This window comes from Megalops cyprinoides, chromosome 13 (assembly GCF_013368585.1).
Source record: "Megalops cyprinoides isolate fMegCyp1 chromosome 13, fMegCyp1.pri, whole genome shotgun sequence".
NCBI classification, from domain to species: Eukaryota; Metazoa; Chordata; class Actinopteri; order Elopiformes; family Megalopidae; genus Megalops; species Megalops cyprinoides.
The window spans coordinates 32329982-32402070 of NC_050595.1; the positions used below are offsets into that span (position 1 = coordinate 32329982).

The 72089-nt window shown below is 42.2% G+C and overlaps 1 long non-coding RNA gene across 1 annotated transcript; it reads right to left on the reverse strand.

Annotated features, from left to right (window-relative positions):
- Window positions 1-7257: 7257 nt before the first annotated feature.
- LOC118787689 lies at window positions 7258-51041 on the reverse strand. The gene is made up of 3 exons (XR_005005390.1): window positions 50970-51041; window positions 8367-8436; window positions 7258-7321 (listed from the first exon to the last, which is right to left on the reverse strand). It is a non-coding gene; the product is annotated as an uncharacterized LOC118787689 (long non-coding RNA).
- Between the last annotated feature and the right edge of the window lie 21048 nt (window positions 51042-72089).

The following is a 72089-nucleotide window of genomic DNA, read 5'->3' on the forward strand; positions in this document are numbered from 1 at the left end:
AAGCTTCATTTAGTACCTTTAAAGATGTGACAAAAATACCATTAGAGAGACAGTGACATTACTTAAAAGAAAGGGCATCACACAGCTGGGTGATTGAAATTAAGCGCCTCTTGCTCTTATGCATTCAAAATGGAGCTACACCACTGTGACGGAAATGAGCATCAAATGTTCCACCGCTGAGACTATTAGAGGGCATGCGCTTTTTTTGGGGGGGGGGGGTGTAGAGGATGAGGGGCTTTGGAGAGGGGCGATAAAACTCCGTCCCCAGCCTTCACGGCCCCCCGGAGCGTGGAGCACTCAGGCTGCAGCGCACAGGCACCCAGCTGGGCCATGTTTGGGAAATGCCACTGAGCATGGCACACTTGCTTCAGTGGACTGGGCTGCAGCGCTGGGCCAGGCACCACCGGGATTAATCTGTGCAAGGGTGCAGGCAGAGAACGTCTCCTCCCTTCATCTGCAGCAACCTCCTCATCCTCCTCCTCCTCCTCCTCCTCTCTGCGGATGTGCGGTCCAGCTCCACTACCATGCGAGCAGATAAATGGCTCCCGCTGATTTAGCTGTGGGGGGGGGGGGGGGGGGGGGGGGGGGTGGTGCTTGATGTCCTTGCTCCAAGACCGCAGTTGACATTCTGTGCCCCTGCTCAATAGGGTCTCTGGAACTTAGCGCGGTCCATCATTTGGACGCTTGACTTTCCTGATGTTCACAAGCCTCTCTGCGCTCTATGCAAAGACTAGCAGCCTTATTGGACATGGGTGCCAAAATGGGGTTTCAGTTCTGACAAAATATGACAGTAATTATTGGTGGACCTGTTCTGTGTGCATAGAATCCTAGGTGGTCAGACAGTGTACTGCCACTTGCGCTGGAACAGGTGGTGGGGTTTGGGGGGTGCTGTTGTGGGGGGGTTAGTACCAGGAGCGTTACTGTATGCTCCCTACCCCCCGGCTCCTGACCGCTCTCTTAATTATAACCCACTCCAAGTCCCTGGAGGGTTTTTCAGCTGTCCTCCAACAATTATTACTAATTTAGCTGTTCTAATTTGTTTGAACTGCACTGGGACTCCAGCCTTTTAACATTATGGTCATAGTGTCTATTGCTCTATGTTAGAGAAAGAATTTAAAAGCATTTGGCTACTTTGATTAAGGGAAGGAATGAAACACATGCCACGTTATCCACAAATTAAGTTGTATGATTACTAAACCCATTTGGATCCTATATTTTAACAGAATTTGTGCGAAAACAAATGAATGAATGAATACAACAAAGCTAATAGTTGCAAACACCTTTGAGCAGGCAGACCATAAGTTGGTCTGCCATACCATGTCCACCGTTTTTATCAAACTGCTTATAGCCCTCTACCATATATCTGTATTTCATGGTTCTCCTTCAAACAATTTACATATTAGTATGAAATTGTTTTGATTCATTTTGACTGAGTCATAACTGCCAAACTGTTAATGGCTATCAAATGGTGCCAGCCAGTGATCCAACAGGGATCCATCATTATGTAGTATCACATACTAATGGGCTCATAGTGCCCAGTGATGAACTATACAAGCAAAATGATAATGCATTAGATTTCAGTCAACATTTGGACTGGGGTCTGGACTGAGGGAATATGCAGGTTCTCATCTAACCAAGGTTGTTTTCAGTTGGTGTTAAAAGATGGTGAGAGATTATTCAATTTTGTAAGAAGCTATGATTTGCTGTGTGATATGAGACACGTTCAGTATGTTTGATGACTGGTGAATACTGAGACGAAGCAGAGTACTGGCAACTAAAAATACTGAGGAAGTAATAAAATCACTACAAAATTTAACATGGCTGCTACTGTATATCAAATGATGTCTACATATGAATTTAGCTGCCAGCACACAGTCCATACCCTGCTACGACCCTGCAATCCAAAGTCACACAAATGGTCTGGCTTTTGGGGCATTTTTAGACACTGGTGTGAGAGTGAAACAGCTAGAGGAAAATAAGAGGAAATACTAAGGAAAAAGGTAATTAAATCCAGAGGAAAAACAATTGGGTGCGTGTGCACAACTGCTGCTTGGCCTTCTAATAGCAACAAAGATATTTAATAATAATTACAGTAATTTGTGATGGCCATAATTATGTGAGAATTATGCAAGCTTTACTTTGGCAGCTTTTGAAATAATTAACTGTGAAATGAAGCCTTGGAACTGTGGAATACAATTAAAATCAATTATGAAGCCATTTAAATAAGCTCATCAACTGCAGCCCGCATGATAACAATCACCATTGTATTTCAGGCATCATTGTTGTGATTATTATTCAATTACATGTGCCATTTCTGACCTTTTGAACCAATTTTCCCATAAAGTGACCCAAAATGTAACAATCTTCAGATGTCCCCAAAATGAAGTTCCAATAAAGAGACTGTGTGGTAAATGAAGTACATTCAGCACCACTGTGGAGTCCTGTGCTTAATTGTCTGTCACTAAAGAATGCATCTGTAATACAGATCACCTTCTTGCCAAAGGCTGATGGCCTGTTTACATGGTGCCTGTGTCTCAGGACAGCTGAACAGGGTTTCAGGGTCTGGCCTGAGTAGAACAGGCTCAGACAGAACAACCTGTGGAACTCAGAGAGCACACAGGGGACTCAGCTCTGGTAATGCAGTCTTCATAAATAAGGACAGCCCGTCAGTTACATGTGCCTGCTGGAAGTGATGAACTAAAATTGCAATGAATACCTGTGTTTTCAGTTTACAACTATAAACTCAGCTATGGGGCATCCTTGTATATCTTTGACCCAGAACCCATCGATAGAGTACTGCATGTTAAATCAGAAAATGACCTGCTTCTGTTTCACATACTGCATCCTCACATGACCAGAATATTCTCTATCTATTTATATTAATGGTAGTTTGATAACTTTGATAGAGACCAGGATGGCTGAGGTCATACACTCCCTCATACTGCCCATGCTCACCCCCCATCACTACGCTCTCTCATGCCTCACCTTTTGTGCCTCATATGACAAAGAGAAGATGGATTTACAATCAGTAGTCCCACTACCACCCCCCCCCTCCCCCCCCGAGTACACACATACACATATACACACACACACATGCACTGCTGTGTGTGCAGCTCTAGGCCCAGTTGGCTGGGAGAGCTGGCACGGCTCCACTGTCACTGGTACAGTAGTTTCGGGGGGGTGACACGCTGTACAAGGTAATGGAGCATAGCCACAGCACCCCCTAAAACCCTGTGCACCAGCCAGGCTGGGAGCCATACCCCTGCTGGCCGTCTGTGTCCCTGTGCCAGCCGGGCACCACAGGCTCCCACGGTGCACTTAGAGGGGGCGAGGGTGGGCTGTTTGCAGTGGCGTCTGGAGTGAGGCGGAGCCTGGAGAGGTATGGCATCTGTGTCAAGTGCACTACCCCTCTGAACCCTGCTGCAGAGAGATAGCCTACCCTACTGTGGGGATCCATACAACTGCAGACACGCAGGACTCTGCAGGGAGGGGGGGTCACTGTGGCAGCTCTCATATGCTTAATAGCTATGCGCTGATGAGTATCTCTTCGGTGTTTGTTCTGAAAGCAGGATCTCCACTGATCTCACGTTACCGCTTCTCAATGTGAAGAATGCCACACAGGTTATGTATGTTCAGGTTATGTATGTAATCACAGGCAAGGTAATACAATTTGCATTCATATAATATAGAGTTTTTTTTTACCAGTGTAACAAAGTATGCCCCACCCACCTGGATAATACATGGCAGACTATTTGAAAAGCATCACTTGCTTGTTCCACATGATTGAGATATGAATGAACATCAGCGGGACCACGTTTGCCCAACTCATTCTCCAATCGGTTTCATTCCGCTCAGGCCCAGCTGACTGAAGGCAACTTTGTCTCTCTCGCTCTGAAGTCAAACAAACATCTGAGATGATGAGCTGCAGTCAAGAGACGACACATCAAAGAGCGACATTCCTTAAGCATGAACTCCCATTTAACGATGCAAAGGGGGGTCCAGTCCAGTGGAAGTAAGAGGAGGTACAAAGTGGTTTTCATTCAGCGAAATTGGGTTTGTGGAGAGTCTGAAGTCATGCAAGTTCCTAAAAGCGAAGTGAAAGACGAAGCCTCATCAATAAGCAATGAGGTAGCGTAATAACATTTCTCAAGCCTCTCTGAATAATTGAAGACGAATTATTATGTAGAAGAGAGAGCTAAAAAGTGAAGTGTCAGGCCTTCTAATAAATACTGCATTGGGCTGAGGGTGCTTTTGGAAGTGGGAGATGAGGAGGAATCTCATGTCGGACTGGGGTTGGGAGCTAGAGCAGTGCCTCCTGCCTCATTGGCTCACTCAGGGAAAATCAGCTGAAAATGATCATGCTTTTTAGTTTTGATTAAGCTACAGTTTCCCAAGAAGCAGGCACAACATATAGCTCAGTTCACATATGATTTGTTTTTTATGTGCCTTTACTTAAAACAAACCCTTGACAAAAATAAATCTTTAATCAAAAAAGTTTATAGCATCCTGTTTGCATTCCTCTCTTGGTGCACAGTTGGGACCACCTGTTAGTCTTTTGATCCCATGTGACAAAGCTGTTTTCAAACTACAGCTCACTCTACTATCGATCACAAGATTAGAATCATCTCAATTATTTTGCATTCTGTGATGACATTCTTTTAACTCAAACACTGTAACAGAATAAAATAAAAGACACACAAATACACAATGCAGTGCACTCATTAAAAAAAGGACAAGCTAATACATACATGTGGTAAAAGACAACTTTCCTGGAGAGGACTTTTGTGTGGAAAGCATGAATGCTCCTGGTGATTTATGAGGCTGGGAGACCCCTTGGTGAGCCAGTGTCAAGGTTTAATGATCTTTTAAACTTTAACAAGCCCCTAGACAAGGTCTTAGCTGGTCCCCCTGTGTCAAGCCACGCTGACCCTGTTCTGGATGAGTTACAAGGGTCACTGTGGAAACGTTTCCCGCCACTTTCCCATGGTGACCTCGGCACCCATTAGAGATAATGTGCCTGCCCCAAAATAAGCAGGAGAGTTTGGGGTGGGGGGCGGGTGCGCAAAAAGCTTCTCCCTGCCATTTCAGCGCCAGGATTTCTCTTTGTTCTCCGTCAATATGCCCCGGCGCGTCACATATTCCAAATGGTATTTCTTTATTTGTTGGAGAGAGGTAGAGGAGGGGCAAATAGTGAGGGAGGAAAAAAAAAATAATGAAATGCCCGGAACATCATTAGAACAAATGCCAGCGTCGGTCGGTGACAGCTGCTCCCCCCTGAAAGCAGGGACGCAGCGCGCTCGCGCGGCGGACAGCAATCCCCTCAGCGATCCACGGAGTCACCAGTGGGATAACAACAAAGGCCTTTCCGAACAGCTCGCGCAGATGTGCCCAGAGCCAGGCTGTCAGAAGCAGTTAGCATGATGGCCACTCTCAGTTCATTATTTCCCTCTCACAGGTCAGTGCGCGACAAGCTAGGTCGGCACGCTTCATTGGCTGCTGCAGCTCCCTCGTTAGCTTGCGGAGGGAGAAGGTGTGCCCCTTTATTTGATCAACATGTATCAACAAATCCATATGCCAATATTCCTTTTATTTGCTTTTGTCATGTCATGTTCTGTGCTTTGCTTGGTATGTCATTCTTTGGCAAAATATTTTATTAAGAACAATTATATTCAAATGGTTACAGGCAGCAGTTGATTAATTAAATATTACATGTACATTGAATAATGAGTCTAAATCTGTATTTTTTTTTCACTCATTCTGACTGATTATTTTAATTCATACAAAATGTCTAAATTCAGTTATTAAATTTTAGCAACTGGCAAACAGTGTTCTCAGAACACATAACAAAGAATAAATATAAGCAAATATTAAACTATCACTTTCAGAAGTGAATTTACATGAGGCCAGTTTGATAGCAGTTCACCAATGATGTCCTGTTTTCATTAAAAAGCTGTTGCTGTCGTTCATATTTTGTAGTTCAAATAAATTTTTGAAATGGCTCATTACAAAATAATAACATATTAACTTTATTAGTAAAACTAAAATATCTACACTTATGAAACATTTGAATTAAAAAATATTACTCCGGCACTGAGTCTTCAAAGGAAAATTTAACGTAGATGCGTAGATGTGTATCAACTGTATAATTTCAGAAAACATGGTATTTGATGTCGAAATATTTCTCTTTCTGCAATGTTGATGGACAAGTAGAGCATGTGAGCATGGGTGTATGCACTGCGTACGATACATTGCACCTAATTTCCACAACGCCATCTCATGAAGATCAGTTCAGTGAAGACATCGATTAAACAATGTGAGCCAATTATTGTACTCATAGGTGTGTACACATCTGGAGCTGTTGTGCTATGTGGATACGTGCGATTTTTCTAGGGGCACATTTTAACTTCGGCCCAGAATGAATCGTTAAGTGGCAATTCGACATTGCTAAATTGCATTAAAAAGGTTAAATTGAATGAAACGCATTTAAAACTGACGTACGGAAAATCCGCAAATGCCACAACGCGTAACATGAACCGCAGACTGCAGGAAGTTTCCACTTGAAGAATGGCATGAATAATTCATGCAGTTATGTCAGATTATGATGCCTTCCCATATAGCTGCTAATGTGTGAATGCTGTGTGGTGCAAATGCACGGCTTCTCCGTATTGTTTGCGGTTGTGCATTAGAGCCGATGCAATGCAATTGTGTTTTCACATTGTCATATCGCAATCACAGTCAAAAAAGTCAAAGTCAAAATGAAATGTTAGTAATTAAATCAGTAAGCCAATGACTATCAGTGCCAATGTACTTTTCACTGATTTCTTTTTGATGAAGAAATTTAAAAAATTGAGAAAATGTTTAACACTAAAACTCCAGAGGGTTTTTGAAAGAGGGATCCTAAAGCATTATATGTGTCTAATTTGTCATTGACATCTTATAATTTATTTATACCACCCTCCTCATCTCTCTCTCACACTCCCTCTCTGTGTGTTTCTCTCTCTCTTTCTCTTTCTCCCCTTAAATTGGTGTAAGCTCAAGGGCTTTTGAGATATTTCAAAAATATCTGGGAAATCAATCTTACATGAAACTGAAGGAAAACATCTAATGTCATTGAACAATAACTATCAGTTCTGTCAGTGGCCTACCTTTGAGCACCAGCCTGGGGGTTGTTTGTGTTTGTGCCTCTCCTTCCTTCCTTCCTACTACCACTGTCAGCTGCCCCTCTGCCCCCCCCCCCCCCCCCCCTCCAGGACCCTGCTGGGGTGTCTGTGGGTCCTACGTCTCCCTTCTGATTGGTGTCACTGACAATGTATCGTGAAATCTGGGGAAAGAAACAGAGCACTTATAAAATGATTCTGACTTCTATCAGGTCAAAATCTAAAACCATATTATTTGTTGCTGGACTCAAAGGAGATTTACTGTAGTGTAAGTCATGAGTTATGAGTGGAGACTCACATCTTAGCAATTCGTCTCTCCCCTGTGGTTTACGGTGATAATGCAGACTGGGAAAGCTCTGTATGTTTAAAAGGAAGGAGAAAACTGTAACTGACTTTCAATTGAGGCTCACATGCGGACTGAACAGGATGGAATGGGATGGGTAAGATCCTAACTCATGTTCTGAAGCTTTAGTCCTCTTTTGACTTTTCATTAGTTGAAGTGTAGTCATTGTAATCGTTTGACAATGTTGGTTTACAGATCCAGATTCACTGTCATGTCACTTCTGAGTAGAAGTGCGGTATAATGGCATCTAGTTGATGACATCTGTCACCTAATATCTGTGCATCACTATACCTGATAAAATGGCAAACCACTTTGTGTTCCAGAACAATGTAGAGAATGGATAGCCTCTGACTCCCCCTTTCAAGTCAGATGGAAATGTATACCTTGAATACAAAAATACAATGGGTTCTGTGACCCTGCCGCCATCTTGCCTATGTTCTCCATGAGGTGTGGGCTGATGTGATGTTGTCATCTGCACTCACACAATACAATCCCATGTGAGTGAGCCATCATGCCCCCTCTGCTTTTAAGGAGAGTGAGACAGACCCAGCAGCTCAGAGCAAGGCAGATGGAGAATCTGCATGGATATGGGAGGAGTGTGCCATAGGGTTACTGGTGTGGGAACTCCTCCTCCCTCTTCCTTCCTTAAAGTTTGTGCCCATCTCTACATGAATAATATCTCCAAAATGCACAAAGACCTATTCAGGGGGAAGATGAGCACTCCCCCATCACCATTTTCATCTGCCTCTTGAGCACTATATGTGACCTGCCCATGGCACGCTGCACCAATCCTAGGGTTTCAGCAGTGCCCGCCCCCTGCCTAACATGCCCCCTCCAACCCCTCTCCAACCCAGGCAATGTCTTACAGTAGCAGCGGGTCACTTCCTGGCTTCCACGCGGGTCCTCCTGGTAGGTCAGCATGAACTGCAGGTGAGCCTGTGGGAAAGGGCAAAGGCCAGAGGTGCCATGAGGACATGGTGGGTGGCTGCCTCACTTGGGTCTCCTAGCCAGAGCTGCAAAATAAGAATAGGCTAATGGAGCTAAACATAAACAAAAAATAATAAAATAGGGATAAAATAAAAAAAGAGGAACGTTTACACATTCTTTATCTCTCTTACATTCCACTGCAGCAATTAAAATCAAAGCACAATTACAAAAGATCAATAAATGTTACCCTCGGTAAGGCATCTTTTGATTAATAATATCCCAGTATTAATATTAATTTTTAATTTCTTACCTTTTAATTCAATATTATTAATTAATATTAAGGGCATATCACACAACAGCATTTGATCTGCAAATTTATAAAGACACCGGTGACAGCATTTTAGACTGAGTGGTGGAGATGGCTGGTGTTGTTTTATTTTTCAGCAATACAACAAAAACAATGAGTGTTTTACACCTAGGGAAGTGTGCGTTCTGTATGCAATAAAGGATGGCATTTTTTCGGTACATTTAATTCATGTGTCTCCCTCTGCATCTCTACGCTACTGCCACCCACCAAGTTATGAGACAGCCATGAGACAAGCCGGTCTGTTGCAGCACCTGGCTAAGGATTGTTCCTTGCAATCCCAGATAGAGTAGAGCGAGAACGAGAGAGGGAGAGAGGGAGGGACGCGGCCCAGATGAGTTAAAAGAAGCAGAAGGGAAAACAAGATGTCAGGAATGGCGGGGGTCATTATGGCCGAGTAGGCCTGGGACATTAGTGAGCGCGGAGCGTGAAACGGCGCGTTCCACTTCTCACTCTCTGGGCCACAGTCCGAGTCAGAGCTCCAGCAGAACAAGAGCAGGATTTCACAGTTCAGCACCAAGCCGGGGAAGACCTGTGCCATGCTTCCTCTGCCGTTTTATACCCTCGCATTTCACAGAGCCATGGCTCTGGGTCCAAAATATCCCCCTGCTGAGTCTTAAACAGTGTTCTATTGCTAGGGAAGTGTGAGAGGAAATATATGGGCAATGCTGATATGTGAAAAGCGAAAATAACTCCTTCATAGTCCTAGCGTCCTTAGACAACAGTCATAGATTACTCTAATAAAAAGATAAGTAGGACTGAGATTTGAAATTACAGCATGGAGGCTGAACAGTATAACATACATGAGATACAGTACATGCAACATCTTAAACTACCATATTTTAGGATCATTTACTGGCTTGGATCTTGAGATGTGTTAGCATGTGTTAGCATTATTTATGCTATTTTATGTTGAACAGATTGACTTGATGGAGAATAATCACATTACAGGGAATCATAAAGGGGGCCATCCGCTCTGATGAAGATCCAAGACTGGATCTTATCAGTGGCACAAATTTGCTTCATGGTAGGAGGCGAAAGTGAAGAATAGCCAGAGAAGAACATCTCTAATATTCTGTGGCAATAAAAAATGAGTGTAATTTGTGGGTCTGAAATTCTACTCCAGATATCTGTCTAAGATATCCCATCTTGTTCACTGTGTCTCATTCATTTCACACTGTGGTTGTAAAATTGCTCCTTTCTCCATAAACAACACTGTCCAAAGCCCGTTTCCAGGCATTGGCTCCTGGGCCCTAACGACCAATTACAGTCTGTGGGATGTAATTCATGTCACCGAAGAAAAACACTTTCAAAGAGATGTCCTGTGATGCAATGATGGAGAAAAAACACAGAGGCAATGGCCATGTCCTTGTGTATGTCTACACCCATGAATGCAACTAAAAACCATGCTACACAAGACAAATATTTTCCAGCTGGAGCATAATTCACAGTTTGCTACAATGGCAACCAAACAAACCTCTGGATCCAAAACAACTGGACCCGTTCTAATCCGAGCACAATTAAATCATTCCAAATGAGAAGTGAAGAGGCACCAATTGGGATTCAGCAACTGTGAAATGCTGATCTATCTGGGCGGGAAAGTGGAAAGTGCTGATAAGCATGTGCAAGAGGCCATCATCTTATATCACATGCCACACAGCCCTCGATGCCAGAGAGGACCCTGGGAGCTTAAATGCTGCCCTTCATTCACTACACAGATCCTGGGCTGGTGAAGTAGAAACCAACCTCTGCTGAAAACAGCACCTACCCCCTCATTCCAAAAATACAGAACAGATTTAACGCCCATCATTATGTCAGACCATGCATGACTTTTACTTAACCCGTGTCCTACAGCTATGTTGCAATCAAATTTCACTGTCGTGCACAAGCTCTGAACCTGACAGTGAAGCAAAATAATTTGCGTAAGGTAGGACAAAAAGTGACTGAATTATTCACTGATGTTGAATTACAGTACTTTGTATGAATGAGCCTCCAAGTTCTGATACCTTAGTGATAATTTGTTCATTAGACAGAGGCTATCCCCATTTGCCTTCAGATCACCTTTTCCCTTGCTTTGGGTCTGATTATTACTCCCCAATAAAGTGGACAGTACCATCTGAGTGTCTGCCTAAAAAAAAAGTTAAATGAAAATACTACAACAGAACAAGGCCAATGAATTATGGGAATTAATAAGGAATTATGCAAAGAAAAGAGAAGGACATAATAAATGTTGCCCTCAGAGGTCTGCTGGGACACTGTAGAGAGAGTGGCTTGTCTTTATACAAAAATGTCAAACTTGGTTTTTTAAATTATATTTGTATGTATTTTTGATTGCAATTGTGTTCCTTCAAATAGAGGATCCCCAGTGGTGACTCACATAGAGCTCAGTTAAACCCATTTTAAAAGGCACAAATATAGAAGGAACATTTTCACACCTTCTGTGGTTAATTGCTACATTATATTAAAATTTCTTTAACAATCTAGAGTCAAAAACAAAAAAGATGCAAACAACACTGTAGTATCGTTATGATATGCTCACATATCCAAGCACAGTCACTACATTTATGCTGCTGTCCACTGCATTGTATTGTTAGTCAGAACACCATCTGTGAGTACCTAACAATTATGGTAAGGAGACAAGAACTAGGCCAGGGATACATACTGTGCAGGGCAGAAATTTCCTCTCCAAGGAGATGAGCTAGTTTAGCTGTTTTTGAGTTTACACAGCAATTACTGCCAGAGATCTTCATATAGACTCACCTGTTTTGTCTTTTACTGCAGCAGTGATTTTCATCCTCCATTGAATCGAAATTTAAGACTGAGCATACATCTGTGCTGCAGGTAGAGAGATCCATTACCTTGAGCCATGAGAAAAGGATGTCCAGGCTGAGAGTGTCTCACAGGTAAAGGCTTCTGGGTGTGCTGGAGATGTGGTGGGACAGGAGTCATTTGCAAGCCTCTGGTCTAGACTAGCACAGTCAGGCCAGTTATATGATTTCTGGCACTAAACAGACCCCTGCACCGCAATAGCCACCTTCACTGCAGGGTATGTACAGAGTCACCAGACAGAAGCAGGTCGCTGCCATGAACGCTAACGTGCATGTGAGATGGCTTGCGGTCAGTGGGAGCGGCAGACCAGGCCTCCTCCAGGCATCTGCACACTTGACTTCCGCTCTAATCACGGCCGGGTCTCAGTCCACTGTGCAGCACATACTGGCAATTCAGCTTTCCAGGGGCATCTGAATCCCATTTAATTTACAGCCTCTTAATTATCTCACCAAAGATAAACTGCACAACTGTCTCACACCACTGGCTGCTTACACTGAAATGAATCCACATACAGAGTATGGGAGGTGTGACAAGGGGAAGGTTAAAGTAAGAGGGGTACAGTAAGTGTTTGGGTAGGAGGCACTGGAAACACTAACCCCGTAAGAATTAACAAATAAAGCACCCCAAGACTGGGTGGTTACTGTTGTTAAATTTGCACCTCGTCCTTGTACCTACCACACCTGTGTTATTTATTTTCTCATTTTTGGTGCTATTCGGTCATGCGATTTCTTCCCTGTTGGGGTTGCATTGCCAGTTTTTTTGAACACTTAAAGGTTTAGCAGTTTATTAAGCTAAATGATGTTGCCTTAACAACAAAATGTGGATGTATGAATATACGTTGCAAAGGGAGAACTTATTACTGAAATTGGAAAGGCATTATACAATGGCAATGAAAAACAGTGACTTGGCTTTATTTTTAATGTTTTTGTCCTCTATTTGTCCCACTCTACCCAAATATAACCATGTAACTAACTAATTCTCATGGATGGCATAGCCAGGTACCCCTTATCCCCACTCTTGACAGGTGAACCAAACAAGTTTTCCAGTTAAACCTTATCTATAGTCCAAAGCATCAATTGTTACGAGTCTCAGTTGGCTCATACCCTTCATAGCCCATAGCTGAAAAGTTACTGGATGAAATGACATGCATCCCAGTACTGTCTATCCCTCTTACCGCCCCCTGTTGAGGGCTTAAACCCTCCCCACTGAGCCCCCTGTCGTCCCCTGGGGTGTCAACACTCGGCCTCGTCTGTGTGGGGGACTGGGGCTACATGCCACTTTGTGAGGACACACTTTCTGAGCCCAGCTAATGTTGTTTTCAGGCCAGGGGGGTGGGTGGAGGTTCCTGTCAGGATCCCTTTAATCCCTTTCAAACAGTAAGCTGAGCAGAGCATGGCGGTGATAGCGGTGGGGATGCCAGGTAGTGTGGGAGGCAGGAGAAGGGGTGGGCCCATGCCAACAAGGGTTCTGTGATCCCAGTTTCAGAGTCCCATAAAGCGTAATCAGGGGCTAGGAGTCTTAAATCAAATTACAGGAAATGAAAGACTCCAGGCATTTTTACACATGAGTCTGGCCATAACTATCCACTATGTCTGTGAAGCAGAATATTTTGTTGCTAGAGACACGAGTGAAATGTGAGAAGGTGTAACATGAATGACAAAAATGAAAGACAAATGGCATTCCTCCATACTTATAAATGAATTTCAAGAGAAGCACAGGGGCTGGAAAATGCAGGGGCAGACTATGGAGAGATTCTCATTTAACTACTGATTTACACTTACAGGGCTAACAGGTGAGTGGACTTCCTGTCTAAATAATGACTTCAGTAAAGAGGTTAGTCCAATGTGCCTCAGGAACAGGAATTGCCTGCATTTGCTGCTTCTCACAGGGAACCATACAGAACACACTAACATTAACAGATTTAATACATGCTGTCCCTCTGTCTTACTTCAGCTTAGATTCTGATGCTCTCGTGCCTGAAGATTGAACCTCTGCTGTAGTCGTGATTGCTCAAAGTACATAGATGGGATCTGAAAAATTGCCTCAGATCATGACAGATTTTCAGCATGAGAGATCATTTTCAGCCAGGTGACTTCTGTAGCTAACTTCCCTCTATTTCTGTGATACTGTCAACTGGAAGTCCTCAAAAAGAATTCCCCTTCTGAGTCACTCAGGTGAAGCATGCACATTTTCAGCAGGGGGGCACAGACTAAATATGCTCACTGTGCACAATTCACCTTTTGGACTTAGCACTGCTCCTCTTATTACAGCAATCAGTACTTTCCTCACTTGTATCAAAGGGCTATGTACACCGTGGTGGAATGGCTCTGTTCTCTCAGGCCAAAGGAGAATGTGTTACAGTGAAAGACAGATTTAGACTACTTTTCCTCCACTTGTCTCCACACAGAGCTGCGCACACAGTCACACTGTAGTCTTTTGATGTGGATTGTTGTCCATTGAGAAAAAAGGTTTTTAACCTCCTGAACCCTGTGCAATTGAGGCCTGAGTCAAATGTTGCTCCAGCAATGACACTGATGAGAGATTATGGCACTGATATGCTGTAGAGCTCTGTGCTTTGTCCTTTCTCTCAGCCTGCTAGATTAAATCCAAATTGAGCCATGAGTGACGATAAGATGGGATCCTCCCAGGCAGATGTAGTGGTGCTTGTCACAGGAGCTGTGACAGCAACCGGCTGCAATTGTCAAGGCCTTGGGTCAAGCCAATTCATGGCCTTTCCTGCCCTTGTCTGGTCATAGACTGGCTCTCCCCGATTCAGAACCCAATATTTATCACTTTGGTGAGGGTTGTCACACACGTAAAACCCTACCCAGTTTCAAATTCTTTTGCCTCACTGAAGGATGAATTCATTAAAGATAATCCATAAGAATCATGAAGAGGTAATACCTGTTTTAATGCTTCACTCAAAATGTACATCCCAACATAACAGTTTAATTAAGTGCCCCATGAGTTCCTTTAGAAGGAATGATGTCTCAGGGGGTTGGAGGCAAGTCTCTATGGAGACTAAAAGCAGACACCCCCACTTACACCATAGTTCATGCGCGTCAAGCTGATCACAAGCGATGCCTGGAGTGAACTAGCATCCATTTGATGAGCAGGACAGCCTGTAAAAATATGACATCTAAGATCTGTGTAGGTACTATAGAGCTTCATTTATGATAACTGCTCTGTCGGTGAAGAAATACAGATGAACCCAGATGCCCTCCCATAACATGCCATCATGTTTAATTCTGCAAGAGGAATGTTTAAACAAACTGTACAACATGCCCAGAGCAAGGCACACACTCTCCTCAACATTAAGGATTTTTAAAAACATATCATCTACGTTGGGGGATTCATCCTGACATGACAGAATCCTGGTGATACGTGATACTCTGAGAGCAATAGGAACAGACACAGACGGGATGTCACAGGGGAAACGCTACATTAAAATCATACGCATATATTCAAACATCTGTGCACTGTGTAATATCTAAAAACATGCCCTCAGTAAAGGGTGAGGTCATTGGTTTAGCTGGAGATGGTTGGTGCTCTTATGCAATGAAATACAAAATTGACTTTATTCCTAATGCACAGAACTATCAGAAGAGCAACAAACAACCAACACTTTTCAATGGGAGAGATCATGGGCGTCAGTTTTTTTTGAAAAGTGCTGGGGACAACCACGGGTTCGACGTGTTCACACCATTTTTTAAGTGGTGGGGACAAAACGGGCCATGACAAAAAGTGGTGGGGACATGTCCCCAGCGTAAATGATGCCTGTGAGAGAGATGTTCAAATGCAGTTGAGATGACTGTTCTGCGATTTAGTTTCAGCTATCAATGGGCAGTGGCTGAGTACATTGATCCTAAGCCCATTCACTGGTCTTGTTTAATACAAGTTAAAATATTGACCTATTAAAATATTGCAACCTCAAAAAAGGAAAAAAAGTAAGCAAACAACAAAAATAAAACAAAAAATGCTGAACGATTAAGATTGCATAGGACAAATTTAATCACCTACCATTCGAAAACCACCATCAATTCACATAGTTTGCGGCCATCACGATTCATTATTTTTTTATCTAATTGTTGACTGCTTTTTTACGATGAGTGGACAATGCTTCTTGGCTAAATTATTTTTTAAAATGACCTACAGTGTGTCATTGAAAACTGCAAATTGATAGAAATCATAATGTTCATATGACCCTTTTTTCGTAAAAGTGTCTCATGACGAATCCAGTTCTTTGTACAGAACTGCCTGTCCCAACTGTTTCGAAGGACCATTAATTCCAGTCAACGGGCGTGTCAACATTAACTGTCGATTATTAAACATCCTTTCAGATGGTGTTTCGCCCACGTAAACAGTTATCCCGTACTGTGAAATTATGCCCAATCAAATACTTGATTTCACATACAAGTAAACAGCTGCATACTCACAAGCGAAAAGAAACGTTTTTTGGTGCACCAGTGAATTAAATTCAGAGCACTGGCCAACGTAGATATGGGTACATAAAACTGTGTCATTCGTGCCTGCGCTCTAAACACACTTTTCAGATACACTCTACTTTGCCTTAAGTGTCGGAGGCAGACAGAAATGGAATGGAACCGCGGCAGCGGGTCAGGGCGGACCGCAACAATGACAGGACCCCGGGCTTCGGGCCCCCCGCAGCGTTCCCATCTGCAATCATTAAGGTGACTATTCAGACATGAAAAAAAACCCTTCCCGTCGCGCTGACGGGCAACCATCGGATCAGGAAAGATGACAAGACATTAGGGAAAGAGTCAGAGACAGACAGGGAATGTCATGTCCGACCGACGACAGCGCCCGGAACGAGACCTCTTAGAAATTTCCCAGGGTTGTAATAAAAACAATGGCTGTGCGCCTACTCAGGGGGCTCGGAGAAAGTGGTGGTACGGTGTGCTCCGAATTCACTCGACAGGAGGATTTGCGACGGTATCAGGAACAATCCTTCCCCCAAACCTCCTGTAGGAAGAGACTCGACTTATAATATATCTAGAGAGAACGGTGTAACCTCAAGGTAGTAACCCGAACAAGAAAAGCAGACTTTGATGAATGTTAAAGGTGAGAAAAACTAATGACATTCTTTAAAATAGGGTAATCAAAATATCAAAATAGGGTAAAGATACAAAACTAATCCTGGTCAGTCGGTTTTGAAGATCAAAGGTGTGACTCAAAACAATCTAATTACAAATTGGTGTTAAGGAAGTGTGAAATGAATGAGCTGTTCATCCTGCTGCAATATGTCAAAATGAGAACAACCTTCAACCAGAGGAGGGCGCCAAAGGATTATTGTTGTGGCTTTGACGTCCCCTTTCTGGTGTTGCATACTGATCATGCAAAAATGAAAACAAATAAATAACAGAAAAAATCTAGCCCTGATTTTGGCATCTGCGTACACCATTAACGGACCATACGTATAAACCAAAATGTTATTCTAAGTATTTAAAGTTGGGGAAAATTATATAAGGGTTTCAGTTGTGGAAATTTCCCATGTTTATTTGAACAGTTTCATGCCTCCCCCTCACCACAGTTCAGATCCCCCCTGCCGGTGAACATCGCCCCTCTCCTGCCCATACATACACCTGCAGCTGCTGTAGGTCAGCGGGATACAATGCCTGGGTCAGACACTTTCAATTACATCACACCTGCATAGGCACTTAATTGCTTGCAAAAATAAGGATGTGCATTTAGCGTAAAATTTCACCTTGTTTTGAGTTATTTTGCTACAGTATAGAATATTACCAGGACTCTGTATCCCAGCAACAATACCATGCCATTGTATCAATTGTATTATGATAGTGTCTTATTTGATAACAGGATTTAAAGAAATTAAATGAAGGAACCATGTGGTCTGTGATCGTTCATTTCCCCCTCAATCGAGGCCGTGCACACTGATTAATTTCACCTAAAACTCTGTTGGTGAAAGCTTGTTATTTTTATTATCAAATTTTAGTGTAAGTGCCATCACAATGTTGCAAACAATCTAGACAGTAGGAGAGAGATATCATGCTATTGCTGTTTAAAACTAGCCAATGCCTTTAGCTCCAGCTGTACATTGTAATTTCCTCACTGAAATGTAATGCTTTTAAGGCCTGTATACTATCACAGAGTTCAGCACACTTTGAAGATTTTACAGAGAATTCGTAAATCACTATTGTTCAAGTCAAATACAGTGAAACAGAATATATCAGTTAAACTGTTCTATGTGTTGCCTATTTAAAGAAAAATTTTTGCGGTGCATATTACAGTGTCCAATGAAACATGGAAGCTGCTCTTAACTGTTTGCTGTCAAAATGATTGGTGAAGTAGGCCAATACCGTTCCTGTGAGGGTTATGCAATTTAAGAATATATACTTTTTTAAATGAGTCAATAGCCGACCACACACACACACACACACACACATATATATCTATATACGCTAAATTCTAGATACTTTATCTCCTAGTGAACGCAAGCTGAAAAGCAGACCGTTTCAAAAAGGTTCACCTGCTATGTTGTAATTATTGCATTTCAAGACTATAATGCCACATCAGATGTTCCCAGCTCATATTTAGTGTGGATGTATTGAACCAAGTCCATTCCATACTAAGAAAAAAAAGCAACCAGAAAATATGCAGAAAACATAAAACTTTTACTTTATACCTGTAAGACCCAACTGTATTTTCTGCGTTATGGATCCAGTGCAGTCATGTAGTACTTTTGCGGCGCGACATAGCGTGGATTAAGATCGCCTCGAAGCAGAAAAGTAATTAAAGAAGAGATTTATTCGCTGTCTGCTCTGGCGGGGAAGTTGCTCTGATCCCCAGCGTAGCGCCGCATCATCGCCCAGCGCATGCACATTGAGCTGCGAGCTGGAGGATCTTGACACTGACCGATATCAACAGGAGCCACAAGGGTGACTAATGAAGAGAAAAGGCAGAGGACTCTTAACAAGAGATGATGATTATGGCACGGTGCATGTTACAGTGTCCAATGAAACATGGAAGCTGCTCTTAACTGTTTGCTGTCAAAATGATTGATGAAGTAGGCCAATACCGTTCCTGTGAGGGGTATGCAATTTAAGAATATATACTTTTTTAAATGCGTCAATAGCCGACCACACACACACACACACACACACACACACATATATATATATATATATATATATATATATATGTATATACACATAATATATATACATAACGCAATATATAAACATGTTTTTTGATGAAAAAATACTTACAGTATTATGGTCCAGAACTGAAAACTGAAGATGTTTTTTTTTCTTTTTTATGTTTTATTTCTGCTTTTCAGTCAGTTATTCAATTGAAAATAGTATCTTGTTTGTCTGAAAGTGTTGATACGTTTATAAGACATGTGTCTTATGTGTGTATGTATCCACGTATTACTGAGCAGTTATTAAAATTGACCTACATGTGTCTTATGGGAAACAGGGGCGGCACGAGGCGCTCACACAAAAAATTCGGAATGGTGACATTTGCGCGATCGGTTTTCTATCGCTCAATTGCACATCACGTCAACGATATCATGTCATCGTGTGGGTCAATTAACCTTGTCGGAGTGGGCGCCCTGATTCTAGTTTGTGAGCTAGGTAGGCTACTGCCTGGGAAGGTCTCCCACTCAGAAGTAACCTACGAGATGGGGGCGAGGGGGGGGGGGGGATTGTAGGCTGACCTCAGGTCCACCCACTGGAAGCCCGAGGTAGCGGGGAAATCTATCAAATAGCGCACCTTTAACTTTGTACAGTACTAATGCAAGCAGTAAAGTCAGTCAAATAAACGTTGTGTATTAGATGTTACGTGGGTCGGGGAGCGAGCGACTTTCGAACCAACGTTCTCGCTGCTCGCTGCTAACCCCTTACAGCCAGCATCATTACCAGCTGAGCTAAAGACAAATTGCCCTTAGCCTGTCGGCAACAACGCTACTTAACCAGGGCTGTTTATTATGGGGCGCCAAATGTAACAGACCTTTTTTTTTCGTGGAAAGAATGCCTTCTGTGCTACGAAACGCATACATTCATTACGAAACCATATAACACCGTAACGCCTTTTGTCCACGAAAAACACAAACGCGTTAGCATTGTGTCCACGAAATATTGAAGAGAGCACGTACTTCTGTGCACAGAAAACAAAACGGATAATTCCTTTCGTGCACTGAATTGACCGTTGTGCTTTTCATTTTGTGGACAAAAGGCGGAATGCACTTCGCAGTATGTGGACAAAAGAAACTCATTTTGTAGACAAAAGTAATTCTGTCCACGTAACAGATGTCCTAGGCCAGCATTTATGCTTTTGTGGCACGAAATGCAGAATGCCCTATACATTCCGTGCCATCGAATGTTCATTTTGTCCACTTAACTATTTTGGGCTGATTTACAGGTAAACTTACTATCATGTCCTCTCATGATTTAGTACAAAGAGGTATTCCATTTTTGATGCATTAACCTCGTGTGTGTGTGTGTGTGTGTGTGTGTGTGTAATAGAGCCTGACCGACATAAGATTTTTAAGACCGATACCGATTTCGATATCTGAGGATTTAAAAATCCTGTGTGTGTGTGTGTGTGTGTGTGTGTGAGTAATAGAGCCTGACCGGCATAGGGTTTTTTAAGACCGACACTGATTTCAATATTTGAGGATTTAAAAATCCGATACTGATATATCGCCGATATTTTTTTCAGAAACACATAACATAAACAAAGATTTTCCCTAACATTTGTTATGTGTAGTTATTTATGATTTATGAGTCCTTACCAAGATAACATGACATAATGCATTTTAAAAATAACTGCATAGTAGTCTGCAAGGAGGACTTGCAACTTCACACTTTCACACAATTTCACACTACACGTTTGAAAGAGAAGCTACATAACTTTGTTTGGCTACCAAGCCATGTTAGATACTTGTTCAGCTCATGTTTATTTACATGTCCCCTCTGGTTTAACCCTTTTCACACGTAACTTATTTTTATGCTATGCGCGTGTTAGGCCATATTACATGGTTAGTTATGTTTTCATTAGCGTTATTAAGCTTCTCATAGTTTTCAGTTAGTATCTGCTATATTTTTAGAGCTAAATCACTGTTTCCTCAAGGGTAAAATTAGCTAGAATTTCTCCAATCTATTGTTCTAATCGCACCAGTTTTAGCATACGCGCTAAACGGCTAATCACACCGGTGTGACCATATGCACAAAAGAGTTAATTTCCAATGCACCGATTGTAACTACAGATGTGCGAGTCGCAGATATAATTACCATTGCTTCATTTATGCAGAATAAGTTAAATGCTATAGTTTAACCGCTTATTAACATTAGCGATCTTCCACTGATAAACATGGCATTAGCTAGCTTTATGGGTAACCTAATTTAGCAATGGACAGCATTATAAGCTGCTGTAATCGATGTTGCCAGACAAGTTTTAGAAGTGACAGAGAAATGATAGGACCGTTGTTTGTTTACTCGCTGGAACTGCCACATTGTTTCATACATAAACCTACAATCAAGTCTGTCAACATCTTAGCCTACACCACTCAACTACCATAACGTTAAACGTAATTTTGATGTTTGACTGACGGTGCTGACTTTCACATAACTGCAGCAAAAGCAGGCATGGCTGACATGAATGTTGTCAGGCTTATTTAGGCTAAGAGGAGAAGTGATGGGGATGTTTATTATTATTTAAGTAATGTATTTCACGTGACAATTATCAATTTACCATGAACACAGATGATCTCCGTCGTGGGCTACTCTGCTGGACTCTACTTGGGTCAGCTGATTGTTGTGATTTGTGGCGTTCCAAATGCAGTGTGTTGCCAACAGTGGAGTTGCAGTGTGCCCTCTGGTGAACAAACTACGCAACAACAACACTCATAACATGGTTGAAGGATCCATCTTCCGTCTCTCCGCTTCTTTTTTAATTGTCATTTATCGGCCGTTATAAACACCGATACCGATTTTTCTGCAAATAGCTCATATCGGCCGATAATATCAGCATGCCAATTTATCAGTCGGGCTCTAATATGTATGTATGTATATGTATGTGACCAAGACTAAAAAAGGGTTTAACCCCTTGTATTAGTGTAAAAAGCTGCCCTACAATCTTGCCTACTGACACAAGTCATGGATTATCAACAGATCCTCTGCACCATAATCTCCATAAACCTCACCCAAGCCCCTGAGTTTTTGGCCACACAGAGCCATGTGTAATGCCTATGTGCTGCAGGCTAATGATCATGAAGAACAGAATGCTAAAGGAGTGGCTTAATTAAAATAAACACTGTAATGACTTAGCAAGCAATGACTTACTCCATAACCAACCCCCAACCCCCCCCCCCCCAGCCAACTTCCCCCCTCTGGCCCATTCTCCCTGCCTACCATAATAAACAAATAACTGCTCCAGCATCTGCTGTCCACTCAGGCTGAGACAGAGTGTCACATTAGGTCTCAGCACAGATGTGACAGGTCCCAGTCTGCTACAGAAGTGCGACAAGCACTCCTTGAAGTGCCGCTAATTGAGAGGTAGGGAACAGACGAAGTGTGCCGGTCCCCCTGGAGCAATGGTAGTGGGGAGGGTTCGCCGCCTGCATTTGAGCCATGCATCCGCTGGGAGCAGGCTGTCTCCCTCCAGGGGTCCACTTGGAGCGGCCCGTCGACAGGAGATGATCTGTCCCGTCATTATGATGTTTGGGAGACTCGAGAAGTGACACAGTGGAGTTGGTGGGATGTAGTTGAGCAGGGAATGCAGAGGTGAGCCTGTGGGGTTGCTTACAGTGCCGGGACCTTCTGCACTGCAGTGGCTCCACGCCTATTTTACAGCCTGCTCTCCAAACAGCCTCCTTTTCATAACGAATATTGCACTGACAGGAACTACTGCACTAAAACTCAGGAATAATTAAAAGTATGGTGTCTTTGAGTGGTGTCATGTGTATTAAAATAGTTATCAGTTTTATATAGTCATCTTTTATAAAAACAACACAATGGATTCTACAAGCAGTTTTGTATTATTGTGCAGATTGTACAATTAGGCTTCTGAATGACTGAGATTCCTGATGCTGCATAGTTTCTTTACCTAATCAAACTCAACAAGCACAGATGTCAAATTGAAATGGTGGCAGGTTAATACTGATGGTCAGGTCAGGCTAGCACATTCTGCCTGACAAAATGTCAGTGGATTAGGAATTTAGAATTTTTGGAATTTTTGGAATTTTTTCTAGATTGTTCACAATATTTAAGAATGCCACCAATATTGAAATTGTTGGAATGCTTTCCATTTTTCATCAATGAGAGTTTGTATCATGGCAAAACCAGATCCAACTTAATAGGGTAGAATGTCTGTTCGCTTCACTGTAGAGACTCATGATACCAACAGTGTTGACACTGCAGTGATTGAGATGGAGCCTAAGAAGACCTGGTTTGTTTCTGTGTAGAGGAGCTTTGTTTTTCTCCTGTGTAGAGGAGCTCTGTGTATCTCCATGTAGTGGAACTCTGTGTCTCTCCTGTGTAGAGGAACTGTGTTTTTCCCATGTTTAGGGGCTTTCCGTGTAGAGGAGTTCTGTGCTTCATTAATCCCCTCAAGACACAACATGTAAACAGTTAACTATGGGAGCATATGATGTGTATTTACTGACAGCTGATCTGTATTCCGATTGAAAAGTTTCCAGCCTTGGGAAGGTGTGCTTCACTTCCAGAGTTGCACCAGATGGGCCTGACATCAGTTTAATTCAATTTTATTTGTACAGCACTTTGTACAGAGGGAATATGTCGCAAAGCAACTTTAAGATTACAGCACCTCTTATTCCCAGACAATCCAGGTGGGTATAGGAGAGTGTTCAGGATAGTATGGCTGTAAGCATCAGTTGCGGAGGATACAGAAAAAGAGGTACTCACACTGTAATTCGAACCCCTTTTTATTTTACTACTACTGTACTTAAGCACTTCTTCAACACAGAGGCACTATTGGCATGGCAGGGACATAAAATGGAAAGAGATTTCAAATCTCAGTGTGAGACAAAATATCCAGGTCAGATGTGACAAGAAAAACATTAAGTAGATACAGAAACAATGCATCCCCCTTCCATTACCACAAAGTGCACACACCTTTTACCGTAGATATTACTAACAACCTGTGGGGGTTTGAAATTAGAACAAAGCATGACAGTTACCTTGAGGAGTGACAACACAATATCTGAGAGGTGAAATGCTAATAACCACCGCTTACTGCCACTCTAAGACTGGAATTATTACTCTGTGCATCGAGGGCACTCCAAGGCCAAACACATACTGAAAGGTTACTTGTAGCTGTGTGGCCATGGAGGGCCCTTGGTGTTCTTCTCCACAGTGAGGGTGGCAGGTGCAGGGGAGGCTCCCCCTCACTTTTAGCTGCAGGGAACACGGGAACCCTCAGGAACACAGGACTGTGTGATGTGGGCTAGATATGCTGGGGCCACATAGCTAGGGGCCCAGGGCAGACACCTGACAGGGATCATTCTCTATGGCAGCACAGCCTGCCTCAGTACCTGCCAGGGGTTTGAGACAAGGGGGATAATTGCTTCTCTCACACCTATCAGTCTTTCTGCGGCCCACAACAGTCTGCGAGAAGCTCATTAGGGGGCTTGGTGTGGCCAGAGGGGGAATGTTCCCGCAGTGGCCCAACTGTCGCCTCTGGCCCTCCACACTCCTTCGGCCTGGAACATGTGGGACGAGGAGTCCATCTTCACAGTTGGACGTGTTGTTTGGTGACCACTTACATGGCCATAAGAACAATATTGGAAATGTCCCACTCGATCGAAGTAAGCGTGTTGATGATGAACACTGGGCAACACTCCCACCCCCACCCTCTCAACACACATACACACACTGAAATGACACAGTACTGATCATATTGGTGATAGCTGCTCAAATAGCCCCTGCTCATTCCCATTAACTGCAGTGATCTTCTCAGATTTCCAATCATTTAATTCAAATGCTATTATACTTCTGTGATGACTGCTACCCCTACAGTCATATTTAAAAACAATTTTACTGCAATTCAAGTGTGAGTTTGGAAATTCTTTCAGACAAATTATTTAGTAGTATTTTATGAGGCAGCAGATGTTTTATCCGTTGACCTTTATTAAATTCATTACACTGGAGTGTCTTTGTAATAGACTTCATGATGAAATGTTTAGCATGCCAAATGAAAATGCTAAAAAATAGTTAAAGAGTATTTTATAATTCAATTTTTCTCATAAAGTCACTAACATAAAATTACACTCTCTACCAGTGTTTTTTTGGCGGTGGGGGCGGGTGGTGTTGTGGATAGTAAATAAATAATTGTACATAATGTGTGGATTGTGTGTGTAGATTGTGTTTCATAGATGATCTGGCAACTTGGGCAATGTCAAACATACAAAACTTATGGATCCGTGTATGACGATTATTCATAATAAAGTTTACCAATCAATGTGCTTTATTTTATGAAAACCTGCGCAGGACTTTTGATCACAACTTTTGAATCATTGCAATGAAAAGCAAATACATTATTTTGTGTTTATTTTTCAAACAAAGTGGGACGGAATGTCAGTCCTATGTTGGAGACAATGCAGAAATTTGCTGTGCTTTCAAAACCGGATTACTTGATTACGTGATTACTTCGGTATGTACAAATATATGACTAGCATCATTACAAAGCTCTGGTTCCGCCCTTTCTTGTGATTTGTAATGCAATGACGAGTTTATGAGTAATTCAAACAAGAGTAATGGGTGTGGAAATGGACGCAGAGCTGTATACAGATTGTAACTATGATTAAATTTGATGTAAATTCAAAATTATTTTTCTTGCCAACACTTCCTGGCATAGACAAGCAACTGACATCATTAGCGATGAATAGCCTACTTCATGAGCAATTCAACCGAGAAGAAAGGGATGTGAATTTTGATGCAGGCTGCGTCTGTCGGGCTTTAAGGGTTAAAGGACATTTTTAGTGACAATTGCAAGTGACAAATAATTTTTGACAAAGATTTTTCCAGAGACCCCTCAAAATTTTGCTGTCGAGGCTTTCAGGATGTCTTAAGTGTCAATCAAGGGGTCTTGGACCCCCCGAGACCCCCTGTATTTCGCACCCTGCTTTCTACTCCTTTTAGGTAAAGACACAACAAAAAAAGCTCTCCAAAGCTCTCCAGGCTTGAAAATACACAAAACCTTCACATTGTGACAGTCACCTGTATTTTAATTAGCTTGTGGCTGGAGCTGCTCAGGTAGAAAACAGTCACCTGAGGTTGATGAAAAGGCCTGAAATTAAAGAATTAGCATGGACCTGGGCAGGTACTCATTATGACCTTATCTATGTGTCTCTGTGTGGTGTCAGTTTTCTATTCAGTCTTAGTGCAGAACTCTCTGAACAATGTCCAACAGCATAATTCATTTCTGTCTGGATGTGGAGATCACAGGCACAATGAGTGTTTTCTAAATGGTCTCACAGTTACATAGCATATGCTCTTACAGTGCAACTTAAAATTTCTACAGCTAGATATGATCTGAGGCAATGAAGGATAACTACCTTGCCCAAGGGTACAACAGCAGTGCCCTGTTGGGGAATTGAACCAACAACTGTGATTAACTTATGATTAACTGGGGTCTGACACTTGGAAACTGTTATAATTCAGCTTTGTTCATCAGTGATGGCTTCTTGAAGTGCGCTACAGACATGGAGGGAAAAGTCACAGTGAGACATGCTGCTGAGGAGGCATGCATTTCCTATTTGAAGAGACCGAGAGCGTGCATTGAATGAAGTGTGCTCTAAAATACAAAAATGTTTAGCTGATACATTTGACAAATGTAGGCCTATATTACAAATAATGAAAAAATAATGTTATTAACCGGTAATAGAGATGTCAAAAGAATGTTTCTGTTCTGGAACAATAAACATAATAGCATTTTCCTTTCCGTTTCTGTTCTTCATAAAACAATGTTCGTTTTTGGTTTTCGTTTCGTTTTGTGCATTGAAAGAATGTTGGCTTGTTTTGAATATTTATACATTGAGGATCCTCGGTCTTGCGTCCCAAATACCAAACACACCAGTAAGAGAGCATTCATTTCTGGCTGAGTAATTGTGATGGTCATGGTGTGCGTGCATATGAGTAGGCTAACTGCTGGATAAAGAGCTACACCTTCTTAATCAGCTGAAGTCAAATACATGTGTGTGGCTGCTGTTGGAACAGATAGTTTTGCTGTGCAGAACTTGCAAAGTACTGGTTCCTGGTTTGCAGCTGAGGATTAAAATAGTTTTTGTGGTTGTTTGTAAGTATATTCCATTCTGACTTCAAGGATGGTGCACAGTTAAAGGCTTAGTAAGTACACAGTAGAAAAATGTTCTCAGACTAATGTTATTCAGCTAAATTATGTTTCGAATTACAGGAACTGAATTTAAAGGAACAATTCAACTATGCATGCCTTCTGAAACATCCATTTGAATCCTGCTCTGTTGAAGGTGGAGGGAGAGAAGGAGATTCATATTATGGACTTAAACAGAGGAGCCCCCACTCTGTCCCCCTCCCCTATTCTGTATCTCTTTTTCCATTGAGCGAAATCAATCATTCATCCAAACGCTGGGAGCCAGAGTCAGATTCTGAAAAGAGGACCACATATAAACAAGTCAATAACTCATTGTGTCCCTGTTGTGGTGTCGGAGCAGGGTGCTCACTGAAACGCTACCCTTGCAGAGGATGTTACTGTGTTCACAGATCAGGAGGAGCTCCCTTGACACACACACACTTGCACAATTGAGCTATGGCAGGGGTTGAAGAGAAATGCACCTCTTAGACCTCAGGAAAACTTCCCCTCTTCCTCTCTGAGCAGGCACAGATCTCACAGATTCAGATCAAAGAGATGAAATCCGCAGATAGATTTGAAACACAGGGCTTGAAATGCAGGTCATCTGTACCGTTCTGCTTTACAGAGACCTTTACTCCTCACCGAACTTCATGTTCTGGTCCCAGGTCAGCCTGTTTCACCACTTTACAGTGCTGTTGATGGAATTATTTCAGACTAGTTTGGAAGAAGAAAAACTTTGTTTGGGTGCCCCTCTCTGAGTTGTACAAAAGGCTGTAAACTTGGTACCCACTTGGCCCTCGGCCTTAAAAGTGGTTGGGGTAGCAACCCAGCTGTCTTACACTTGAATATAGACTGGAAGCCTGCCCAGGGGGTATGTTTATACACCATCAGACTGCTTCCTACCACCAAAACTGGATTAAGTTCTCGACCTGGTGGTTATCCAGGAGCTTGGACGTATGAATTGCCTCTTCATTTTATATAGGAAATAGTAGAAAGTCCACTTTGACAGTAAATCTCTGACATCTTATATTTCTGATCCATAGACAAGTAGACATATAATGTTTTACTGAAGTGTGTCCTGAAGGTCTCAGCTGCTCTGAATATTGAAAACCCCATCTCTCACACACAGTCGAGTCTAAATGCAGCCATGAGTAAGTGTTCATCCACACTAGGTGTGCTGAGGAGCCTGCCTCTCCCCTGGCCTTCTCACAAGCTTGCATTTGGGGCACCACCTGCAGTGACCCCTCACTTTACCCCCCCTGCCACTTTCAAATGGTGATGTCAAACAGGTTACAGCACTGTCCCTCCAACTCGATATGAGCTCCAGATATAGCAGCCAGACTCTTGTAAGGGTACTGATGCATAATATTCCAAGAACCCACAGGAACAAAAGGAGAAGAGAAAAACATCTCCTCCTCTCCATGCTTTAAAATGGGTCCAGGAACTGGCATGCTGAAAGCAAACTGGTTCTGAAATCTGGGACCTGGGGCTGGACAAGGGGGTGCTTACATCAGATGCCCCTGTGGAGAGCAGGGCCCTGGTGACAGTGGAGAATATGTATTCCACAAGGGCTGTAATTTGGAGGCTGCAGGTAGACAATGTACCCAAGAACTCATCCGGGATTGTTTAACACACCATGATTCCAAGCATTTCATTGAAGGTTGAAACCAACAAAGAGTCAGGGGTCTGCCTTGTGATGATCCTTTTCAGCAGGCTTCCATGACTGCACCTTTCCCATCATGCCTCTATGACAAGGACTTAAGCACAAAGAGGAACCTGCTCTGCTCCATAAAAGTTTATATCAGATCAATCACTTGCCAACTGGCCTGCGACCTGACTCAGTCTCAATCAAAGTTCTCAAGTTTTATCCTTTGTCATTCTGTAAGTGCCGGATGAACAGTAAATTGTTTTAGCCTCAGTAGCAGCAATGCAGAAAAAGGATTGTATGTATTTATTCTTGCAAAACTTAATTGAAAACCAGCTCCAATATAAAATGAGCACGTGAAAAAATCCATCACCAGATTTCAATGTTTGTACACAGTTTTGAGATGACAGATTAACTGTTATCAAGTGTCATTAGACGATCTGGAACAAAATGAAAAAGAAATGAGGAGAGCGAGAAGGGGAAAGAACCACCTACACCCCCCCACCCCACCCCTCTGGCCACCATTGGCAGTGGCTGCTTTGTGCTGATCCTTCGCCCCCGTCTGACCCGGAGTGAGAGGTGCGGGCCAGACAGCTGTGATTGCAGTAGAGATTTCACACAGTGTAATTACTGCACTGACACCAGCACAGAGAGGTGGGGAGGAGGGGGGTGGGGGGCGAGGGGGCTCTCCAGGTTATTAGCACTAAACAGTGGGGCAAATCAAACGACTGAGTCGATGCGTAATTTTGGAAGGCCCATCAAGCCTCATCAGGAACAGCGGGGAGGAAAGTGCCTCTCTTCATCAGCTCACTCACCGACTTGTGTGGAAAATTACAGTAATTAAAACCCAGCTAAGTACGCCGTGGAGCGAGGGAGCTTTTCTTTGCCCGTCACCTTCGGCTGGGTGGTGGATTTTTTTTTTGCATGACCTTTCTTTTCCCCCCAGCAGTCGGCAGCGATCTCTTTCGGAGAGCAAAAGAGGCAGAGAGGGAGAGACAGAGAGAGAGAAGAGGGAGGGGGTAGAGAGAGAGGCTAATTACCAGGCCGCTGGACGGTGTGGTATTGATCAGGGGAAAGGTGCTGGTGCAAAATGAGAGGCCCGGCTCTCTGGCCTCGGCAAATCGAAAGGTAATTCCAGCTCCAGCGAACCCACGGCCCCTCTCCCTCAGCCTGATTATTAGAAAGCAGCTGTGATGTTGCCTGAATCGATACCATGCCCAGGATTGATTCGTTTGTCAGAGAGCCTTTCTTTGGGAGACGATGCAATCAGTAGCCTCTGACTCACAGGGCTCGATCCTAATGCAGTGTGCTGTATCAGTGCCTATTGTGTACTGTCAGAAGGGCTGAGACAGGCCCTATACATGGCCATCATACTTTGCAAGTTATGATAACCTTTCTTCAATTTGTCAATGTCCGGGTTATTTAGCTTGACTCAGAAATGACTTCTCATTAAAGTTGCAATTGTTAAGAATGATGGCAATGAGCTGCAATTATGCAATTGTGAGTGCTTATAGGCGGCAGTCAAATGCAGTAAATAAATGAAAGCTGAGGTCAGCTGAACTGAGAATGACTGGAGGAATCAATACATGTGAAATTATTGCACTAAGAGGTGATAAAAAATAAGCCATTAAGAGCCTAACAACCTCAGCATAAACATTGGCGACAGCTGCATGCAACAATGGTGGGAATATTAATTAGACCATAACAAACACAGACCACTGCTCACACACAATGCAGCTGATGATGATGTTGTCATGACTGCATCACCTTTCTATGGCCTTAATGATCTGCTCAGTGCTGTTTGGCAGTTACCCCCACTGTCTGTAGTGAAGGCAAAGCAGTCTCTGTTAGAACTAAAAACATTAAAAACAATGTTATAAAGCCAAGTTCCACATATGATGGGAGCACAAGACATTGCATGCATACGTCAGCAATAATGCACTTTTTTTACACACATGGCAAAAAATGCAATATGTCTTCCCTTTTCTCGACCCACTAACTATCTGGCTAAATTAACAACATGGCATGGAAGACATTTTTGAAAAAAAGATAAACTAAATATTGCTGCTAAGAGTGGAGTCAAAAATTGAACACAAGATTCAGAATGATATTTCAAATAATAGCAATTTATATAAAAACATATATACATATACAGTATATATGTTGGGTGGTGCAGTGGCAACATACCTAATTACCACCTGGGAAACCGGGGTTCGCATCCCGGTCGCAGCCGCACCGCCAGTAAGGGTCCTTGGGCAAGACCCCTTATGCTACACCTGCCTACCTCTACAATGACAGCTACCTGAACAAGGAGAATCGTACCGGCTTGGACGTCACCCGGCTTAACAAGGTCCACACCAGATGCTGGGGAACCAGGGAAATCTGGTGACAAGTGGGCTACTGGAACAAACCACTCATGGACGAGAGCAAAGAACCTGGACTTGATTGAGTGCTACTACAACAGCAAGCCCAATGAAAGAGGCTATACGCAGTGCATGTGGGTGCTATGGATGTGTAGAGGGCCAACATCCAAGCTAACTGAAAAACAACTGGTAACACAGCGCTTCAACATAGTCGAGAAGAAGCTACTCTCACAACTACAGATTGATAGGCTGAAGACAACACGTGATGACCATCCCAACGCACCTGTGCAGCAACATTATCCTCAACCTGAATGCCTAGCTTGGGAGACCAAGCCAACCCTGCCTGAACCTAAACCACATTGTGGTGGAAAATTTTTGATAAAGTGTATACCCCATATGTAAATTATGAGTATTGCCACTTTCACCCCCCCCAGAGAAAAGCGGAGTTTGACGTGGTACAATTAAGCTTGTTACATGGTGGAAATAAGTTATTGCCAGCAAAAATCATAAGCATTGCCAACAGATGTTAGCTTTTGATTTTAACCACAGTTATTGACATATTAACTGAAGTTATTGATATATTACATTAGCTATTTACTTTATCTTTACTATACATGTGGAGGTCTAGAAGTGTATAAGGAAACCAGACAATCTAATATGTCAGCCTTAAATAATATGTATTCTATTATACTTTGTATAGTGGAAAATATTGTTTGCATTAAGCACTACTACTGAAAAGTAATATGATGTGATTCTATGCCTAAATAATGCTGGGGGTTACCCTAGGTTATAAACATTGCATGTAGGCCATTGTAAGACACCGCTAGGGAGGTAATCTTGGGGGCTTTTACAGGACAGTGGGTGACCTTGGAGAAGGAACACTGCCTTCAGCATTGGCCCTCCCTGGAAGTCACCCCAGAACCTTCGTGCACTATGTTGCTGTTCTATAGTCATGCCATCCTCTCCTATTGGTTCATAGTCTACGCTTATTGTATCTTCTCTCCCTTCTCTTCTCCTATTGGTTCATAGTCTACGCTTATTGTATCTTCTCTCCCTTCACGTCTATTGGTTCATAGTCTACACTTATTGTATCTTCTCTCCCTTCTTGTCTCCTATTGGTTCATGGTCTGCGCTTATTGTATCTTCTCTCCCTTCACGTCTATTGGTTCATAGTCTACGCTTATTGTATCTTCTCTCCCTTCTCTTCTCCTATTGGTTTACGGTCTACGCTTGTTGTATCTTTTTCCTCTGACTCATAGTCATGCCACCTTCGCTTATTGTATCTCCTCTCCTTGACATGCCCCTACAGCATGTCAGCCTGTTTTTGCCCCTTTTAACATATGCATCCCATTTTAGTTTTATATTTTCTTTTATGAGTTATATAGCTAGAAAATAACAGCTGATTGCCTGCATTGGCCTAGCTGACATCTACTGACAAATGCTTGCAAACTGTATGTGGATTTACTGCAATTTGTCATAGTTGCCCATCATAGTAGTGCTGAGCTAATGGCCCCCCTTTGCAGGGTTTAGGTCTTCTGGCCCATCTCCTGGGCCGTGTCCAGACGGGGCCTAGTTCTTACATTAACCCTTTGTTTTAAGGCCTAACCGTGTAGCTTATGGCACATAGAAATCTGTGTGCCTTCTTACAGTCTGCAGCACCGCTGTCTGGCTAACTGAGTTATTTGACCCTTTTTATTATTTAAACGTGGGCCTGGAAATAATGGTGATATTCCAGGCATATATGCTTAAAAATAAAATGAACTCTGTATTATTTAATTATGTTTAAAAATCATATAGGTGTGGAGTGGAATTAATGGGAAATTTCAGAAGTGTTATGTTTAAGAATAATATACAATTGATGACTATGGTGTTTATGGGATTTTCTAGGCGGGGTAAATGTAACAGTTTAAAAATTAAATAATGGTGTATCAAATGGAAGATGGGGTGATCTTGAAGGAGGAGCCTGGGAGGAGTTGGAAATTGTGGTCTGGGATAGGAGGAGTGAGAAAAGGCATAAAGGATGTATGTAGGCTGAGGGGAAGGCGGAGTGATTGGGGAGTGTTTGTGAATGTATACACACCGCATATACACCTGTTGCTCCGCGGACCAACCCGGTTTACTGTATGTGATTGATCACCATATGCAATAAACCAAACAACCATGATTACATCAGACTCTGTGAGGACTTATTATTTTCTGGAAGGCATCAAAATGTGGAGGAAGACCCTCGGTCCATTTGGTCCAGACCAAGGGGATATCCACCACAACATACTGTTGCTGCTGATATCAGAAGGAAGGTCATGGACAAGCTAGCCACTCTCAAGCCCCGAACGAGGCTACCTCGCCTATCTTGCCTACCTGGCAGCATGCTGGCAGACGTCAACGCAGCACTATGTACGATCTCAAGTACTACCATCACTGAAACCAATGACCTGGTATACGCTACAGCAACAGTGATCGTAGAGATGCTTGGCTACAATAGCACAAGTTGCCATCAAGTGCAGTATATACGAATGCGATGCGCTATCCCCACTGCTGTTCTGCATAGGCCTGAACCCCCTCAGCCAGATCATCAAAAAGAGAGAGATATGGGTACAGGTTCAGAAATGGAACCACCATCAGCCACCTCTTTTACGTGGATGACAAAAAGCTATACGTCAAGAATGAGTGAGACATCGACTCACTGACCCACCTCACGGGGATCTACAGCCAGGACATTAGGATGTCCTTTGAACTGGAGAAGTGAGGGCGTATGATAGCAAAGAGTGGGAAGATGACTAAGACTGAAGGGGTGAAACTACCAGCGGGAAGGAAGACAGCAACAGCTAAGTACCTTTAGAGAGTTAGACAGGTCCTGAAGAGCTAGCTCAATGGGAAGAACAAGATCAAAGCCATCAACACATACGCAATACCAGTCATTAGATATCCAGCCGGTATAGTGGGCTGCCCAGTGGAGGAAATGGAAGGTGCTGATATCAAACCTGGAAGCTCCTCACAATGTATGGAGGGCTCCACCCAAAGTCAAATACTCAGAGACTGTACACCAACCGGAAAGAAGGGGGTTGGGGCTTAGTGAGTGTCAAGGCCACTGTCCTGGATGAAGCACAAAGCATCCACAGGCACATCAGTGAAACAGCTCCCAAGGATGAACTGATAAGAGATTATCTCTGGCAGCAGCAGATAGAGCCAGTGGTGGATAAAACCAAGACAGTGGAAGTGCCATGGCAAGACAAGCCCCTCCATGGGATGTTCCATTGGCAGATAGCGGAGGTGGCTGGAAAAGGGCGCACTGAAGAATAGCACCGAGGCACTGATTATAGCAGCACAAGAGCAGGCACTGAACACCAGGTCAATAGAAGCAGGGGTGTACAATACCCAGCAGGACCCAAGGTGCAGACTGTGCAAAGAGGCCCCCGAGATCCAACACATAGTGGCTGGGTGCAAAATGCAAGTGGGAACAGCATACACCGAGCGGCACAACCAAGTTGCCAGGATAGTGTAGAGAAACATCTGCACTGAGTACGGATTGGAGCTTCCCAAGTCTAAATGGGGAAAACCTCAAAGGGTAGCTGAGAATGACCGAGTCAAGATCCTGGGGGAATTCAAGTTCCAGACAGACAAGCAAGTCCTTGGCAAATCAACCAAACATCGTGGTGGTGGACAAGGACCAGGACAAGGACCAGAAGACCAGAAGACCCAGTGCAGTACTAGGAACAGCGAAGATACTGCGCAGAACCCTCAAGCTCCCAGGCCTCTGGTAGAAAACCCGAGATTGAGAAAGAAAAAAAAAAGAAAACATACCAGTCCAGAGGGTGAGAAAAAAACATGTATGCTGTATATATGTACGGTTTTTTAGCAAGTTACTCGCTTTAACCTGCCTCAACTCCCACCGCACGGGGTCGTTCGGCCGACGAAGACAGCGACCACTCAACAGCGTTCACAAGCACCACACATCTTCTGTCCTTTTTCACGTTTATTCTACAATCCACACATGAGCAGGGTTACAGAAGTTAGAAATAGATAGATACTTGTAGTTAGAAAAGATAGTAGTTAGCAGTAGTAATAGTTGTAGTTTGTTAGCTGTAGTTTGTTAGCTGTAGCTATAGTTGTAGCCTGTTAGGTAGTCAACAGCTCAGCTTCGCCGGTCAAACGCGAGTGAGCAACAACAGAGTCATACAGTACTATAAACCCCCCGGGAACATCGCCGCTAGGGGCGCTATAACACATACACACACTTCACAGAATTATTAACCACTTATGTGCATATGAAAGAAAACTCCACAATATATATATATACTGTATATATATCAGTGGTGGCTGGTGAGCTGGAAACAGGGGAGGCTGAACCATCACCTTTAAATCTATCATTACTTCAACCTGTTCCCCTTTATCCTCCTTGATTAACAGTAAAACAAATAATTAACAGAATAATTGGCACCAATGCGTAAATAGAGTAAATGATTATACTTGTGAAACAGTGCAGATTGTCTGTAGTTTGTGCGCTATTGCAAAAGGTACAGCATGAGGTTGTTTAATGAACAAGGGTGGCAATTTGAACAATTAAGTCTCAAGTAATGCCAAAGCTTTCTCTTAAATGGTTCACATTATAGCTTTCTTTTGTTACAAAATTCAAATTACAAAACGGAGCTAAATTTAGTTAGATTGATTTAAATTACTGAGAATAAACTTTTAGGTTAGGTTGTGATGTGTCATGAACATTTAATGTAATTTAAATTGATAAATGCCATCCTTGTTAATTAATTAAACAATCTCATGTTGTATATATATATATATATATATATATATATATATATATATATATATACAAAACGCTAAATGCTGCTAAATGAATGAAAATAAATAAATACAAACAATTATGCATCACAACATACAGAATGAGGTTTTCTAAGTGTGTTTTACTACTGTGTTCAAGTTACAGAATACAAAGAAAAGCAAGCAACCCTAGGCAAGGACTGTGATGCAAAAAATCTTTAAAAATCCTGTGTCCAGGAAAAAAATTTGGTTGGGCATACCAAACTGTTGAATCAGTTCATTTCTTGGAACATTACTTTCATCCAGTTTAATGCTAAATACTTCATCACTTTGTAGACAAAAGTGCGTTAAGCAAATTTCAAAAGCTCATTGCACAAGCTTCAAGGTCAAGGACACCTGCTGATATTTTTGGACAACAACCCAATATAAGTCAAGGAATTCCCTTGGTGAAATGTATTGAAAGGGACATTTTATCATTAATGATAGTTGTGTCTTTCAGCTGAACAGTTCTCCTCAGTGGAATTTGTGTTCTGGGCCTCAAAGCAAAATAAAGCCTGTGGGTTCAGTATCTGGGACTGCCATTAAGCTCTGTGTTTCCAGCCTCTTCTGTCTGTAGCTAATGCTCCATTATCACACCTCTTTGCATATGATCAGGATAAGGACTCCCAATGATCTGCTCCCATTCAGTACTTGACAAGGTTGAGTTGGATGAATTTCTTGGTCTCCTCGGCATTGTGGTAGACAGGTTAGTAATAACAGCATCAGTGAAAGAAGGCAATTAACAAGCTGATCTGATGACAATCAAGAGAGTTAAACAAAAGTGTGGAGTCCAGAGCTTTTTTTTTAACTTCATATAAGTGCTTTCAAGGAACAGACAATAGTTTCATGGAGAATGGTTATTTTAGAAGAAATATGATGAATAGATACAATGGCAAAAGGGAAGAGGTCCTGAGGTGACAGTCAAATGGAATCATTTGATCTTATGTATTTAGCATGGTTATTTCAGGATACAAATAAGAATATAATAAAACAGAGTAATAATAGAGAATGTACAATAGGCATTAGCCATGAAAAATAATATTTAAGATTAACTTGACAGAAAAAGGGCAAACACCTGCAAATCTATTGCGAGTATTGAAAATAATTGTTCCTTTAAACACATATGGCCAATGAAGTTTCCTATCATTATGGAACTAATGGCAAATTTTTTATTTGGGTCTGCAGAAAAAAGATAAATACACACAGTTACTCATATACTCACTCAATACTCACTTATCTTGGATATAAAACAAAGTAATTAGTAAATAAAAGATGAAAATAAAGATGAAAAAAATGTATCATGGAAATATATCAACGATAATGATATTGTGGTATATATTTGATGGTGATAAACTTTTTATGGAATAAACTATTTAATAAACTATATAAATCACACATCTACCACAATTGTAATTTCATCTGGGCGGGGCCAGGATCCAGCAGGAGGAGGGGGGTGGTGTCATGTGAATCGGGGTGGTGCAGGGAGGAAACCCCCCACCCCCTCACTAGGCCCTGCATGCTTCCTGTGATTGGGGTCCACAACCTCTCTATTGAGGCCGTGGCAGGTGTTCACTCTACATCTCCTCTCCGCTCTCCGGGTGCTGCTAATCGCCCTCATCCCCCCCACACCCCCCCCCCCCCCCCCCCACACCCCCTCCCCCCCCGCCCAACAATGGTCCCAGGGCTTTGATATCTACTACAGCACCAAGCTAGGGGAGTGGGAGTGGCTCTGTGATTGCACCAACAGCAGGCCTGAGGTCACGAAATCCACCTGGACTTCAGGTCCCTCTTAGACATTTCATATGTGATCATATGTGATCAATGCACTACTGCACTCTGTCACATCCCACACCATTTTGGTTGCTTTGCAACATGAGCTTATACATTGGGAAATCATAATCACCCCTTTGATGTTTCCTGAAATGCATCAAAAAGTTGACTCTGGGGAGCTTTGATTCAATCACCCCTGTGCCTCTGTGTCACAGTGTTGTGCAATGTTGTCATTTAAAAAAAGACACAACAGGCATGTAGAAATTTCTGTAGGATGGCTATGTGTATGGAGTAACCATCTGTAGTGTCAGCATCAATGGTGGATCACTGCTGTTATATAATAATAAGTAAACTTATTTACTTTAAATATGAATTATATAGGTTAAGGTTATATTATAAGATATAATACAACCTTATGTTATATTTTGACATCATCAGAATCATTAGACCAAGTATTTTTGAATATTGTTCACTGGACAGAATAGTATTTGTATACCCAATGGCTAAGGGTGAATTAGTCTGTGAGTATGTTAATATCAAGCACACCAAAATGCTGTTCCTTCCATAAACTGGATCCTCAGGGGCTCCAAACTCAAACTCTTTGTGGCATGATCTTGTCTTGTACCAATTGAGTTAAAGGTACTGAAGTACTTAAAAGTGAACACCACTGGTATCATATAATCTTCAAAAGGGACCTCTGAAGCTGAACAAAACAACAACCTGAAGCTCTGAAAGAGCCACTTTCACACTCACTTCATCATCCTACATCTCTAATATCAAGCAAAGTGGTCTGTCACCACTGTGCTAAGGATAACTACTCACTGCGAAAGCTTTCTCCCTGAGAAGTTAAAATGGCTTTTCCTGCTCCTTTGTTTAAAGACAGCATGCACCAGGTAAACACAGCAGTAATTACAAATATGCATCTCTTTGATTGTGTGCTCTGATATGAAAATATAGCAACAGAATAAATTGCAGGGGGCAGAAAATAGCATGGATAAATGCATAGCGCCCAAATTTGTCCCCCCTGCGGTGAAATGGTCATGTTTCTTCACACTTCAGGGGCTCCCATTGTTAACACAAAGCCACTGTGAGCCCAGCACACTACAGGTCAAGCGTAAATGTGCAAGGCTAGCAAACCTTCTGCAGGAGGACTAGCCCTGGGTTTCCTTTATATATCATTAATGCATCTTCTCCTACTGTGGTGTCCTGACGCAAGAAGGGCCAGAGCAGTGGTTAGCACTTTCCATTCTGTGTTAGTTTCTATGCTTTTCCAAGTCATTAAACCTGCAATGAATATCATTTGCATCTCCAAATAATTATTTTTGTCATGTTGAATATGTAGGGAAACATCCATATAAACAGAAATATTTGTTTACCCATACATAAAATATATCAAGAATATATTTTAGAGAATATAATTTTTAGCTCAATTAATGTTCTGAACATACGTAAATTATTGCCATTTTGGGATATTGGGATATATTTCTACTTTGCATTAATATATTTTTAATGTATTTGCAAAATATAGAATCTCATTTTTTAACTATTTTTACAAATATGAAAAATCTTAGGAAAATTACAATTGCTTGATTTAGAAATAATACTTTGTTAAAAATTAGTGTCATTATTAGTATTTTAATGGTAATATTATATTTTAGATTGATTTTTTTTTTCATTTGATATTTGATATATCTGAAGGTATGTATAAAAAGAGAAGGGGTTCCATCTTCTCTTAGATCATCAAACTGTCCCATTCTCTGCTTGGTTCCAGTGCAAATTCAGCATTTAGGAATTATTTCCACTACAACTAACATCTATTTTCATAGAGGAAGATCTCAATGAAAGTTACAATATTTATACATTATACCAAAAGTGAAGATAAAAGTTTCACAGTATGCTCTTCTCAGTAACTCTGGATTAGGGGCCTAAAGATGTTGCTTTGTTAGCCTCACTGTTTTACTCACATCCCTTTGTCACCCTCTGAAGAGAAAGACCCATATGCAATGCCTGACTATTCACATTTGTGCTGGATGAGAGCATCAGCTAAATAACAAAATGTATAGTGTAAATGTCACACAATAAGTGTAAAGAGTCAGGCTCTCCCTTCTCTCACAAGCTCCTCTCTCTCATTGTATTTAATACAGCCATTTTGTCTCATGTCGTCTCTACTATAACTTGAATTCTTGGAGTCTTTCTGTGACAGTCTCCTCTCTTAAGAGCATTATATCAAAAATTATAATAAAAAATACTTTCATTCACAAAAGGATAACAGTGAGTATTGGACAGGTGCATGTCTCCAGTTTCTGATTTTGTTTGTTTATTTGTTTATTAGGTTGTTAGGTTATTTAAACTGAACAAACTCAAAGGCACATTGGACATGTTCCCACAAGACTCACGTTTCTCCAAAAAAGTGAAAACCCAGGTCTCTGACTTGGATGGGGATGAAAATGCTCCTCTGTTCAGAGCAGAGCACAGCCTGATTGGACATGTGTGTAAAGTAGAGAGGGACAGTCCCAGCTGAACCACACAGATGAACCTGTTTCAAACATGTGACAAACATGTTGTGCATTTATGACCCAGTTGGTCAACTGCCAGTTTTGGAAAACCTGGGTCCAAAACCATCTGGTCTTGTATATTTATCCAAATGATGAAGGACACCTGTCATCATAAAACATGGTGATGTTGTATATTTCAATACCCCTCCCCCCCTCCACAAAGGAATGACTTAATTGGAAAGGGCACCTTTGGCCATCATTTAATAATCCACAGTAAGTGATCAGGAGTATGTGTACAGGTGACATAAACCCTGATAAAACTCTGATGTTTTGTCTGGTGAATGTTTTGACACAGTTCACTGCTTGTGAAAGCAAGTGATGTTGAACACCCAAACATCGTTTTCAGCATGTGCTTTGACTATCCAAGGCTGTCTCAAGATGGAGGAAATGCTGTGTGTTGGAGAATGTCACATGGCAGGCACTAATTGTTACGTTTCAGGTCTGGCAAGCATACTCCCCCCACTGCTCCAAGAACGTCTCTGACTTTTGATCCTGACATCTGCCTCTTACAGGAATTTCACTGCGCACTGACATTCTTCTGATGTTGCTCCAGGAGCTAATGGATTGTGAAAAAGCCAGCAGGATATGGTCACAAAAAAGAATTCTTACTGTATAAGTGCACATTCACACAATCCTCCACCTTATGCTGCCTCAATGTTTTGCAACTCGCCAACAGTGGCAGCCACCAAGGCATCAGGATTTTTAACAAGAAAAGGCAAAAACCATTATATCAGGAAACAGACTGACACATGCTTTTCTGATCATGGAAATGCACAGCAGTATTAAGTCCTACAGAGATCAAACTCAGACTGTACACTTTATCTCTGTAAACATATATGGAAAAATATCCAAATTGGCTTTTGGAGATCTAACCTCAAAAAGTACTAACTCTCCCAGACATGAAATTATGTGGATCCTGATCTGTTCTCTCTCAATGTATTCCAAGCTGACAATAAATGATAAATTATGAATCTCAGGACAGTAATTACAATTACAAGCTTAGTTTATTTAAAAAAAGATTGTGGTTTTCCATGTAACATTACTAAAATTCTAATGTAAATTATAATGCCTTCATATAAAATAAATCTTGACAGAAAGTAAAAGATCCAATCATATATGTATGAATTATAATCATTGCGGGTCTAAATATTACTTTCATCAGTAAAAACATGGAGAAATGACAAAACAGCCAGAAAGGTTCAATGTTACAAGAAAGAAATCTGATTATTAATTTCATAACCAGACAGCACTTTTATCTACACTATATAAACTAAAATACACACTACAGTGGATTTATCTGGAACAAGGACTCATGAAAAACAAACTCTGTAATTGCAAGTAGTGATTCACAATGGGAACTAATTTATTTACAGTGCTCATAAATTCCATTATTATGGCAGTAAACTTCCCAGTCATTTCCAGATGCTTATGTTTTTTAGTTAAATGAAATTAAATTAAATTAAATTAGTGCAGTATCATTCCTGTCATACTACAGATGACCAAACTAATGAAAGACATCTAATGTGAACAGAGCAAAAATAAATATTGTGATGAAAATTTAAAGAAAAATGGTAATATTAGCCCATGAAAAATAAATAACTTAGAGATATGGCTTGCATTAATTAGCATACAAACAACACACATTATGGTTCATTAGATATATATTATAGACCTTAATGAAATACCTTGGTCTTCATTATTGTAATGTAAAACTACCTTCTTCTTTCAATGATTATAGCAAAATACTTATTAATGTGTTATTTGTGAAATATTAAAGCTAAACCTATTCTAAAGACATATGTGCTGAATATCTCTAGAGATTTCCAGTACTAACTATGAAATGTTTCCTACTGCTTGAACACACAATTATATTATAGAATAAGAATTATACAAATAATTAAAAATAATAAGGCCAAAGAACACCAAATTAATAACAGCAGAGATTCTTGCTATTATTATAATTACCATTGCTATTTGTGGTATTATCATCAATTGTTATTTTTAATTCTTAATGCACTTATTTTATAAGCACACATATTCAACTCTACAATGGCAAGCTTCACTTCTTCGATGGATAATGAGGATAGATACGTCAAATGGCCTCAAGCAAACATCTGCTCATGGCGACCCAACATTAAACCCCTACTGTTACTCTTGTACACATCTTTCACTTACAAGCGTGCTCATAGAGACTTCAGCCCTTGTTTGTAAAAACCGTCCCTCAGTTCTAAAAGCACTGAAATGAGAACCGAACCATGTGCATAAAGTGCAAACAACTGGATTGTGAAAGCCTGCACTCGGCATGTGGTAGGATCTGTACACCATTCACAGAGTGTGGACTAGAAGACACAGAGAGAAACAAGACTGGTCCCCCGTTTTTGAAGGGCAGGGATGAAACATAAAAAAACAGTGTTTGGATGGAGAGCAGGACAGCCCTTTGACCGAGCCATCAGGCTGCGTTATGCAGATGGTGACAGGAGATGCACAGCCTTTGATCCCTCCAGGTACTGTTGAACAGGTCCTTAATAATTGGAAGTGACAGTGAGCAGAAGGCGCCAATCTCTCCTCATGTCATTTTTCTCAGTGCAACAGGGCTCGCACTGGTGTTTATTAAATTGGATGTCAGGGGAAGGCAGAGCCGCCTTTTCATCTTAATCACGCATCACTTTAGACAACAAAACAGATGACTGAGGACAGCCCCTGAGATGCTTCCAGACACTTGTGGAAACACCAGCCCTTTTGGAATGACAGTGGGCAAGTACAGTAGGCAAATACAGCACACTGGATAATGCATCTCTAGGGTGATCTATACATTAACCACCCATAGGAAGTCTTACTTAAAATGTCCTTCTCCATGTCCTTCACCATGACCTACGTGTCTGTTCTCACTGATACTAACAGCCTAATTTACACTTTAATACCTTGCACATACTGTACCTTAGCCTATTTGCACTGTAATCATCTTCCAACTTTAACCTACTTTATAGCTGTAGCTCTCCCTTTATAACATTTCTATTTATTGTTGCAGGTCTCTGTGGATGGACCAACACACTCAAAGCATAAACACTCTCATCATGGCTGGTAGGCACTGTCCTCTTCTTTACAACATGCTCTTACCTTATGCATCTTGCTGGCCCTGTGTTTGTCTTTCTCAGCAGATCTTCTACATCATGTTATTGTTGTGGATCTAACAACAGGATACAGACTATCAGAGGCTATATTTAGTGTATTATGTTGTTGGATGGTCAATTTTCAACCAGTTTTTGCTGGACACTGAGCACCATTCTTGCCAAACAATTTCTGACATAACTGCAGCTTGAAGACACTTGAAAGAACAAACATTGTTGCATATGCACATTATTTGTATAATTTATTATGTGTTTAATTATTTATTTGTATAATTTAACCATACACGTGCTGGGTTTAAACAGAAATCACAGCAAACCCATAGTAAACAAAAAAGAGCTATCACTGGGGCTAAATTGTGTTGTGTCATCCATTAAGATGTGAAAATATCCCTGACACTCCCAAATGGGCAGTCCAGAAAAATACCAGCCAGAGCCCCGAGGTATCCTTGTTAACAGTCTCATGTCTCCAAACAAGGAGAGTATCTAGCCATACCAATAAAACATCAGCAAGCTGAAATTCATTAACCTCAATGATAACACGTATGGTGTCCTCAGATGGTGAAATGTGGTGGAAATCTTACAGAGAAAAATGTTTCATAAGGATATTAGGGATATTAAATTCTAAATGCTACACAGCATCCAGTCTTCATCAGGCAGCTATAAACTCAGCTCTGTGGTTAAGGTTCACTGTTTCCTGCAAGCTTTGGTTGGATATGTGGTGCTTACCACCTCCGCAAGGCCCCCACTCCGAGCACAATGGCCCCTCTCCCTATCGTTTAAGACAATGTAATTCACTTTTCGGCCTGCAGCTGCGGATGAAATGGCCAGTAAAATCCCAGGGATAGCCTGTTATTTCACACCCTGGGATGTGACCCTGTGTACTTATTTCACACAATGGAGGGAGAGTGGCGGGGACCCGCACTGCTTTCTCATTCTCCTCGGCATGTGTTAAATCTCTGCAGAGCTCAATTAGAGGCCGTCACGTCAGGTCCTCCACAACTCAAACAGCGCCACAGAGCCCAGCCCTCTGGAGAGCCTGACATTGATCTCATATAAAGGCACGCCTTGATTTGGCCTCCATTTAAGTCAACTGTGTAAAATAAATTGGACATTTATTGACCTGTATGAACAGAAATGCCTTGTAAATACATTGTGGTTTCCTTGGAACTTACACTTCATGGAATTCTAGCCTCTGTGTGACTGATTTTGGGAGGGACGTGGGAGGAGGGGTCAGAGGGTTATTGGTTTGGTCCTTGGTTGACAGCTTTTGGTCAGATTACTGCCTATCCCGCATGTTGTGACAATGCTACTCGGGAGCCAAAGGTGAGAATCATGCATTCCTCAATCAAATAAACCCGGGAACTCTGTTTATCCAGGTGCTCTTAAGCGTGGGCCAATGAACAAAATAGTAGTTTGCTCTGCTGAAGAGGAGACACAACCTGGGTTTCTGCCCTTGTGAAATGACCTCACTTTGCTAATGAACATCATTTGATGCTTGGAGAAGCTGTATGCAGTTTATATGTGCTGAGGACAGAAGGCACTACAAAGAGGATTCTGTCAATTTCCAAATTAGCTGCCAAATAGGAGAGTGTTGCTGCACTGACAGAGATTTGTCAGGTGTTGTTCATCAGCAGAACAGATTATCAGGTTTTGGGAAGACTGTCTAATCATTTTTTTAAAAAATATGAACTTTATATGAATAATTAAGAAGGTTTACACAAGCCTAGATTATGACCATTATTTGCTAAGAAACACAGATTATAATATCATTGCTATATAAGGAGTGTTGATACAGACCTATGAAAAGGACTTTTGTGATTCATTGTGTGCATGTTGCATGTGTATTCTTAATATCACAGATAAATGGAATGTCCATACCAACTCTTGCACTAAATGGTGTCTAGGGGTCTTTTCTTACCAGGGGAAGAGAGGTGAATGGTTCCAATGCATTTATCTGAATGTAAGTCTATGGATTTGAATCACCTGAATGTCTGAACAATGCAGGTGTAATGCTGGTCTCTCACCAAAGTAACCCCCAACTTGTTTTTGGTTCATGTCCCTCTGTTTCACCATGCACCCAGCTTAAGCACTACATTTCTACTGTTCAGCCTCAGACACAATTGAGCTGTTCCTACACTGACTCAGCACGGGTACAGTGCTACAAGTGCTACATATGCAGAAGAGCCAGGCAAGAGTCTGTTTAGGGGTACCAGCGCTCAGGAGATACCTTCCACCTGGAGGTGACCATGATTGTGTGTATAACAACTGCTTCTCATGTAAATATCTTCTCAGTTCTTCCTGGCTGTCCTAGTTCACCTCAATTACAGCCCAAACTGTTGAAGCTCTTGTCCAAATATAACCTGGCCATGTCACAGGGCACCTCCTTTTGAATCTCTTCAGATGTCTGAATGTTCAGCTTGTCTTATCATTTTGTGCTCAGCAACATTTATGGCAATCCATTGCATTACATTTGCTCAGCACATGCTCCACTCCAGAGGGACTTATACAGCTTGACAATTTTCATGTTATCCGTTTATACAGTTTAATATTTTTATGCTATTTCTAAGGGTGGCAGTGTAGCATAGTGGTTAAGGAGCAGGACTCATGACCAAAAGGTTGCCAGTTTGATTCCCCGCTGGGGCACTGTTTGCCTCACAATTCCCTCAGTAAATATCCAGCTGTATAAATGGATAACATTGTAAAAAAAAAAAAAAAAAAAAAAAAAAACTGCAACCTATGTAAGTCGCTCTGGGTAAGAGCATCTGCTAAATGACGTAATGTATACAACTGGAGATGCAGTTTGGGTTGAGTACCTCACCCAGGGATACAGCACCAATCCCCCACATAGGAATCAAACCATCAGCTTTTAGGTTACAAGATTCTTTGCCTACCACCACTATGCTACACGGGCATATTATTAACCCAAGTGTACCTGCCATGTCCACACAGTACATGTGACAGCAAAACTGGCACTATATGCAGTAGTTGGCCCTTTGTCCAGCAAAGGCTTCTTGCACAGAAAGTAAATAATAATAGAGATAAAGAAATAAAGAAAAATAATATGGATGCGATACAGAAGGTCATTTACAGAGCCTGATAAACAAGGGGTAGAGCAACTAATACACCAGACTGTCCCTGAGGTGCTTTCCTGAATTTTATGTCTCAAACAGAGAGCTTTGTCTCGTACACAGCAGAGACTCATTGCCCGGATTTTACGGTACCTGAAACACCATTAAAACTGTGAGCAGGGAGTACTGTTAGTGCAGGCTGGCTGGTGTGAGGAACAGAATATTCTGTGTGCTTGTGTTCTGTGATGGCTCTGCCTGGGAAAAGCTGATGCGTGGAGGTGACCTGGGGTTGATGTGGGAAGTGGGAGCCCCATTCTGGACCCTCCCTGCCACCTCCTGCTTTCCCGATGGAGTGTCACCAGGGGTGGAAGGTCTGCGGAAATTGGAAATCGAATATTTCTCACAAGGACGAGCGACGGGTGTCTCAAAGGCTATAGTTGCCGTAATGGGGATATTGTCTGAGCATGAAAGCCTGAATATGAGTACTGCAGGGAAGAAAGCCACTCCTACACTCCCCAGAGCTGGTGATTTTTTGTTAGTGATGAGGTCAGGTTTGCTAAAAACAAACTTTTTAATGAGGTATGATCAGGATTAGGATCCAGTAACACATCTGTTGTATCCTAAGGACAGGCGTTATAGGCACTGTGGAGAGGACAATTTTGCTTATTATAAGTTTGCACTGCAGAGTATTGTGTAAAAATACGACTTGTATAGCCCTACCTGAACTGCAGTAATGATTGCTAGTGCTGGCTCGCTATCTTCAGGACCATGTAATGTGCCAATCTATTTCAGATGTCCTCTCCCTTTCTTCCCTTTGTGTAGAAATGAAAGCAGCACACCTCCTGGGTCCTTGCACACTTCACTGCTTTGGCCAGGAGCTGCAAGGCCCCCTGGGGGTGTCTGTCCAGAGGATGACAGATGGTCCTCTTCACCTTTAACACAAGTGCTCCCCTGGCACCAAGTCAGAGCCCTCACCCAGGAGCTCCATGCTGCACACCGGTGTGCTCACAAAGCTGCCTCCAGTGGCTCTGCGCAAAGGTCTGTCTCTCACGCTATGCACGACGTGCCCGTAGCCCGCCCCCAAAACCGCCCTCCCGTGATCTGCCACAGTCAGGCTCCAGGCGTGCCCTCTAGGAGAACAGCGTTTGATCTTCAAAGTCTCCAGACCTGGGCAGGCAGCCTCCCGCGTCCCAGGATGGCTGAGCTTTGATGATCTGCGTGGACATCAGGTTTCCTGAAGTTTTGTGCATTTGCCTCTCAACCCCCCCCCCCCTCCCCCACGCCCCACTTCTCTGGCTTTGTAATGGGTAGTGGTACCAGCTGAGGTACACTCCCAGTCACTGTGGCTCAGTGGCTGAGCTTGCGATCCTGGACGTTATGTGGCAGCTCCACCTGGCCGTCAGCTCCCCCATCCCCCTCTCTGGTGAAGAGCGTGTACTTCTGTTATGTCATGTTTTCATATATTAGTACATTTTAGCTTGGAAATGTGGTGGAGAATACATGGTGTATTTAAATCTATTGTCATTGTTATACATCAAAAATGCCATGAAGGTCACAGGATTAGTAAGGATGGCCAGTATTCATCAGATATATGTGATGGTACAACTTATTAGATTATTAAAATTTATTATGGTACAACTAGAATTCAGTACAGAAGCAAAGATCTTTTGAACTATACAAATATAATAATGTCATATAATGGACATGTCCAGGTATTGCATACATATCTCAATCTTTGTTGTGATGACTGATGGTTTATAAAACATTGTAAAACCACAATGGTAAGGCTAACCGTATAAATGTTCCAGTGAACCCAGTGCAGACAGCATTGCTCTGAAGTGTATCACTAATCCAAGACCAGAAGCAACTTACATCAAAACAGGCCATATTTTGGAGAATCACTCTCATTCCACATAGAAACTGACTTTACATAAATTCCTGGACAGAAATGATCAGTGGCTAACAATTTGGTATTTTTGGTGTCCCTGAATGATAATATCACTGAAGTCCTTTTGCAAATAGATACCTCGTGTGCATCTTACATCACGCAATAGCGCCTTTATTTTAAAGACAATCACATACTGACATTTTCCAAAGGGAAAGCAGCATATGGCCCAGCAGTATGAAAGACAACGCATATTCGTTCTCAGCGTGTACTGAAAACTACATGGGAATGAGAGCAGCTGGTTGAGTTCTTCGAGTTGCTGCAGTGATCAGAATGGACTCTAGGTGGCACTGTTGGCATGCCGTCTGCAGCCGCATCGCCGGTTGTTTCGCCTCCCCGGCAGTCGTCGTTCCAAGGCGCAGATCTATTGTCTCTTATTTTAAGTGTAATGAAGTGCGAATTATTGAAGACTATCATTGATTGTGCTCGTAGCACGTTTTTCTTCCCCTCTTGCCTGTCATGGCGAATATTCACCTTTGCCACTGAAGCGAATCGCCAACACCTTTTTCAGAAGTAACAACTGTATGTTTCACGATCGCAAATTCCATTTTCATGCCTATCAAGAGCAGAATGCAATTTTCACTTCATTAGAGCTGTGTACAGATTGCCTCACCAGAAGCATTAGATTCTCCCGCGCTTGCCGCTCGCACGTTGATATATTGCAAAGGTGGTATTTTCACAGAACAATCTACCCAAAGTTTGCTAATTACTTTCTATGTCTATCTTTGATTTGCTGATAATATTAAAATACAATGTAAAAATATGATGAATTGTCCTGATTTTCTTTCAGGTGGAAGCTTTAATGAATGATTCAGTGAGGGATAATCCTTTCCCTACAATGACTAGAAAATTGTCCGTCCTAATGCCGTCCCAAAACATATGCTGACTTCACATGCATATAATCTGTTGCTGAGAGTTAAGTACATATTTCTCGGTTTACTTTAAAATTTATGCATTCAACGTCTGAAATTTGAAACTATAATTGCAAGTTTGTCTGACTGTATTTTTTTCTGACAGTGAAATATGGACAGTTTGAAAAATCCCAATTCAGGATGAATTCAGGGTATAAACAAAATTGTAAAAAAAAAAAAAAACAACAATATCTGTTTAGGGTGTGTTTAGAAATTTGATTAATTATTAATATCAAATATTTTAGTTCTCATAAATGATGGCAACACAAGCTGCAGATCCAGTCTGAGATTGTGGACAGCCAGGCATCACAAGGACATGGAACATTCCGTGCACGGAGCTAAAGAAACACAAGAGATGAGGAACAACAGGCCCCGCATCAATTCAGACACCAGCTTTTGTCGTTCATTTACACTCTTAAAATACTCCTTCCTCCACACACGCATTTAAAGGCGCCTCTCCACAGAGGAGGTGGTGTGTGCTGTGATGCAGGGGAGGGGCCTCTCGCTGAGTGACATCTCCCCTGCTCGACTCCGGCATTAAACACAGCCTCCTTCATTCAGCCGCCACATTGCCACCCTTTCACACCTCCCATCCCAAATACTGTTTGTCCCCAAACAGTGACACTGCGATTCACAATGGTATTTAGGCCGACACCCGTCACCTCCACCCCCTCCCGAGGATTTGCTGTTGCCGAAAGTGTTAACCGTTTTTAACTCTCCCCAGAGCATGCACGTGCACGCACACACATACACACACACACACACACACACAAAGATATTACTTCATTTTTTTCAGTCCCTTTCTCTTGTCTGTTGGAGACAAGTCTAATGGGAAACAGACACCACTTTGGCAGGGTGAGGCTCCTGAGGTCTGTTCAATTCTCTTTCCTCATAAGTGTGGGTGAGAGGGCGTACTTGAAACATCAGAGGGAAAGACACTTACCAATGTGTGTATTTACACCCTAGTCAGCAGTCAAGAGCACTAAGCACCAGCAGTCAAGAGCGCTAAGCAGAGGTTAAAGCTACCACACCAAAATGACAATAACAAATAAGCCTGCTCATAGACACTATTAAACATCAGCTGGCAACCTATGATCACTGCATGTAAAACACACATAACCTAATAAATTCACAAACAATTTCTCTTCAACTCATGCTGGATTTTCATATAATGTAAAAGTACTCTCATTTTGACCCTTTGAACCCCTTCTCCACACCCACAGAAATATAATAGGAAACTGGCAAAGTAAATTCATGCAAAAAATTACACCAAATCTACTTTAGAGAATATATATATATATATATTTATATAGCAGTTACTCTGTGGGAAGCCTGTCTCAGAAGACCTCACATAGGTATAGAATGCACTTAATGTACAACTAATGTTACACTGATAACCTCATAACTTGTTGTTATGTGGTGGTTTCAAACCCCTCTTCCTGCTCAACATAGCTAGCAAACACAATTCCATAAGGTCAGAATTTCATATGGTGAACCAGTCAGCCTCAGCCAAAAAAAATTGGCTGATGAAGTTTTGCTTTATGTCTCAGAGGAAATCACTGGTAACTGCATGAAGAGTCTGAGATTAGGCTTATAAAAAAACAGAGACACGACACATGACACAGAGCACTGCAATGCAGACAGAATTAACATCATTATCGCTGGCCCAGGGATCACAGAGCAGGATCCCAGTAAATCCCCCACTGTGCCCTTGAACCGCGGGCAACCTGCACTGTGTTGGCCTGCCAGTGGTGCGCCAATCAATCCATTCGGCCTCTCCGTGAAGCCTGTCCCCCTCCGCGCCGGTGTTCCCTCAGCTCACCTGCCTCGGCCGCTCTCTGTGTGGTTGTGGTGTCTCTCGCCTGGCCTTCTAGCGTACCCCTCTATTTCAGGCTCTTCTCTGGGCCCAGCTGAACCCCTCTCTCCCAGACTCCTGGATCGGTCTTTGCTGCTGGGGCGTGGACCTCTGCAGACAGCTGACTGGCTGGAAACTGTGCTAAAAAGGAGGATCAACCAATCCAAAGAGAGCCATGCCACCCCAGATGCCCCTTCCTTACAGCTAGAGGCAGCGCAGGGCCAGGCATGGAAGTCCTGGATGACTAGCAGCCGCCATCAGAGGTGTATATATATATAGCAAGCTCCCCCCCCCAACTGTAGGACTCCTGAGTACACCTGAATAGTCTCGAAGTGTGCCTAACTAGCTGCACACAGTGTCATGGTGTGCACTGATTGCCTTATCTTCTCATTTATCACAGATGAATTGGAACCAGCCTTGCTGAAACCTCCTTTCATTGTTCGGTTAAAAACCGCGCCAAGCCCGGTGCCTCCGAACACGGAGGCCTCCAGGCAAAGAGGACTTGGCAGGAGAGGTGATTTGGGAGAGGGGGGGCAGAGGGAAGGAATGCACATAAATTAGCAAACTCTGGGAAGTGGGCTTTGGAAGTTAGAGTGGGTTCCCATCAGGCAGGGCCAAGCCAGGGCATTTACCAACTGGTTTCAAACGCTCAAAGGCATTGGACTGGGGAATGCATTTCTATGATGTCTGCTGGCTGGACTTGTTTCCAAAGAATATCCCTCATGCAACCGGAGCAGCATGTATCCTTCAGTTTCACTGCTGAGAAACCGAAAGGCCAAACTGACTGGACAGCTTAGTGTCCAGAATCCTTTCTGGCGTCCCTCAAAAACATTCACTCAACAGCTGTTTCGCACTTTTGTTTACATGGTGGCCATCAGCGCCCACGGTCCCCCAGGAGCTTGTTTCAGCAGTCATTTTTCTTAAATATCAATGCCCATCCCCATCTAAATCGTTGCGGCGCCGAATGGCCATGACTGACTTACTTAAAGCAATCTTTCACAGCTGTTTTGCTTTCCACTGATCCCATTAAATTGACAGCAAATGCCAGAGGGGGCATGCAGCATTGCTGTTAAGTGGGAGAAGATTTTTGTTTTGCACATTAGAAGCGAAAGGGATGTGGCCACGTAGCATGGTGGGAAAAAAACATAGGATTCAAGGGAGCCATGTGAGCTTTGGCCAGTGCAGGTCTTTTACAATACCTAGGACATTTTAATTGTTTGCAGGAGAGTGGGCTGTGCCACCGAATGGGCAGCAGATATGCAACTGAGTAATGCCCCCTCCGCTTTAGAGAATGCTGCATGAGTCATGGCTCCCTTAAATCGAGTGAAATAGTTGTGCATTAAATATGCCGGCAGATCTTCTGCTCGAGTAAGTGGACTGAAACGGTATGAATTGTTAATGCCCTGGCGCCTCTGTTCACGCCTGGCGATTGATCACTTGTAACTATATCTACTCTTTGTTCCATGAAAATCTGGTGTGGAGTAATGGGTTCATCAGATTTCGGGTTAAATTGAGAGTGAAGAGGCTTCTGTGTGGAGAAACAAGGGCGGCCATGTTCAGGGCCTGCCTTAGACCAGCATGAGCTCTGAAGGAGATATTCAGAGCTACTCCACTCATCTCACGCTTCCTGAACCTGAATGGGCCTCCAGTCGCAAAAGGATGTTTGGGGCTTTTCCAATGCAGTTTATATCTTTTACTCCTAACAAGCCCTCTCGAGCGGCTGCAGTGTTTGTTCAGTGGGTGGTTTCAGAGGGAAACAATCTGACAGAGACAGGCCCTTTTTACAGACACAGTGCATTCAACAAAAAAGCTATTACACTTAAATGGGGAATGAGGTTGAGTTTGGCTGTTACATTACATTTCCTTTTGTGAAAGTGCAATGTTCAAAAGATGTTCAATCAGTGTGTCTGGGTTTCAATGAGAAAAATACTGCATAACTATGGCAGTTTTCTTGCCAAACAAATATTTTGTTTTCTGTATATTGACTGATTATAATAAAAGATCTCATCTTCTACTTTTCCCCCAGATCTGTATGTAAAAAGTAAAGGGTATAGAAATGTTGTTAATAACAAGCCCTCTGTAAGTGACCGCTGAAAGACACTGGGGAATCTGGCACCACTACAGTCACTTATCACATACCCACTTTGCTCCAAAGCTGTTCTTTCTCAGTACTGTGAGAGACAGTTGTCTCCCAAAAGCCTCACACTGTGGACAGTGAATAGTGAAGTGTCAAAGATGAGAAAAGCCTCTGGCAAAGAACCTGCTGCTATTGGAACCCTTCCTGGTAGAGGAGGGAGCTGTTGTAGGTTGCTGACAAAGGGTTGTGTAAGGGACAGTCCCATACAATATGCTATAGTAGCTTTATGTTAAACCAAGCACTCTTTTGAAGGCCAAAAGTCATAATATAAGGTTTTTTGTTTGTTGTTTTCTAATGATCAGCAGGATAATCTGTTAATTTAATCTAAAATATGTCAACCACACAAATGTTGCAATTATTGATGATTCATTAAGGATGTCACCTTCATTCATACATGCATAAATGCATGCATGCATACATACATACATACATACATATATACATACATACATATTTCTGTCACTTGTGCAACAGTCTGAAAATGTGACCTGCTGAGTACTATTTAAAAGAGCTGCGTCTGCGTCAATATTGTCCGTGCCAGCGTGGGGAACATGGAGGCAGGTCTCCGACTTGAGGGGCTGGCGTGCAGGAGGGCTGGCGTAACAGCCCGTCCATCAGGCTGCGTTACGGCATGCCGCGTCACATTACAGCCACATGAGAGCGTGGCCCAGGAGGGGGCGCTGCCAGGCAAAACGCTGGGCTGTTCGCGCCTCCTCCACCCCCCCTCATGCCTGCGGCCCGGACGTCCTCCGTCCCTCCCGCGGGGGCTGTGGCAGTGGGGGGCCGCCAACATGTGGAAGCTGTCCACCCTGGCTCCTGTCCCCTCTGCTACTGTCCCTGTCCTCTCTGTCAGTGCACACTTGCCAATGGCACATGCTATGTAGCTTGCGCAGACAGCTGTAGCATGTATCATTGCATCTATCATATTGATATTAGCAATGTTATCGGAAACACATATGCATTGAATTGTCACCAAATAAATGTGCTAGAAAAAAGATAAAGTATAACATCTGTCTATGTTCTTCTCTCCTTCATTTACTGTGCCAGGTTAACCAGTAAATTGAGGTGTAACATATTGGTGAACAGGTCTAGCATCTGGGGAATGAAAAGAAAATCAAATCAGTGGGTTCTAAAAACACAGACTTCAACAATGAAGCAAGTTAAAGGTCTTTGCCCTTTGAAATCTAGTCCTTGAAATGTTTAATCTGGCACCACACTGTGGTCATACAATGACTTGAAAAAATAATCTCTTGAAATTCACACATCTGTAAAAAACTCACAATATATATCAATCAACCCCAGGATTGTAACAACTAACCTCATGTACTAATAAAAGGAGTCTAGTCCTGCTGAATGAAAGCACTTTGGAACAACATTTAGAACACCTTAAATGAGGGGTTTTTGGGAGACTTCCTGCTGTAACTCACACTGCAGAAAAGGTTAACAAAAGATGTTTGGCAATCCCTCTGTGGACCTGAGTGAGAGTGAATTTGAAAATTGACTGGCAAAAGGTTGGGGACATGGTGTGAAATGTCAAACATCAAGCTCTCCAGTGATATCCCATTTATTCTTAACACTTATTCAGTTTAAGTGCTGAAGCAAATGTTCAATTTATTCAATCTCTCATTATTAATATGCATTTAAATTATGGACACATTCATGCAGAGGGCATTTTAGCAAGATAAATCAAATGCAGATGAGCAACAATAATAAAACCATATATGAAAAAGCAGGTGATACAGGGACAGAGTGTTAAGATGCAGTGCTAAAAGTGAACAGTGCTAAATACAAGCATATGCACAATGCACAGTGTGTATAAAAATACACCCATTAACACCCATTACTTATGTCCAATGGGACTGTTGTAAATCCTATTGTTATTTAACTTGTACCAATAGACTTCAGATTATTTATATTTCAGCAGTAGGCTAAAACATGAATTTAATTACTGTTTATCACACATGTATTTCTAAAGACTTCAGATTTAGAAAGGCAACAATTTCTTTAAATCTCATGCTCTGTAAATATTGAAGTCTAAGGGTCTTTAGTGGCGCTTTCATCCAACCAGTTTTTAGTATACATTTTTTATCTGTAACATATGGTGCGAAACCCCATGCATTACACACAGATGTATACATTTTCAGAAGAAGAAAGATCTCTTCCTCCCAGTCAGTTTCTTTCCACTGGTGAGCAGACCAAGACTAGCCTTAAATTAGGTTACAACTCACTTCCCACCCACTGGAGGAAGTGAATGACAAGAATCCTAAATTTAACATGGCTAACTACCTTGAAGACCAAAAGGACACTCACAAGTAGTTACACTTTAGAGATCAGAGTTTTTGCTTCATTTTGTTCATTCTGTCAGGCAACTGAGAGGAAGCCGGGGGTCACTGTGGGGCTCCACATTTGGACTGGCCCATAATTTATATGTTTGCTTATGGAGAAACTATGTGTAAAGTAATGATACATAATAAAAACAAAATGATAATGAAAAAAGTATGGCTTTGGCCACACTAAATGGATAATTAAGAACATGAGGATACAAACCTGCTCCGAACCAGAGAATGACAACTACATAAAACAGATATATATTCAAAGCAGGGAATGTTACGATTGTCACTTCCTGTCATTTTACAAAAATATTTCCTAAATTTGGTCAAAACTGCACATCATCAACAAAAATAAAGTGCAAACCTGTCATTCACACTGCTTTCTGCACACTTTTGAACACAGCAATCCCTTTCCAAGCAAAGGAAGTGCAAAGGTAAAATTCCCCTGCGTTGTTTTCCCAGGTCTACGTGATCTGTGGCAATGGAGTTCTCACTGCCGTTGTTCCTGACCCCATTGTGGGTGTGGCTGAGGTCTGTCCCTGGGCGGGGCTAACCCAGGTGTGAGGAGCCCGGTGCAGCCCAGGTTCAGTTTGCCTCCTCTCTTCATGACAGAAGGGATGGAAGAAATGATGAGTGCAACGTTTGGTTTGGAAGCTTTTCAAGCACCCCTCTTTTTCTTCCCCCTCTCTCCCTTTCTTCCTGTCTTAACATACATTGGCCTTTCTCCACACCAATGTGCATGTCATTGAGATATTGCTGTCAGCTCCCACTAAGCGTAACATAAGACGTCGCAAGCTGGCCACGCTGATAGCAAGCATCAATCACCCTTCCTGAAGGAAGCAGATGTTGAGGGTACGAAAGAGTAGTACCACAATTTAGCTGTAATTAAAACTCACCTTAGCGTGCCTCCCTCGCCAATCAGCTGATTATTTTGTTATGCACCCATGGTGAATTTCTTGTGACCACCCTCATCACTCCCCTGGCTCATAGTCACCTGTTAAAGTGATCCACTCATCTGTCTAAACAGTCATTTTGGCAGGATCCCATTTCACCAGTTAGTGCTCCCCATTTAACCCCCCATTTCCTGATCTTTAACAGGCCTTTTGTACCTAATTTGTGCGGTTTTATTCCAAAACTCATAACATCGTGGACTGGGGACCTCTTCCCACTGCTGCACCACTGCACATCACTAGAATGGACTCATCTGATTGTAACTGTTATCAACCACTTTCTACATGAGCATCTACAGCTCACATCATCTTTTCTTTTGTTCTTCTTCCACATGTCACTGAATGTCTGATGATGTCATGATCCCACATACACTTCAATATCAATTTTACTGGATCTTCACACGGTATCAAAACCCCTGGTCAGCACCGAGTCCTTATTCCACACCAGAATGTTCTGTTAAAGATGTTATTTACTGATACTGTTCAATTGTGTGCATCTACATTAAATCTTGAATTTTTTTTAGATTAGCTTAATTATATGATCTACAAAAATGATGCAGTAGGTTTACTCCTCAGAGGAAATACACCATATCTTACTATAAAAACCTTATCTTACTTATCTCTTCAGGTGATTGTTTTGTCCACAGGTCAGCAAAAAACAGCCTTTATTTCATTGGGTCCAACACTATCAGTCTAGGTGATCATTTCTATGTTGGCAAAGTATCATTCATCTTCCTTTCCTGCCATATCCACTTTAACTCATATTGTTACCATGCAATGTGCTCTGTGAACTTCATGATAATTCTGTTAGTAAGAGTGCTATGTTAAATAAAATGTGATTAAAAAGATTATTCTGCATCTGGGGCCATTCAATGATTTAAAAATATTGTGGGTGATGGAGAAAATCTGATGCTGTGAAAATACTGTCAGTTATACAGTTTCAATGTTTGTTCATGTTTTAACACTTTATAGGATAGTCATCAATGAAGTGTATAGTTCCTTTGAATCAAATTATTTCAAAATCTAACATACAATGATATGCCTACACTTATAAATGTTCTTCAAGGAGTGTTTCAACAAACATATTTTAACGCAGAAAACACATCATATATTGTTCAAAACCTGTGTGCTTAAAGTAAAATTCAGAAAGTAATTTTTGAGGTTTTATTCAACTAAACATGCATTATAACAATAGACACAAGATGTCCATTGTTAAAAAGCTTCACACTGAGAGAAGGTCATAATTTAAAAAATCCTTTGTTTATATAAGCATCAAATTGTCCTGCTACAGTATTCAGACAAAGCAGTGTAATGAGATTTTTCTTTATATTCTCTGAACAGAATTACATTTAACACTGCAAAAAATTACATTTAATCAGAGCCTGCAGGTATGGAATACTAGAACATCTCAGTGCACAATCAATCAATACATTTTGGGGAACATACCCTCTCCTCAGAAGAAAAGCTCACATCACCTCTGGCCTCTGCAAGATGCACAAACCAAATGTATCTCCAGCAAGTTCAGAGGTGTTATTGAAGTCCTAAGGCTTATTTATGAAAAATATTTTAACTTAATAACCTAGCTCTGACATCTTGTCACAGACATTCCCTGTCACAGCATAGCTTCCATTATGAACAGCCCATTTGCTGTGCCAGTCATGCTCTCTGACAATATTGTCTGCATTCTTTGGAAAGGATCAGCACATTTCTCAGGCTCTTGTCTTTCGAACTCCTTGATGAGACAAGCCTGAGCTGCATTTTGAGATTAAATTGTTGTCTATTTCTTTCTTTCTTTCTCTCTCTCTCTCTCTCTCTCTCTCTCTCTCTCTCTCACTCCACTCCCCACTCTCTCCCTCTCTCTCTCTCTCTCTCTCTCTCTCACTCCACCCCCACTCTCTCCCTCTCTCCCTCTCTCTCTCTCTCTCTCTGTCTCTCTCTCTCTCTCTCTCTCTCTCTCTCTCTCTCTCTGTGTAACCATAACCTGGCTATTGAAAGAGGCAGACACAAGCAAACCTGGCTGCCCACAGAAGAGAGACTATGTACCCATTGCAGCCAGGGCATGATAGAAACAGAGCTCCACTTCTTGAATGCTGCAAATTCAAAGATATCCGGAAAGAATTCTTTCCTGAATTCAAAACAATCTACCCAGACTTTGAAAAGTTTGAGGACAGTAAGGTTCTAAGAATATTACTAGGCGAGGAACAAGATAGTGCCAGAGTCGTAGCTAGGTATGTGGATGCCTGCCACAGAGAAAGAGAGTCACTCCATCGGTAACACTTCAAGAAATAAATACACACACACACACACACACACACACACACACACACAAACACACGCAAACACACACACACTCACACACACACACACACACACACACACACAAACACACGCATTCACACCACACACACACACCACACACACACACACACACACACACACACACACACACACTTCTGTATTTGTTGTTTGCTTGTTTTAATGTATGTAGAAATGCTTTGGCAATACAAATGGAGTTTTTGTCATGCCAATAAAGCTCATTTGAATTTCAATTTGAATTTGAGAAAGAGAGAGAGAGAGAGTGAGAGAGAGAGAGAGAAAGAAATAGACAACAATTTAATCTCAAAATACGAGCGAGCAAGCGAGAGCGAGAGATAGAGAGAGAGAGAGAGAGAGAGAGAGAGAGAGAGAGATGTATGGGAACCACCCAAAAGGAGATCACTGTCACAACTGACATGAAAAAAACAACTATACTATGTTTTACAAAAATAGATTTCAGCCTTGTCAATCAAAACAAAATCTTTTTTTGATAGTAAGGCCTACAATTTGGAAGTAACACTTAACTCTGAATGTTCAGAAAGCAAGAGCACAAAGAAAACATGAACAGTGCATGTTATGTCTGTCATGAACAATAACATTTAACAACTTTAATTTCATAATTCTTAATACAACTACTATTGTAAATCATTGTAAACAATTAAAACAGCTACTATTGTAAATTATCAATACAATTTTTGCTACATAAGATAATCACAGATTATATATATTATTATCTATATTCACAAAAAGACGATTAATCAACAGATATGTGCCTCAGATCAGTAAGACTGATCCCAGAGGTTTCAATAAATTGTTATAGCCATTAATATGTTTAACATGCATTAGATATCTGCACACATACAGTGAAAGGAGGCAATCTTGAATGTGAACATAAACAGGTGGGAAACATGTCCATTGGTTTTTATGGAGGCTAGCAAGGTTGTATATGCTATAGGATAATACCCATTTAATTTTCACATTGTTCAATCAAGCAATTGATTACTATCCTCTGGCTGAAAAGCTGACCAAGTATTCAGCCTCATCCCTGTGAATCTCAGCTCAGTCCTTATTGGTTATATTAGTATTTACATTGCTGTAGTGGTTTTATTTGTGATGGCTATACTATGTAACACACTCCCATTCCTGCTCTCATTATTCTTCATACTGGCATATCCTCTGCTCTCACCGTACATGGCAGTTATAAAAACAGGCAGAACATTCTCGCAAGAGCCAGTTGCATGAAGAAAAGCATGGCATGCTTCATTTAGCAGCGACCTGCTCTTCCCGAAGTTCAGAGAATGACAGAGCAATTAAACACCAGTGCTGACTGGTACCTCAAATGTCAAAATAAGTCACCAATTAGAGAGAAGTAAATACATTGCTTCCACTGACAGCTACACCCGCAAAACAGATGACTGAGGCTGTCCGCCACTCACACCTCTCGATGTCAATCATAGCCTGTCAAAACACATCAGCACTATGGGCAAACACTGGAAAACTTTCTCTGACAGGTAGCGTTTTTCGCTCAACCTCACTTCAGGGGGTATATTTTTAACTTTCCTTTTTCATTAGTGCATTGGTATGTATATTATTAAGAGTCCTGAGCAGTATTTACCTCTGTGTTAATCTCAAATGCATTTAACATAAGCAGCACAATTTCTATCTTCAGATTTATAGTTTTTTAGTTTCTTTGGAACTTTTTAGTTCCAGCAGCATAAGAACATCACAGTTGATTTGATTTATTCATTGTTTACACAGAAATGATGCTTTGACTAAAATTAGTGATCTCAGGACAATTGCTGATGAAAAGTTCTGTGATCAGCAAAACAAAGTGGGTGTCAATCAACACTTGCAACTTACTCTTTAATAACAAAGATAAGTTGATGTGCCTTTTCTCATTGTTTGCTTATACATGATGAACATGACGCTATGAAAAATGACCAAAGGTCTGGGCCAAAGCAGCTCACATTTTGATTGATTCTTCCCTCCAAAGGCGAGTTCTGGTTCTGCCACCCCCTCCTCCATGTTTCTCTCCCCTCCATTCAGGGCCTGCCCTAATTCCGTGCCCTAGCCTCTGTGCCACCCGGCCCAGGCTCACCTGGCCCCTGGTCTCTGCAGGCAGGGCCCATCTGCCACCTGCTCCGCTCCACGTCCCTGCGACAACTGTTGGGCAAGCCGAAGATTGATTATCAGTCAGAAGCCATTGCGCGGCACCAGATTTTGCTGGGTTAAGCTTGCTGATCCAGCAAGAGGCGGTGCAAGGCTCTGTCAGGCTGTGCCAAGCTCGCCAGCGTGGCAGTGCTGAAAGAACAGCAGTGCGTGTCGCCAACGTGCCCACCCAAGGCAGCACAGCTGAGGCCCAGGAGCCGAGAGCCCAGACTTGGCACCCGACTCGGGGTTCATAAATAAACACAGCCTTTCCATGGCACAGTCATCCACAGTCTCAGAGGCCAGAATAAAGACCCTGCTCTTAGTGTGAGGGTAACTCTCGGTAGAACACAATCAAATAAGTTAAAGGATTTTAATATAGAAAGGGGTTTTCTTTTTTTAGGATGGCACTTAGTCAAATTAAACATTTCAATTAAATTTCAATTAAAAATGTCCATACTGTACTTTAAAAAAGATTATATTGGTCCATAAAAACAGCAACAACAACAATAGTAATAAGAGTAATGTTTTTAATTAATTGCAATAAATAATTTTTGACCCCAGAAAAAAAGACTACTGAAGATATAGAGTCTTTGTATCTAGAGCTATATGCAACTCAAATTGCAGTCTCAATACCTCTATGTTAATAAAATGATTAATCATGTATCATAATCATAATAAAAAAGGTAGTGTGTTAATCATAGTTTATCTAAACTGAAATGAAGGTCCAATAAATCTCTGTCTAAACATTTGATCAATTTTGTCTTAACCTTCCTGCAGGCTCCCTCATGTCCATTTAGACCTAAATTAAATGAAGCACCGAGCCTATTAAACATGGCGTTAAACAAGCCTGTCAAAGGACATTGCTAACATTTGGCACTTTGGTCTGAGCGAATGAAACTGCTTCTTGCTCAATGACATGGGAAGTCTGCATTCCATAATTTGATAGAAGTTGAAAGGAGTAAAATAGAGATACGGCAGCTTTAGACACAAGTTATGCTTTAGACATAGAGTTCTATGCTGTGTTTAATGGTAACCCAAGGTAACACAGAGTTCTATGCTGTGCTTAATGGTAACCCAAGGTAATACAGAGTTCTACTCTGTGTTTAACAGTAACCCAAGGTGACACAGGGTTCTAGACACTGGTGACCAGAACATATAGCTCGAAAGAGTATTGGGGCATAGGGTAAATTTAATTGGACTATGGTCAATCACAAACATTGAATGGTAAACCTTGAAAGTATTACAAATGCTACATCACAGAAAGTGATTAATTATGTCCAGTAAATGAATCCAGTAAATAGCTTCTTGATCTGGAATATCATACCATAAGATCTGGTAATCTCAAAGGGACTTGAGTGAATTCTTCACAGAGAAAGAACAAAACCACAAATTTCCAAAAACTAAACCCTATACTGCTTCAATGTAAAACATGCAACCAGACCTTATACAGTGAACATCTGACCAATTAAAACAGCATAGAGCAGTGGTTTTCAAAGTGTGGGAGAGGAGAAAGAATTTGGACCAAGAAAACGGAGGAAGTATGACAATAATTATTTAAAATTTGGATTTTCGTGGATTGGTACTGAAGATGCACCAGAGCCACAGTGTGTGTTTTGCAAAGTGGTGCTGGCTAATGACAGCATGAAACCATGCAAACTGCGGCATCATATTGAAACAAAACTCCCAAGTTTAGTGACCAAGCCACGGGAGCTTTTTGAGAGGAAGCTGGGTGAACTTAAGTCACAGAAAAGATCCATTGAGATTTTTGCACTGTGAATGTTAAGGCAACCGAAGCATCATATCTCGTGGCCTTACGCATCGCAAAGGCAGGTAAACCCCACAACTTTGGTGAAACCTTACTCCTCCCTGCTGCTAAAGATATGTGTTCGGCAATGATAGGAGCATATAATAACAATAATGGCCGTGTGTGTGTGTGTGTGTGTGTTGGGGGGGGGGGGGGGGGCAGTAGCTTCTATGCTCTCTGGGGGGGCCCACAGTCTTAGACTTTGACAACCCCTGGCATAGAGGATGCTAAAACAGGCTCAGCTCCCAACGCTATAAAGTGTATGACAGATGTTAAGAATATGACACTTATTGGCCCAGTCATTTAAATTGCACCTTTGTCAGGACTGCGACTCCTTAGCCGGGTTTTTTTTTTTGCTTTTGTTTTCCCTGTCCATGTGCTTTTGTTTTTCCCTGTCTTCCAGCCCTGCCCTGCTCTCTGCCCTGTCTCCGCCCACCTGGTCACCTGCTCTTGGATTTTGTTTCGGTTTTATTAAACAACCTTGTGCATCCTGCCTCCTGTCTGCGCCTGACTCCCTGCCTGAACCCTGACAACCTTGTGATTTTGGTAGATTGTTAGATAAATGTTAGATTACCAGACTCCACATTCATCTCTGAAACATTTACATTACATTTATATTTATTCATTTAGCAGACGCTTTTATCCAAAGCAATGTACAAAAGTGCATATAGTGGGCAAACAACAGGCACAAGGGAAAAATGTGTACAGGTCATACAATGCAGATAGTGCTGAAGCTGAGCACAAGGACAGTGTCGAGAGACAGAACTAATCTGATCACATATCAAATACAGTCACTGGGACAATAAAGTGCTGCTACACTATCTAGACAAAAATGTGCAACAAATATAACATAAGAGATAGTGCTACAAATATGAGCCAAGTATCTTAGATTTACAAGGTCGAATAGCAAGGGTGTCAGTCCAGGTAGAGTCTAAAGAGGTGTGTCTTCAGCCCATGTCTGAAGGGTTGGAGTGAAGAAGTTTTTCTCAGGGGGGTGGGGAGTTCATTCCACCACTGGAGGGTGATGATGGAAAAGTGACGTTGAAAGGAGCGTGGGCCTTTTGTTCTGTTGGTGGGAGGAGTGAGGCGTCTGGATGTAGCAGAGCGAAGTTGTCAAGCGGGTGCGTAGGGTTGGATGAGGTCCTGGAGGTAGGTTGGGGCAGTCTTTTTTGCAGCAGAAAAGGTGAAGGCCAAGATTTTGAAGCGGATCCTGGCTGCGACCGGGAGCCAGTGGAGGGATCTCAGCAAAGAGGTGAAAAAGGAGAACTTTAGAGGTTGCAGATCAGCCTAGCAACTGCGTTTTGGATGAGCTGCAGAGGCTGAATGGTGCAGGCTGGGAGGCCTGCAAGGAGGGCATTGCAATAGACCAGGCAGGAGAGCATGGTGGCCTGGACAAGCAGCTCGGTGGAGTAGGTGGTCAGTAAAGGGCAAATCCTCCTGATGTTGAAGAGAAGGAATCGACAAGAGCGGGTTGTCTGCAAGATGTAGTCGTTGAAGTCCAGCCTGTTGTCGAGGGTGACACCCAGGCTCTTCACAGATGTAGACAAAGTTACTGTGGTGCCGTCAACAGTAACTGAGAGCTCTTGAAGAGGAGAGAGCTTAGCCAGGATGAACAGTAGATCAGTCTTGTCCAGGTTTAGCTTTAGGTGGTTGGAGGCCATCCATTTGGAGATGTCAGCCAGGCATGCAGAGATCCTTTTGTTGACCTGGGGGGTGGAGGGAGGAAAAGAAAAGATTAGTTGAGTGTCATCAGCAAAGCAGTGATAGGAGAAACCATGTGAGTTAATAACTGAACCAAGTGAGTTGATGTAGATAGAGAAAAGGAGAGGTCCCAGAGCCCTGGGGGACACCTGTAGTGAGGGGAGTGGGTGTGGAGGTGGAGCCTTTCCAGTACACCTGGGAAGATCTACTGGTCAGGTAGGACCTGGACCAAGAAAGGGCGGTCCCAGAGATGCCAGTCTCTGAGAGCTTGGTGATGAGCAGCTGGTGATTGACAGTAACAAATGCAGCGGAGAGATTGGGGAGGATTAGGACCGAGGACAGGTCGGAGGCTCTAGCTGTGTGGAGGGCCTCTGTGACCGCTAGGAGTGCCGTTTCAGTCGAGTGCCTGGGTCTGGACTCAGACTGGTAGGAATCCAGGAGGTTGTGCTTGTGGAGAAAGGGAGACATTTGGTTAAGTACAGCATGTTCAAGGGATCTGGATACAAACGGCAGGAGGGATACTGGACGGTAATTGTTCATGTCAGATGTGTCAGAAGTAGGTTTTTTAGCAGGGGGGTAACCAGAGCATTTTTAAGATCTGTGGGAACAAGGCCAGTAGTTAGAAATGAGTTGATGATGGAGGTAAGATATGGGGCAATCTCATCAGATACAGACTGCAGAAGGGTGGAAGGAATGGGGTCGAGAGGGCAGGTTGCAGCTTGGTGGGTTGTGATAGCTTGAAGAACTTCTGAATCACTGAGTGTAGAGGAGGACAGGTGGTGACTGGATGCCTTTCCGGTGGTTGAGGGTGTAGCTGGAGGAGTGAAGGAGTCCCAGATGCTGGACACCTTCTTCTCAAAGTGATCCTTAAAGTCTTCTGCAGAAAGAACAGAAGGGGAGGGGGGAGGAGGAGGGGAGAGAAGAGTGGAAAAGGTAGAGAAGAGATTGCGGGGGTTAGTGATGTTAGCGTTGATTTTGTTTTGGAAAAATTAGGACTTAGCTGCTGTTGTTACAGCCGTAAATGCTGTCAGGAGGGAATGGTAGGACGCTAGATGGTCAGAGGATCTGGATTTCCTCCGCTTCCTCTCGGCGGCCCGCAACGCAGCTCTATCGGAGAGGAGAGGGTCAGTCAACCATGGGGAGGAGGGCGATGGCTGTGATGTCCTGGAGATAAGGAGACAGAGAGCATCTAGAGATTGAGACAGACGTGTTAAAAACAGTTGTAGCAGCATTAGCAGGCATGTTTGAGAAGAAGGTGAGGGGAGGGAGGGTGGAGAGAACAGTGGAGGTGAATGTGGAGTGTCAGAGGGAGTGGAGGTTTCTCCTGACGGTGGTAGTGGGGATATCAGAGGAGTTAAACAGAGAGAGAGAGAGAGAGATAAAGATACAAAGTAGTGATCGGATACATCGGAGGGGAGTCACTGTGAAGTGGGACATGGCGCAGTTCTTTGTGAGCACAAGGTCGAGCTGGTTGCTGGCTTTGTGGGTTGCAGGAGACGGGGAGAGGGTGAGGGAGAAGGAGTGCAGGAGTGAGGGCACGTTAGCCGTAGAGGAGCTCTCAGGTTGGATGTTGAATTGCATGGAATTCGAAAGAGGTGATAGAGAGGCTCTGGAGGGGTACAAGGCAATATCTCCAAGATGGAGATACAAGCAGGCCTGTGCCCCCTCCTCTGTCTGAAGACCGTGGTGTGTGTGTGAAGGAATAGGATGAAGACAGCGCAGCAGGGGTAGCAGTGTTGTTAGGAGAAATCCAGGTCTCAGTGAGAACCAGGAACTGAAGGGAGTTGGTCTCAGCGTAGGCAGTGATGAAATCTGCTTTCTGGACCGATGACTGACAGTTGAAAAGTCCACCCGCCACTGAGAGTACCTCCGAAGAGGACAGAGCAGGATGGACCAGGTTGGTTGGGTTGCATCTGCAGTGGTTGTATTGCCTGGAAGGAGAAGTACACAGGGATAGGGAGAACACACATAGCTTAGTGAGAGGAGAGTTTGGTGAGGAGAAGGAAAGCGGCACAAGTAATGCAACTGGTGTAACGGATTGACGACGAGGCTGCCGTACTGGCAGTTAATATTACCATCTATGAACAGTTTAATCAATGGAATTAGGTAGATGCCTTGTACTATACGTCTTATGGAGCAAAACAAATGAAGACATGTGACCAGTGGTGTTGTTAGGTCCGATCATTCAGGGCTATAGCCCCGAAAATTTTAAGCTTAGCCTCGAATATTTTTGCCCTGAAAAAGGGGGTGTTTATAGCAAAACAACAGACAGACTGTGTAATAGAGCGGAACTTGACTTGCAGTGTCCGAAGGTGTGATAATATTTATTTATTATAAAGGTAGTTATCCCAGCCTACCAGTGCCAATCTCCCTTCAAAAAAAAAAAAGACAAGCCCCAGACAAACTTGACTTAGCCCCGGATCTTTTCAATAGCTAGAAACGTTCCTGCATCTGACCATGTGGTCATGGTCAACATCTCATGAAATGCACATGGTCACATACATGGAATGGAGTAAGGATGGAATGGATGAGGTATATAAAATAAATATGAACAGCTACTGTTCAATAAGTTAACAGCTACTGCTCAATAAGTTAAAGTGTACATGAGTGCAGGCTGTGGGTCTGTACAACAATTAGTTATAGCCAACTGTTGCACTGTGTTATATACAGATATTGCACAATGATCGTTGCTGGCTGCTGTCTTGGTTGTTTAGTGAGTTTAATTTATCAAAGAGCAATCTCAAGATGGCATTCCCATCACCAATTCTTAGGAACAGGGGCAAAAGTCAGGGAAGAAAACAGATGACTTTCTGTGTTTTCCATGGAAAGGGGGGCACATGATTTTCAGTAAAACATATTCTATCTTACACAATGTTTGCAAAAGATTGTGTTCAAGTCAAATTGACCAATTTTTACACACTATCCACTTTCCCCATAAAGATACCATTAACCACACCATACCACAAACATGCTACTATTTATTTTACTATCCTTGTGTAGCTTCACTGTCCAAATATTAGACATGGACGTGTCATTTTTTTAACTGATGAAATTCACAACAAAAAAGAGATCAATCAAAGAGTGGCCTTTGCAGGTTATTCGCACCTGCTTGGGGGCAGCATGAGGGATGTGTAAATGTTATCTTTCATGCAGTGTCACGACAGTGACACAGAATCCTCCCTGATCCAGTGGCTTTCTCTGTGTTTAGATAGTGGTCCCTGTGAGACCAGCCATCCCATTACTCCATTCAAAAGTAATAAATGCCTGATCCTCCTCTGAGGCAACTGTGAAGTGCGTGGCTTGGCCCTACCAGGCCACACAGCAGTGGTGATTTCACCCCGCCAATAATAACAGTTGGCAGGGGTGCATCCTTCCCCATGGCTGGTTGCCAGACTCCTGTCAGTCAGCCAGCACCTCCCCCCTTCCCGTCACCCTGCGAAAGGGGACCGTTGAGATTGATTTGCGTTAGCTGGTAAGGTTGTTCGAACATGGCGCGTCATGCTGCGGCGCAGCTCTTTAATCCATCATTATTCGTGAGAGTCCTTTCTCTTGCTCCTCCACTGAGGGCTTTCAGTGCCACACTGCCTTTGCATCATGGCAGGCCCTAAAAGGGCCCTCGCAACAAGTGTACTCTCCTTTCTACTCCTCCTCCCCCCATCCTGTGAGCCACGAGTGGAGGGAGGAAAGTGAGGGTTGGGGGTGGACATTTTCTGTCAAATTTTACTGTAAGGAGGAATCAAAGAGCCCCCATCCAGCCAAAGACACCAATCAGCGAGGCCTGGCAACCATCCCAGGCATTGGGTTGCTGCGGTGAAGACATGGAGATCTTTTTTCTCCTTTTCTTCTTTTGTCCTTGCTTTCTTCCTTTCTCTCTGTTCCCCCAGTGCCAGTGGGGCACTCCGACTGGGTGAGGGGGCACGCACGCCGGGCAGGGACAATGGCGGAGGGGTGAACAAAGGCAACCGCTCTACTTGAATTACAAGTGGTTAGTACTCATCTGGAAGAATGGGAACATCAATGTCCCATTCAGGAGCATAGTGGATACTCACCTAAGGTACATGGCTTTGGGAGCCAGGGACAGACACAGACACCCCTGTGTTTTGGGGAAATCCTGGGAACACAAGTGCATTGCTGTTCCATAACAAACAGAAAAAAAACTGCATTATTGACCCTGTTTACAAATGACAGCTCATATTTAATTGGTTAACAGTGCAACCCTATGAAATTCAAAGATCCTTATACCCTATGGAGATAGACCACAATGCATTGTGATGTCATACCATTCGGAACAACAACAAAACTGGTGTCTTAAGAGAATGAGAACAAGAATACCGTCAAAAACAGCACTGCAAAAAATCCAAATCTCACCAAGCATATTTGTCTCTTTTCAAGTCAAAATATCTCTTTACACTTAATATAAGACACAGTCACCAAACAAGCAAAATTTCCTTGAGCTACAAGGACTTGTTTTTAGACGGTGCATCTTGAATATCTTGTTTGGTGAAACTGTCTTGAAAACATCTTACTTTGAGTGGTATATCAAATTAAGCAAGCCTTTTTGACAAGTCAGAAGGTTTTTAAACTGCATGACACAAAAACACTTCCTAATACCAGTTAAAAATGGATCAAAATTAGTTTTTTTCCACCTAATTTTAAGATCCCTTATCTTAAAAATGCTTAACTATAACACCTTATTTCAAGAAATCTTAACAAGTGTATTTCCACTAGTTCCACTGGCAGATTTTTTCACTTATTACTAGCAAAAAACACTTTGTATTAATTATTTTATTTCTTATTTTTGAAGGGCTATTTTTTGCAGAGAGATGAGTGACCAAGATGATACAAACTATAGAGGAAGTCCCAATGACTCCTTGGAGTCCCAGAACCAGCAAAGAAATGCAGAGAAAATATTGTGCTTTTGCAAACTTTCTGACCGTGTTGCAAGTAGTATGCTTTGGTTTACGATTCTGATAAAATGCTGGCTTTCTATCAATGATCAATATATTGATGCCTGGAATGCTATCGGATTGCAATGGCTTTCCAATTACTCTACCAGTGTTACTTATTGCAGTGGATTTTTTACTGTCATTGTAGAACATTACTGATAACAATGGTGATCTCAAAAACTCAATTTTACAAAACATAACTGCTTATCCTAAACTAAAACTACTTTAAAAATACCACACTGGGCCATAAATAGTGGTGTAGTATGCATATATTCAATCAAAGCAAACTCAGGCAGTCAAAGCATTCCAGACAAAAGACTAGCTCCCGTCTTTTCTAATTAATGCCTTGGCAACAGCGGGCCCCCGCATCCCACGCAACTGCCCCCCGAAGATGAATAAGTTTGGAGGAAGCCGTGCTGGCCCAGAGGGTCACATTGAGAAGCGCCTGACGATTATCCAGCGCACCCCCGCACACCTTCCAAGACACCTTCCCCGCATCCGCAGCACGCTCGCCGCTTGAGCAGCTTCGCAAATTAAGACGGAGAGGATGTGTGATGCACTGTAAAGTATCATCTTTTTCACACCCTCCGAATATCAGCCAGCAGCGCGGACATGGAGCATCTGCAGCTGGAGCCTCCCCACACCGGCCCTCCCTCTTTCCGAGTCCTCCTTGCACACACTCACAATTTCAGCACAAAAACACAGGCAAACCACATTAAACTACAATCAGCACATATCTTTTTATTTTAAAGAAAGAGAGATATATTGCTCTTAAAAATGTCTGAACCAGATTGAATACTTTTTTAATTCAGTAATGAATGTAGTTTATATCCTCTTTAGGTTCTTGATTAATATGTTACTGTTCACATGCACATATCGTATCATAATTTCAAACGTGTAATTTGTAATTACACGTTTGAAATAATTTACAAACGTGTAAACGTGTCCTGTCAGTTCTGGTTCAATAATTCAATGATCAATGCAATATGAGATTAGAAACATGTTAAAGAAAACAGAAACCATTGAGGAATGTCAAGATCATTGATAATGCCAGCATTTTTCTTTTGTCTTTTGCCTTCCACCATTCTTTCCATTGTGACTCCAAGGAAGAGTATGGCAGATTAAAGCATTCACTACTGTATGTGGCTATGTTGTCTTGACCAAGCAATTTATTTTCTAGAATTAGTAATAAGTATTCTCTCTATAAAAAAACAACAAACAAACAAACAAAAAAAAAAAAACAGTTCTAGGAATTTCGCTTAAAAACTGACAGTGTAACATGCATGATATGATTAACTTTTTGTTGGATCCTGGGTGTTGCATTGATTACACCAACAGGTGGTAGTTAGGGAACAAATGTCATGACTGGAGTATGTCAGAGTCAATCAATCAAACTCTAGAAAAAATGAACATGACCTATTGGAAATGACGGAAATCCAGATTTTTTGATTTCTAGGTACATGAAACTTCAGTGTTGTGAGTGTGCATGAACCTAACACCATTCCTGAATTATACAATAAACCAATCAGAAAAGTTGTCTTAAACTTCTAGAGTAAGCACAGAAGCAGGGATATACTCCCAGGCAGAATATTGTACCCCTTAGTATATTAAACCTTAATTTAGCAGAGGCCTTCAGAAAACCCCATCCAACTGAAAGGCAAACCACATTTTGACAGCCTGGTATGTTTGCACTGGTGTGCACAAGGAGCAAAAGTATTGCTGGCGAGCAGATAGACTGAAACATAACTTTCCATGTGCCTCTATCACTGTCTTACCAGTTCAGTCTAGAATGCCAGTTTCAGTATGAGCACTGCATGTGAACTCAACTTGGTTTCAGCATAATCCGTGGGAGAGATGAGTTTTCAGGAAACCTCATTTAAATTGTGAACTAAGACAGAATTTGGGGGTGCATTTATGAAGTATTGATGTTAATAGTAATACAATGATCTGAAAATGACAATACTGTTCAAATTTGCAGATGAGAAAAGTTCTGTACTAATACCATGCCGCAGCAGAGGGCTTTTCCTAGCAGGAAAAACATGAAGAAACAGCACCAATAACAAGCTACTTTCTACTACCATTCGACTACTACCATGTCATTTTGGGCAGTGTGCACCTCATTTCACCAATAAAATTAAAGGCTTTAAAATAAAGTAGACCAAACACGGATCCTAAAGTCAGATGCAAAAGCTAGAACATCTTTATTATCTCCACCCTGCAAAATTCCATAAGCTAAAATAGGGGCTGTAGAGGCTAGGTGAAAGACCATACCAATTATTGAACTAAAGCATCAGTTGGGAACTAAATTTTTAAATAAAATAATATTTGGTTTAATAATCTGTTGTATATTGTTAAGTTGTGTGCATGCATGTGGTGTCAGAGAATAAATCACAGCCCATTTTTGTAGTGAAAGTTAAATGTGAAGAAGAGGTGTCTGATGCAATACTGTCCAATATTTCAATGATTCTGAATTTAATGGAGCATTACCAGAAAACATTAAGCTGATATACTGTGGCCACTGTAGACTAAGCGTACAATTGTTGGTCTGGTACAATACAAATGAAGCATGTTAAGATGAAGAAGTCTGTGTGAACTGGGAGTCAAACAACTAACTGCACACAACAAGAAAACAGTCTCCTGGTAAAAGTGCAGCTAAATGAAACATGCAACATCAAAGCATTTAGATGAGTGAAATGATTGTACCTGTTATGACAAAACCTTGAAACAGTATACAGTGACTCTACCAACACAC